At 36.6% G+C, this 72,089-nt stretch overlaps 2 pseudogenes; both read left to right on the top strand.

Annotated features, from left to right (window-relative positions):
* Window positions 1-23,053: 23,053 nt before the first annotated feature.
* LOC115527027 lies at window positions 23,054-23,533 on the top strand (annotated as a pseudogene).
* A 16,457-nt stretch (window positions 23,534-39,990) lies between these two features.
* On the top strand, window positions 39,991-41,171 carry LOC115522925 (annotated as a pseudogene).
* The last annotated feature ends 30,918 nt before the right edge of the window (window positions 41,172-72,089 follow it).

The raw sequence follows: 72,089 nt of genomic DNA, 5'->3' as shown, positions 1-72,089 counted from the left end.
GGTTACATGACTATTTAAATTTGTGTTGGGGAGCCTGGGTGGCTCAGTCAATTAAGCATCTAGCTCTTGATTTCAGCTCAGGTCATGATCTCACATTTTTGTGAGTTTGAGCCCCGCATGGGTTCTGCGCTGATAGAAGCCTGCTTGAGATTCTCCCTCTCCCTCTTTCTCTGCCCATCTCCTGCTTGCACTCTCTCTGGCTCTCTCAAAATAAATAAATAAACTTAAAAATATGTATTGTACATTTATTATACATTTAAGAAGGGAGAGGTATAAATTATACTTCGTTGTATTGTTTATTTAAAATTGATGAATTTGATAGTATTCAAATTTTAACTTAATAAACATGATTCAAGGAAGAAAAATGGATGAAGAAGGGAGAAAATGTAGAAGAGGGGGAGGAGGGGGAAGAAGATGAAGAGGAAAAATTAATAAATACTGAAGATCAGAATGTAAGATCCAACATACAGATAATAGGTATTTTTGAATAAGGAACCAAAGCAAGGAAATTGAACTAATGCTAAAACTTACACTTCTGAAAGCCTTTCAAAAAAGGAATTGAAATTACATAATGGAAGTTATAGTATGTACCTGAAAATACTGAACCAGAACAACCATTACCAGGAAATATGCTAGTAAAATTACTGGATTTTAAAGAAACATTTTATAAAATAATTTGTGCATCTATTTTGTCATTAGATTTTATGAACACAATTTAATACTAAAAGAAAGTTGACTGGCATATTTACAGTACCCAAGGGATTAAAGCCGTGAGTCCAAGAGTTTATGTCCAGTAAAACTGACTAACAGTGATAAGGGCCAAGACATATTGCTATTTTCAGGTGACCTAAGGAATACTGCCCCCTTAAGTTCCCCTTAAGAATTCCATGAGAGTGTGAAATTTAGATGACAACTATATGATGAACATTAAGCCTATAGTTACTTCTAGAATTAAGACTAAATAAGGGATTTTAAAAATCATAATGACAATATGTTCTCATAATGCTGATATAGTACAACTGTGAAAATAAGTGGGGAACATAAAGAACGCATGCAAAAAAGTTTTTTTAACTCCTCTCAGTAATTCAATTGGGGGCAGTAATGTTATGTTTTATAATTTTAAAACTGTTGTGTGTGATGTGAGATAAAGAAAATTAAAAATTATAGGACTTTCTACTTATACCATCCCTTCTGTCCTTTAAATCAGAATTCTCAGTAGAGAATAATGAGGAAATAGATGGGATACTGAGGTGGTTAGACAAAAACGCTATAGGTCTGACTGTGATTGGGAAGTTGCCAAATATATAGATAGATAGATAGATAGATAGATAGATAGATAGATATCATGCATAGATATAAAGATACATCATATGTTTATAGTAAGTTCTCTATCTATAGATCTATGTATTGTTTCATCATAGAAAATATATATTATAGATCCTAACCCTCTTTAAACAAGGCTGTAACTGGGATGGAACACATGGAGGGGATTCTAGGATTGCCAGCAAATTCCTCTTTATCTGGCTACAAGGGTATTTGCCTTATAGAATCTCATAAAACGGTATACTTGTTTTGTTTGGTTTACTATAGCTGTTAATTTTCAAAGATGGACTAAAATGTCTAAAGTATTCTACAATAAAGAATTAGTCATAATAATATACCCTTCCAATATTTTGGTTACCCCTTCATCCATTCTGGCTCCATGATGAAAATAATTGATAAGAACAAGTACTGAGCTGAACATTACAACATGTCCTGGTGTTATATCTACACTGAGAGGAATCCACTTGACAGATTTGCCCGATACTACAACAATGTGTCACACTGAAGCTAACTAGTGACAAGCCAAAAGAACACCAAAATTTCCAAGCATAAATTTCTTCATATATTGGAAAGTAAGAAATATTTATCTTTTTAAATAATAACTGAAAACCTATATTAATTTTGGCTGCTTAATTCTTTTTCTCTGAATCCGAACAGAATTAAAGCATCACTTTCTTCTTTTTCCTTCAGTGTTTTAATATTCACTGGATGTTACGTTAGCCAACAAAAAAATTTAAAAACTCAGAAAATTGTCCAAACTTGAAAACAAAATAAAATCAAAGAAAAAAATTAATTTGGCTAACAAATCCAAGTCTCTATTGAGAGCCCATAATGAAAACTAACTTTACCTATACGCCCCTTTAAACAGACACTACAGTACAGTATAATTGTGTACCAAACATCCTTTTAAATTTATTTTTGCTTTAAATGTGATGTGCTTTACTAAAAACTATACAAGTCAATGAGCTCAAAATGAAAGTACTATTTTTACAGTGATATGTACCTACAATAACATTCAGTATAAAATGTGTAAGGTACTCAGTGCTATGATTTGTGTGGATAATGGTAAACACTCTTTTATAGTAATAAAATATAGGTCTATAGTGAACAATTCTAGCTATTTACATCCCAGATTTTCAGATACTGGAAAGCATTTCCTACTCTAATAAGTCTTACAAATACTATGTGTATTTAGTAGGAGGAGGAAGGATAGAGAGAGAGAGACAGACAGAGAGTGAGACAAAGAGTCCTCTTGATTCAGAAAAATTGTCTTATGTTCTTACATTAGAACCAATTGTGTCATTCATCAAATAGGCATATTATTCAATTCACAAAATATTTCTAAGTAAATATCACAATAGACTGAATTGTGTAGAACAAATTATAAAAATAATAATAACAATTCAAATCACAACACCAAAATGTGTTTTTCTTGCCTCCAAAGTATTTTTATCCTAAACCAGTAACTCATTCATAGCTCATTAAAAAGAGAAAAAAAGAGCTGTCAGTGTTTGGTAGCTGCCATTTCCTTAAGGGATTAAATTTAGTATTGAAAATCTGGTTTGGTAAAATTTCTAATTTAAACATTTGGACAACCGTATAGTTGTTCGCATAATTTTGCCTTTTACTATTTCTGTCTGAAATGTTAATCACAATTCTGGGACCCCTAACAGTTTAACATGCCAATTGCTATCATTTTGTGAAGTAATTGAGGATGGCAGCAAGATTTTCTCAGAAAGTACTTAGTGATGAATTGGAATTTTCTAAAATCTTATCAAACTTAACATGTATCTCTCCTGAAATATCTGCATAAATACAGAAGATGTGGACATATGTGATATTTAGATTTTATGACATAATAACATGAAAAACACTGTTTTAATATATTCACTCATAATCAACAGCAACTATGAAATAAAGTGTTCTCTCTGCAAAAATTATAAAAAAATGTAAATCTTCAATTTTGACACCCATGTGTTTTTTAAGTACCAAAGCACATTTATATATTTTCTTTTAAAAAATCTGTATTTATTTTTGAGAGAGAAAGCTAGCAGGGGAGGGGCAGAGAGAGAGGGGGACAGAGGATCCAAAGTGGGTTCTGCACTGACAGCAGAGAGCCTGATGCAGGGCTCAAACTCACAAACTGTGAGATCATGACCTGAGCTGAAGGCGGATGCTTAACCAACTGAGCCACCTAGGGGCCCCTTACTTTATATATTTTCAAAGAAAGGTAAAACATTTATTTGTGCTTTTATCTATACATAGACATTTTCAAACACATACTCAAGCTGAATATATATATTTTACTGAAACTTCAGTATGGTATTTGATCACCAATTTATGATAAAAGTTCATGTGTGGGGTTCCGTGATCTAGTGTTCTGATCCCGCAATCAAAGACAACATCTATAAGCTGTGAGGTCCATTAGAAAAACTGAAGAACACATTGAAGTAGACATTGGAGGAGCAAATTTCTCTAGATGGTGTCCATACTTCAAAATACAAAATCCCAACAGATGGGAGCAACAGTAAGCACTGTAAATCAGTTAGGAAAATGATGAGTTAAAGAAAAGTTTGAATGGAGAAATGTACGTAGGCTATTGTTTTTTATCAACGTCAAAGATCCTTTCAAAGTTTGACTCTCAAAAACAACCTTTCACTCTTACAGTGGATTTTGGAAAAACATTTTGCATTTTGGAAAAAATCTCAGTTTGGCAAATTAAGGAAACAATAAACTAAAAAATTCATATCTAAATGCCCTGAAGTCTCGCTGTAACATGACCTACTATAAGATGAATTTCTGTCTGAGGTATTTCTATCTCACACTTCCTCCAAGGGAATTCATTAGAGAAAGAAGAAAAAGAATCTAGTGGTAACATTTTTTAACCTGTAACAGAGTAATGTGGTGTTGACCATATTGTAAACTCCAAAAGAGGATAAGATCAGGGGGCATTTTTTACAGTGTAGTCAAAAAAAGTTTTATAAGATCACCACATAAGATCTATTTGTTCATTTATTTGTTCCTTATCCGCTAGTCGCATCATACATTTTTCGTCACTCCCAGCGGTTTATAAAACATAAAACAATAAACTTCTAATGAGAATCCTTAATAAACGCATCTTTATTGACAAAGTGAAATAGAAAATGCAGAAAATATTCTGTGTTTCATGGGTATAGACCTAATGTGTTCAATTATGCTCAAGTCTTCAACAAATAAGATGAATTCAGCATATGTAGGTGGGCTGTTATCCCAGCAACACGTAGAATTAGCAAAAATCTTTCCTTGCTGAAAATCCTAATGCTGAATACCTAATACCTGAGATGGTTATAGAAATGGAACACAAGGAGAAAGTATCATCATCACATAGGATTCTCTTCTGTAAAGAAATATAAGTAAATGCCTACTTACTTTGCTAAATAACAAAAAGACAAAGGCACATGCATATTATGTAGGTGACCTGGCTAAATCCAAAACCAAATGCACTAAATAATTTAGTAGGAAAAATGTTATTTTTCCTGTCTTATTATGTAACCAAAGTCAGAGATGGTGAATTCTTTCCTGATGACAATTTCTTAGATTTGCTACAATTCTGGCACAGTGGTGCCCTCCTACCTTTTACTACACTCTCCTTATGTGTGTAACTAGTTCAGGTAATACCTGTATTCAAAATTGTGTGATTATTTTCAAATCTCCCACTTCATGAAAGAAGTCATTTTTCTGTGTCCGTTCCCTAGTTTTTATATTTTTTCCCCATTCTACATAATTTGAGTGAAATGTTATCTACTTCATTTATTTGCAAGATGCTCCATTACTGAAAAAAATGTCATATTGTGGTTTGTATTATTATGCTTTCAGGATGAAGTGCATAAATTGGGAGATATTTTTTTAAAATATTTCCTACCTGAGACACTACCAGATGGTACTGTGTTAGTCTCAGGTTGATCATTATGTGAGAGACCTGGGCTCACAGCCAGACCAACATACCATTGACTGAGAGAAAACAATGTAATGCTGAACTGTACATAAAAATCACAAGTGGCGCTTTTGTAATTTGAACAGACATCTGCTTTCACATGTCGTGTTTATCTCAAATATATACACATTCCTGATTTGATCTAGTTATGAAACTGAACTTAAGAGGATAAGTAAAAATATATGTAGTTGAGATACAGATACATCATGTATATGTATATATTCACATATGATACAGATATCTGTCAATAATGGTATCAGCTACTCCTCTATCTGTGTTTATTTTCATGCAAATATTCACATGCACATATACACAGAGATACGTGAAAATACAAAAAAATGTAGGCATTTCTCTGAGCTCTCCTTGTTTGTGTATTTGTTTCCTAAGCCTTCTCTGATGTTACCTGAGAGTGAGGTTATTGTATTTACCTAGAAGATCCCTGTGTAACAAAGCCATCAACTAGACACAGCGCATGGGTGAATACCCTGCTTTCTGATGGGGAGTTCTTTTATTTGCTTTGGCAACAAGTTTTCCAGAGAAACTCCTTATTTGAAATTTTATAAAAGTGCAAATGTTTATATTTTAGTAAGCAAAAGGAAAACCCCTTGTTTTCTCTTCTTTTCTTTCTTTCTTTCTTTCTTTTTCTTTTTCTTTTGGTTTGGGAAAAGGCTCAGTAGCATCTCTGATTCTTCACTTGTGCATGTAGTGTTGTGATTACCCCATTCATCATAATTGTTATCCAAACCTCAAGAGGTACAAGTCTCAGGGATGTGTGTTCATATCTCCCCTTATTCCATCCCTTCATTTTCTAGTCTCTTTTGAATTTTTGACCATCGATAATATAGCTATGAGAACACTATTAATGTTTTGTATAACAACTTCTCGGCAGATTTAATAGCTCATGGAAGATGTTTAACGAGAACAAAAGCATCACAGGAGAATTTTAGCTTTATGTTGACTAGTTCATTATGTAGAGTTCCTTTACTTTATAAAATACTACATAAATGATTTGGTTACCCTGGTAGAACTTAAATCTTTCAAGTACACATATTTTTAATTACCTTCTTAAGTTTAGTTTCATAACTAGATCAAATCAGGAAAAACTGTATTTTTGAAACTTTGCAGAGGGGCACAAAAATCATTTGCAGTAATAACAACTTAGTATATACATGGTAATATAAATACAACTTAACAAGGTAATTAATGTTTAGGTAAGCACAATCCATCCCAAAGACTTTAGCTTATGAAGGTTGATTGCAAGAGTAAATAAGATAGTCTTGTTTTTTAGAAACACTTCTATTATTAGTTTCAGCTTGTGGTGGGTTGAATTAGTAGGTGTTTTACATATAAACATTTATATCACATTATTTATGTTATATCATATATATTGTATGCACTAAATTATGCATGTGCCTATACATTTGTGTATATTTATGTGTGCGATATATATGTGTGAGCCACAGCTCCCAGTGGCTGTACGATCATGAGTATAAACAGTCCATACACTGACAATCAGTCTGTTCTTCACTTTCAGTACACTAGTCAATAAATTACATGAGCTATTCAACAGTTTACTATAAAGGAACCTTGTAGGGGGGCCTGGATGGCTCACTGAGCCCGGTCTCTGGCTCTGTGCTGACAGCGTGGACCCTGCTTGGGATTCTCTCTCTGCACTTCTCCTGCTTGTGGTTTCTTTCTATCTCTCTCTTTCTCCCAAAATAAATAAATAAAATTTTAAAAATACTAAAATAAAATAAACTTGTGTTGATTATTTTGCCCAAGTGTAGGCTAATGGAAGTGCTCTGAGCATGTTTAAGGTGGGCTAGGTTAAGCTATGATGTTTGATAGGCTAGGTGTATTAAGCAAATTAAAAAAAAATTTTTTTAATCTTTATTTCTGAGACAGAGAGAGACAGAGCACGAGTGGGGGAGGGGCAGAGAGAGAGGGAGACACAGAATCCAGAGCAGCCTCCAGGTTCTGCGCTGTCAGCACAGAACCCCACGGCGTGCGGGGGTGGGGGGGTGGTGCTCAGACTCAACGAACTGCGAGATCATGACCCGAGCGGAAGCGGGACGCACTCAACCGACTGAGCCACCCAGGCGCCCTAATTAAGTAAATTTTTAACTTACAATACTTTCTTTTTTTAAAACTTATTTATTTATTTTGAGAGAGAGAAAGAGAAAGCATGAGCAGGGGAACGGCAAAAAGAGAGAAGGAGAGAGAGAGAATCCCAAACAGGCTCCGGACTGTCAGCACAGAGCCCAGCATGGGGTTTGATCCCATGACCCATGAGATCATGACCTGAGCCAAAATCAAGAGTTTGATGCCCAATGAACTTAACCACCCAGGTGCCCCAAACTTAGGATATTTTCAATGTACAATGGTTTTTATCAGATGTGACCCCATCATAAGCCAAAAAAGATTTGTCTATATAATCTCATTTCTTATTTTGTTCCAGTTACTTGACGTTTTAGGTTATATGATAGAGATAAAACATAGAGCTATATATGAAAATATCTTTTACCTGTAAATAACTTTTATCTAGGTAGGTTTTTTAAAAAGAATCTTTAAAAAGTGTACACTCTCTGAAGAACTTCCATGTATTATAGTTAAGGTTTAAGGTTACACAGTAAATTGATGATTTTTTTCCAGTAAATGAAAAATTATGTGACCTTCAGGATATAAAATTGGAAAAGTAAACCCTAAAACACAGAGACAAATGGAAACATACCCATGTTTTTGTTAAATATTCGTTAATAGCTTCATTATCTGCTACTTGAATGACCTGGCATTCATTTTCTAGGATTATTGTTTCCATGTATTCTTTTAAAAGCATGCATTACTTTAAAAGCAGAAGAAGGCTATTTTGAAAATATCATTTTAACATATTGAAACTGATTAACAGGAAATTGAGAAATGGTGAGAAATTACTTTTCTCTTTCATTTCTGTTTAAGAGAAAAAGCCCAAACATAGCTTTCAATAAATATTCCAAGTAGACAAATAAATAGAAAAATACAACATTGTCATCTTTCACAAAACCACTAAGGTATGTTCATTCTTATTTATGTTAATTTATGCAAGAAAACCCATAAGGGCTATAAATACACTGTGGACGAAGAGTATGGAGGAAATACGGATTTGGGTCCTTTTGGGAAATTAGAGGAACACCATGTTAATTTTACCATGATAAATCTCTTTAATAATTTCACATTGTTTAGGTAATTGATTTATGAATATAACTAGTATCCCAAAGTAAAATACTGTGTGGTTTGTACTATTATCATTTTCAGAATTTAATAGATGAGGAAACCTGAAATTAAAAGGTCACAAATCTTTCAGAATCCTTTAGCTAGGCAAGTAAATAGTCATTATGAGAATCATCGATTATTTTTTTCATATTCAAAATTTCAACACTCTTTCACCCTTCCATGAGGGATTTATAGTTAACTTGAATTTATAAATAATTTTCTTATAACATTTTTTAATGTTTATTTATTTTTTAGAGATAGAGACAGAACACAAGCAGGGGAGGGACAGAAGGAGAGGGAGACACAGAATCCAAAGCAGGCTTCAGGCTCTGAACTGTCCGCACAGAGCACAACATGGGGCTTGAACTCACAGACCACAAGATCATGACCTGTGTGGAGAAATCAGACATTCAACCGACTGAGCCACCCAGGAGCCCCGTATAAATAATTTTCTTAGATGTTTATTTTTATTTTAAAACAGCATGGCACATACATTTTTTTTTATAAATGAAGATCTAAAACCACTTAAATATTTGCTTATTTCTAAATAAATTTTATTGGGGAAGCTCCTAAATACTGCATATGGCTGTTTAATTTTTGCATGACCAATTCTTTACATGATGCTATTTTACTTGAATAAAATCTTCATGAGGGAAATTATTAGGTATAATCTTTATTATATTAAGTACTTAAAATATTTACATTTTTAATAGTAACCAACAAATATATTTCACTATGAATGGTAAAAATCATAAGACATTTTGTTATAACCCCCTTTTATCCATGAGAATTTATACTGTAACAACATATATATACATGTCACACATCTATATATAGATGTATATAAATTATCTATCTATCTATCTATCTATCTATCTATACATATATATATGTTTTAGTTGGCCTCCCAGAAGTATGGGTACTATCTTATAATAATGACCAAACCAAACAAAAGAAGATAAACAACAGCAAATAAATAAATAAGTAAATAAATAAATAAAATCTTAATTTTAGTGTTGATCAAAAAATGAAGAGAAAAATAAAGCAAGTTTCACCATAGGTTTCACCGAACTATGAGCTTTTTCACTGTGCAGAAATTTGGTCTTCAGAGATAGGTTTGGGGATAGAATTGGTCATCATTCCCAGACTTAATTTACTGTTTTTTTCTGCAAAATCTGAAAAGCACTTCCTAATTCCTTAAATTCAAAGTGAAGGAATAAGAGTAGAACAAAATATAAATAGTAATAAAAGGAATCTGTTGCATTTTCTCAAGAGGACTACAAATCTTTCAAAGGCAACAAATATCCTAATCACCTGCCAGAGCACTAGCAGTGATGGGGTTCCACCTTTGCGAGGACCAGAACCAGACATGCATGATTCTATCCAGGCCAACTCCTGTCAATAGATTACCAGCTCTTCTGATTCTAATCTGATTCTAAGTCACTCGTCTCTTCCCTAATTTTCTCAGTGTCAGCTGAATTTTCTTTGCTTTTTGCATAGCTGCTTTCTTTCTCCTCACTACCTTTCTTCCTAAACTCATAAATGAGTTTACTACTGCTAGACTCTACATATGCGCATCATGTATCTGGGCTAGTGCTTTTCCTCAGTTGATCTACACATCGTTGTTTCTGCAATAATAACTCATCTCCTAAACAAACACTGAACTGGATGTTCCCAACATATTGTTTCTGAGGAAACATTGAAAATCCAAATTCAGGAGCATTTTGACTACCGAAAAAAAAAAAAAAAAAAAAGATGGGGCACTTGGGTAGCTCAGTCTGTTAAGCATCCAACTCTTGATTTTCAGCTCAGGTCATTATCATGGTGTGTAAGTTCAAGCCCTACATCAGGCTCCATGCTAAGAGTGTGAAGCTTGCTTGGGATTTTCTCTCTCTCTCTGCTTCCTTCCCTTTCTCCCTTCCCCTGCTCACATGCTTACTCTCTTAAAATAACTAAATAAACATTGGAAAGAGAGAAAAATTATTGTTTATGTGTTAATAAGTTTCAACATCAAATTGTGGTAAGGGAAAATGACATATTGTCGTCTAAAAGCTCTTTCAGGGGCGCCTGGGTGGCTCAGTCAGTTAAGCGGTTAAGCGTCCGACTTTGGCTCAGGTCATGATCTCGCAGTCCATGAGTTGGAGCCCCGCGTGGGCTCTGTGCTGACAGCTCAGAGCCTGGAGCCTGTTTCAGATTCTGTGTCTCCCTCTCTCTGACCCTCCCCCGTTCATGCTCTGTCTCTCTCTGTCTCAAAAATAAATAAACGTTAAAAAAAAAAAAGGATTTCTTAAAAGATCTTTCAGAAATTAGACTAATGTTTGGAAATCAAGTGAAATCAGCTCAAGGAAATAGTTTCTGTTAAATACCAACTTAAGTTTTAACTAGGAGGAGACAAGTGTTGAGCCTGTCTTCTTAGATTGCTAATAATAACGGCGATTATAGGTAGCCATACAGAAATTAGTAGCAAGCCATGTTTTCTTGTTTTGTTCTATGGGTTTGGAATGGGAAAAAAGGTATGAGATCAAGGGGCATGTATTAAAAGATCAAACCACAGAAAAGAAATTAACAATGAGAAGTCAAGATCATCTGATGGACGGGCCTAGATAAACTTGTCTATAGATTCACAGATTCTATGCTTTTATTTTCATTCTTTTTTCCAAATGTCATTATAGTATTAGTATTATAGTCCTGGGATCATGGAAACAAAAAAAAAATAGATCTTAGATAATATGTGAAATATTTCACAAGCAATTAGAATAAAATTCTGAGAGGTCTCCAGGGTTACTATGCTAGTTACTGACAAAATCTGCCAAGTTAGGCCTGGAATCCAAGTTCTAAGTCCTTTTCATTAGGACAGAGTCTTTCCATGTAATTGAAACTTAATTAAAAGAAATCACCATTTTAATGAATATTTACCTTGATTTTATTCTCTGTGTAAGAGGTAGAATATTTTCAGGAAGGAATAAAAATTTAGTTTTAGATACCTTTTTTGTGAGATATCTATGCCAAGGTATTAAATAGGAATTTGAATAGATCACTTTAATTTCAGAATTGAGATCTATCCTCAAAATTCTGAATATGTACATGACATTGGAAGCCATAAACGCTAATGAGAGAGTCTGAGGATAGAATAAAGATAAAGAGAGGGACTCAAAGAGAGTCCTAAGGAACTCTTCTTTTAATTATTATTTTGTGCCTTTAAATTCTTAGGACATAGAAAGGTGTTTGATAGAATTTCAAACCAATGAATGAAATAATTGTAATCCATTAAAAACAGAAACACCAGAAAATGAAAATAAGTAGGAGGATATAGAAGGTAAAGAAACATCAGAGAAGTCTAGAGCCACAGAACCCAAAGGAAGAAAGGAATTTGGGGAGTGAACCATCAGGGGAAATGCTACTGAGATCAAGTGTGGTGAACTTGAACAAATCATATTGGATATAGGACCTCCAGAAAATTTAGTAACATGGGTTTGGGTAAAATGGAGGGGGAAAAACAAGATTGTAGAAATAAGTCATAATCCTGCTCCCAAGGTATTTATAGTCTATGGGGATAAAGGAAAGGAACATAAAAATAAATTAATTACTACAACAGACTGAGACAATCTTGCAACAGAAAAAAGCACAAGGCGCTATGTGGCTTTTTGGACTACAGAAGCTTGTAGATCATAATAGGATTTCTTGGAAAAAGTGATGATTGAATTGAGTGTTAAGGACCAGAGGGATAAACTACACAGAGTAGCAGTTATAGATGAACAATGGGGATGTTTACTAGTGCATTTCAGGTAGTAAAGACAAAACCAGAAATATGAAGGTGGACCTAGTGAACTCAAGTTGTTCAGTGAGATGCTAGTGTGTATTATCAATCATGGTACTAAAAACTTCTTGGTTTCCTGCCATGACCCTCACTATTTCAGTCTAGTCCTATATACATATATACATGCATATGTATATACATGTATATATGTATATATACATATATATATTCTTTATTTTTGAGAGAGAGAGAGAGAGAGCTAGTCGGAGACACAGAGAGAGAGAGGGAGGCACAGAATCTGAAGTAGGCTCCAGGCTCTGAGCTGTCAGCACAGAGCCTGATGTGGGCCTCGAACTCACGAACTGTGAGATCATGACCTGAGCCGAAGTCAGATGCTTAACCAACTGAGGCACCCAGGCATCCCTCTAGACCAATATATTTTAACTGAAAATAAAAAAAATACAACTTCACTCATAAGGTTTCTAACTTTGAGCAGTAACTAATACCTTTAAAGGATCTAAAATAACATTTCCTTGAAAGGAAATGACATTAAAAGGGAATCAGCGCTGGGGAGCCTAGGTGGCTCAGTCAGTTAAGCATCCCACTTTAGCTCTGGTCATGATCTTGCGGTATGTGAGTTTGAGCCCCGCCTCGGGTTCTGTGCTGACAGCTCAGACCCTGGAGCCTGCTTTGGATTCTGTGTCTCCCTCTCTTTCTGCCCCTCCCCAGTTCACACCCTGTCTCTCTCTGTCTCTCTCTCTCAAAAAATAAAACAATATATCTTAGTAATTCTATCATTGTTATATCATTGTGGGGATACAATAGTGAAATGATTTTGCATTTATTTTCTGGTGAGGTAGTGAGGAAAATTCATGTAGAATCATAAGTTTTCATGTATATACAAAAATGGGCATATAGATCCCTAATGGAAAATGATAGAAATGTAAGGACAACTTGGGAATCTAATCGGCAAATATTATTGAAGAAGGGTATTTACAAAAATACATAGCTTTTCATGAAAATATGTACTATACAGCTAGATATCTTGGGTATATAATCAAGGTTTTCTTCTTATTAAATGTTATATCAGACTTTCTTATAACTGAGACTTTGAGGATGGTATATTTATCTAATTTTTCTGTTCATCATCTGTGCATTGTTTAAGGAGGGTAAACACCTGCACTTACAAAAAAAAAGATTTATGTGAAATTTTAAAAGGTAAATCATAAATGCTTATCTCTAAGTATGTGAGAACAGAAATGAGAAATTATGCCACCCATATCTTACATCAGTCACAAATTACTATATTATTTTCCATTCCAATCTGACATTTACCAAAAATCCAATATTCTAAGATCAAATATTTATTTTAGAATGCCTGATGTATGTAGCATTTTACAAAGCAATATCACAAAAGTCCAACTCTATGTTCAAAGAAATTTTCACGTGGCCAATGAAAAAGAATATTCATCTCTAATGGACATGGTTTTCTGTAGGTAATAGGTCTGGATTTCAACTTTTGAAAGATAAATGGAAGACTTAAAGCTTAGAAATATGTGATGGGGAATAAAACAAAATAAAATAGAAAAGTTATATTACTCTAAATACCAAGAAACAAATTCACAGATGGATGAATGGGTGGTATTAATATAATTTACAGAAAATTGAGAAACATATGATGAAAATATGTGAAAAAAACTCATAGAAATAAAATCTGAAAATTTTAGTTAACTGTGAATGGTGTAACATGTACTAAAAAAACAAAAATGGTAGGTGAGTTAGAGGGTGACAGAATAATAGGAGGATGCTATGCTTGTATTGTCCCTCAGACACATCTGGATAAATATCAAATCATTCTGAATGCCCAAGAGATCTATCTGAGCGCTAAGAGAACAAACTACATAACTAGCTGGAGAGAAGAGGCCACATAGTGAAAGATAGGAAGTGTGGAGATGTGATTTGGGGGAGAAAAGGATCATGGGTGCTGTGGAGGGTGGAAGCGATCCCTTATCACAGAAAGAGGAGAGACAGAGACAGACAGAGACAGAGAGAAATAGCAGTGTATGGAGGATCGCATAAGAGAAACACTTCCCCAAACATTGCTGACTGGGAAAACGAAAAGGGATGATTATCGTGAGAGTTTAAGACCAGCAGAGCTCAAAGACTAGAGTTTTAGACTTCTGTGCCAGTGGCCTGATGTGGACCCTGGCAGGCACAGTTGGTGGTCCTGTGGAGGAGGGCAGAGGTCTGAGAGCAGGTTGTACAATCTGAGGATCTCCTGGGATGCGCTGGGAAAGATTTTCCCCCTTCTTGCAGTGCATCTGACAGAGGTGGCTTTGCCTCTCAGGGGACAAAAGAGACAATGGGTGCCATTGCTCCCCCATAAGGCTGCTAAGGCTGCTAGCTAACTCAGACTTAGGCTTTTTTGCTGCACTTGACTCTAGAGTCCAAACTCTTGTGCATTGGTGCAACTGCTCTTCTGGGACAAACTGGCACCAGTCCCAGCACAGGAAGCCCCTCTCCCAGAGGACCAGCATGAGTTTGTGCCATGTTAGGTCCCTTAAGTTTGGAGTTTTAAATCTCAGCTACATTCCTGAGATAAAATACAGATTCATAGCACTGCCAGGCAGGCAGGTGCCGTGGACACAGACAGAGTGAAGGTAGGGATCTGAGGGATACCTGGGACACACAAGGGGAGATTATTTGCTCCTCAGTAACAGCTTCCTAGACAGCCTTGGGCACGAACTTCCCACTTCAGGGAGGGCTGGTGCTGTTTTTTTCTCCCCTATCCATTAACACTAATTGACTTCTGTGACCAGAAAAGTGCCAAAAGTGGAAACCTGAGCTGCTTAGATCAAGTCCTGCCCCCCTGCACTCTGCAGGTGCTTCTTTACTAGGGGAAGTGTTCCTGAAATCCAGAACAGCAGGCCCCTCCCCCAGAAGACCAGCATATACCCCCTGCACCCACCAAGTCTACTGACCATAGAGTTCTGCAAAGCTGTAGTTGTAATGGAAATAGGATCAGGCCTGTTTTTAACAAGCAAACCAGAGCACATCTATTTAAAATTCGCCACATGCTGCACAAGGTCCAGACACTCCCCACTGTAGGCAAGGAGATACTCTGCAGAGAACTGACCTGAGGGAAAGAGCAGCCAAAACATAACAGCAAAATGTGTACAGCATACACCAGAAACACTTCTTGAAGCACCAGGCCTTGGACAGTATATGACCTCTTCTTAATATAGCATTACTCTCAGGAGCAGGAAACATAACAAACTTTCCCAACACACAGAAGACAAAGACCTAGACAAAATGCCAAGATGGAGGAATTCATCTCAAAAGAAAGAATAAGAAAAGGTCATGTCCAGAGACCTAATAGAAACAGATATAAGTTGTATGTCTGATCCTGAATTTAAAACAACAATCATAAGAGTACTAGCTAGGCTTGAGAAAAGCATAGTAGACGCCAGAGAGTACCTTACCATATAAATAAAAGACCTAAAACTAGTTAGGCCAGAATAAAAAAATGCTATAACTGAGATGCAAAAATGATCTAATGACCACAAGGATGGAAGAATCAGAGGAACAAGTAAGTGATATAGAAGGCAAAATTATGGAAAATAATGAAGGTGAAAAAGAAAGAAAGAAAAATGTTAGATTACAAATATAGACTTAGGAATTCAGTAACTCCTTAAATAGTAATAACATTCATATCATAGGAGTACCAAAAGAAAAAGTTAGGGAAAAAATACCAGGTTTATTTGAGAAAATTATAGCTGAAAACATCCCTAATCTGGGGAAGGAAACAGACATCCAAATCCATGAGGCACAGAGAACTCCCACCAAAATCAACAAAAGTAGGTCAACACCAAGACGTATCAGGGCAAAATTTGCAAAATACAGAGATAAAGAAAAATTCCTAAAAACAGCAAGGAAAAAGAAATCCCTAACTTATAAGGGAAGACAAATATGGTTAGCAGCAGACTTCTCCACAGAAACTTGTCAGGCCAGAAGGGAGTGGCACAATATATTAAACATGCTGAATGGGAAAAATATGTAGCCAAGAGTAATTTATCCAGCAAGGCTGTCATTCATAGTAGGAGAAGAGAGGGTTTCCCAGACAAAAACAAAAGAAGTTAGTTTATGCTACTCAAAGGGTACAAAAATACTGATTTGAAAGGACACATGCATCTGAATGCTTATAGCAGCATTATCAACAATAGCTAAATTATGGAAAGAGCCCAAATGTCCATTAACTGATGAATGGATAATGAAGATGTGGGGTACACACACACACACACACACACACACACACACACAGTGGAATATTATTCAGACATTAAAAAGAGTGAAATCTTGCCATTTTCAATGATGTGGATGGACCTAGAGCATATTACACTAAGTGAAATGAGTCAGTCAGGGAAAGACAAATACCATATTATTTCACCCATATGGAATTTAAGAATGAGCATAGGGGAATGAAAAAAAAAAAGACAGAGGGAGGTAAACCATAAAAGAGACTTTTAACTATAGAAAACAAATTGAGGGCTGCTGGAGGAGAGATGGATGGGGCATGGGCTAAATGGGTGATGGGTATTAAGGAGGGCATTTGTTATGAGCACTGGGTATTATATGTAAGTGATGAATCACTAAATTCTACTCCTGAAACTAATATTACACTCTATGTTAACTAAGTAGAATTTAAATAAAAACTTGAAACATTAAAAAAAATTAAAAATACCAAAAATACTATATATGTATATTACCCTTATGACAGTGAAACAAATTATATACTTGAGGTTTTTAAGGGAGAAAATCATACAGTAATATCATATAGTAGTCATTAATGAAGTAACATGTCCACTTCTGGGCAACAGATTTTTAAAATGACTATAAGTAATACAAAAGCATTGAAAAATTAAATACAATAATTGATTCAAAATATCTGCTTTTCACCTAACTAGACTTGCTTGACTGGTTACAAAGATGTATAAAATAGAAACCTTATCCTTAAGGAACTTTCCTAATGTAAGATAACATATCCATAGGCAAACAACTGTTAAGCATGTGAAAAATGGTATAGAGGATACATATACCAATAATAAATGTAGTTGATTTGGGAAAACATACTAACCTAGGGTAACTTAAGGTATTACTATTATCTGGACTTATCCCTCAATCTACTATTTCTTGACACCCCTGGAGTCCTGGGATAATGCAATGAGGACAAAGGTCAGTCATTATTATAGTCTTAGTAAATGCAATGATTCCAGAATCCTCATAGCATCTAAGAGAGCAGATAATACCAGCATCTCCTACTTACTCAAAGTCACATATTACTACCTTGTATATAGGTTTTATGAGTACACTGTGTTATTCTTCTTAATTAAAATCTACTCTTCTTCCATCAAAATTAAAACCCACTTATTTAAAAAAATCATCAGGAGCACCTGGGTAGCTTAGTCAGTTAACTGTCGACTTTGGCTCAGGTCATGATCTCATGGTTCCTGAGTTTAAGCCCTGCATTAGGCTCTGTGCTCTCAGCACAGAGCCTGCTTCGGATCCTCTGTCTCCCTCTCTCTCTGCCCCTCTGTCACTCGTGTTCTCTCTCTCTCTCTCTCTCTCTCTCTCTCTCTCTCTCTATCTCTGTCTCTATAAAAAATAAACAAACATTTAAAAAAATAATCAAAGTGACTAGAAGTATGATCCTTACAAATACGATCTTTATCCCTAGTTTGGAACCATTTATTTGCAATAATTTCATCCAGTCAGTACTGTATAATCTGTGGGATTTTGGTATTTGAGCCATTCCACCTAAACTTAACCAGTCTGGCCCTAACTCTTGATTGCCTTTCAAACCTTTGCAATCGTCCAAGTAGCCTTCTTTGTTTTTAGGGGGTCCTATTAATTGAGAGGGTGTCAAGACCCATTTTGCTGTCTTTTTTTTTCCACCTGATATATAGCAGTTGCTCAGCTAGTTTCTGGATTTCTTTTGGAGGAAATTGTTCCTTATGTTGCTGTAAATTCAGTTTGCTCATGGAAGGAAGTGAGTTCAAGAGCCTGCTTATGTTCCCATATTGAAGGAGAACGCCTATGTCCCTGTGTTCTTTGATTTGTGGCCTCCTTACTTCATCTTCAAAGCCATTCATAGGGGGTTGAGTTCTTCTCATGCTTTAAGTATCTCTGACCTCCTGTTCTGCCACATATCTCAAACTCATGAGTATTCTACAAGTCCTCACTTTTCAAATGTTATCATGTAAAATATCACCTTCTTAATGTACAATTTCAGGAAAATATAACCATTTCTAAAAATACATAAATCTCAGTTTTATATGCCCATATGCAAAGTATAAAGGTGTATAAAACTTAAAAAAATTAAATGTAAGTGATAAAAGTGTTCTGTTATAGAGAAATAAAATAGAGGCGAAATAGATGTAATCCATAATGCTGTCCTTTTAGCTGGATGCCCGGCATAGTTTATCACCACCCATTTGCATATATTGTATTTTGGAATTTTTGCCAATGGAGAAAATTGTGTATATTTAAATTATGAAACACTTAGTCACATCTTGATACTTTTCTTCAATTCAAGACGTTCATCTTAAAAGAAAATGGTGACATATTCTGTGATCGCTTATAGATCAAACCAGTATTAAACATATATATGCTGTTGGAGACAGATATCAGTAGTATATAATACTGATTATGATTATTATACCAAAATTTTATTTTGTTCTTAGAAATAATGAGCATCTTATCACTGGAAGTATATAAACCCACATGGTATGCTTGTATTTCAGAATGGTTAAGAAGATATTTACAAATGGGGACAAAAAGGTGGATAGACTTTAAGATACCTTCTCATACAGAAAATCCATGATCCTTAAATGCTGGATGAAAGAAATAAAACAATAAAGTTACTTTTTTCTTTAGCAACTTATCATTAGTTTTAGAAATATGTTTATATTTATGTTATCTATTGTTGCTGTTCTTAAAATATGTCGAAACAGTACTATTTCAGTCTGATTAGAATTTGTTTTAACTCAGTAAAGTTGGTCTAAACATTATGTACCACAGATGAAGAAATAAGTGTTAAAGAAAATTAATGAAGGCATAAACTGCAAGGGAATAGTCATATCATTTGAGAAACTTATTCCTCTCAAGGGCACTGTTGTAACTGTTAGCACCACGGTCATAGAAAAAGCCCTTGACTCTACCCATTAACCAGCTAAGAGACCTTGGACAAGCTTCATAGTCCCTGGAGGGCTCAGTTCTTTCATCTGTGGCTGAAAGGATTTAGTTAAGATGATCTCTAAGATTATTCCCATATCTATGGCTTCATTATTTCAGGTACCACATAGAACCATATCAATAGGAGAATATCATTTATTGACTTGGTTAACTTTCTCTTAAGTAAAAAATTACAGTTAGAATTCCCTGGCCATAATCTTTTGCATATTACCCAAATAGCTGAAAATACAACTTTAAGAATGAAGTTTTCAGTTTTGTTTATAGGCTTTAGTGGAAAAAACCATTTCATGACAAGAGGTAATAAGCAATGCAGCCATTTTTTACAGAAACATAGATATAAAGTTATATATTTTTAGATATTTTCCATCCAATCTCAGCTATAAATGTCTTTATCACCTACAGTTATCTTTGGAATTAAATCTTTTGAGAGATGAATGCTGTAGACTATTTAATGCTTCAGCAGGTTTAGATGCTTATAACTTGTGAAAAGTTAAAATGTTATTTCTTTTATTTCATATCTATTCTAAACTTTTATTGTTGCTTTTGAAACAGATATTTTAGAAACAAAAAGGATGTGAGTGATCATCTAGCCCAATTTTGTCATTTTTAAATCAAGACCACAAATCGTTTTCACTCCTCCCATCAAGAGGTCATAGCTACAGGCCTTGCTGTTGAAGCTCTGAGGTATTCCCTGTGAAAAGCTCCATACACTGAGGTGGTTGCCATGCTGAGGAGGTCACCTGTACAAATTCTGATTGGTGATCGGAGCTGAGGTTAGCCTTCTGCCATTCCCCATGAAGTATCACATGATGGGAATTGTTTTGGACCCTCCATTCCAGACCATCTGCCAAATGAATACCTCTGAATGACTTCCGTCAAAACTACATGAGGGAGGAGAATCACCCATTTGACTGCTGCTACATTATTGAGTCATAAAATTATGAGATATAATAAGATGATTGTTGTTCTAAGGAACTTAACTTTTGGTTGGTTTTTGTCTTGTTTTTATTTTTACTGCATCAATAGATAAACGGAATTTGATATATGGAAGTGAGGTGCTAACATTACAAAATCTAAAATGTATGGTTTTTGTCTGGGGACAGGGCAATAGGCAAAGGTCTGACAAACCTTAAAGTGACAAGTAGAGAGGACTCGAAGGAGACTGAACAAAGAAATTACTAAGGGCTGGCAGAAAGTTTGGTAATACTGCCACTGAGGTAACCTGGAAAATATACAGTGTACTTAAAAAACTTGATAATCTAGCTAAGATGATTTCTGAATTAAGTGTTGAAGGTGTTACCTCATTTCTTCCAGTTATCTAGTAAAACTGAGAGAAAAGAAAGATGAAGTGAATAGTCAATTGCTAACAGAATATGGAGTGGATATAAAGGGCTTAGGACAACCAGCAAGTTGTCCTCAAAGTAAGAGATGGTCTCAGGGTAGAGATAAAATCTAATGCACTGCTAGTAGAACACAGCCTGTGGTTGTAAGATCGTTTAAGACTTCAGAAGGATTTAAGGCTGATCTAATGTACCCTCTCAGTAACAAAAAAGAAAAAGGGTATGCCATATAGATGCTCTAAAACAGACAATAGTGCTTAGTGCACAAACAACAGCCTCACAGGAAAACCAAGATAGAGAAGGATTTACCACAAAAAGATTTATGGGTTTGGTTTTGTCTAATGAAATAGATTAGTAATTAACACCCAAATGGCTCATGAGATGTTAAAGGGATTATATTAACATTGAATAGGACAGAAAGAGTAAAAAGAAAAAATTAAAGTCTTGTGATAACCAAGAAGCATTCTAAGAAAACTAGATTTTGAAAATAGATTTTATGGAAAAGTCTACATTATGTGGAAAAGGAAGTTTTCACCATCCATTTGCATATATTCAATTTTAGAATTTTTGCCAATGGAAAGAAGCCAAGAGCCATGTAGAATTATGCCCAAAGACCAAGACTGAACCTCAGTTGGGAAAGGAAAATATTTGCCAGATTATATTTAAGAATTTCTATAGGATAGTGATTGCTATGTGTCTTATTTTCTCCCTTCTGGAAAAGGAATATTTACCATGATTATCCTACACCTGTTCCATCTTGGAACATTAGGTGGGTGGAGGACAGATCATTTGTCTTTCCATTTCACAGATCTACAATCTAAAAGTAACTTTATCCAAGGGAGAAAAAAAACCCCTAAAACTAAAACTAAAACTAAAACTAAAACTAAAACTAAAACCAAATTAAATCCAAACTGAAAGCAAACTAAAACCAAACTAAAACTAAAACTAAAACTAAAACTAAAACTAAAACTAAGATACTTTTACAGCTAGATCTGATTTAAATGATGTGATCCTGGAACTTAAACCTGAGCTTCATAGCATAATAGAATGAGACTTCTGGTGATTCTCACATGATGAAGGAAGATCAGTACTGTTGTAAGCAGGGTATGGACTATAATGGTTTCAACATGGAAGCAAATTATTTGAAACTTCTCTCATGGATATGCAGGTCAATGATCCTGCCCCTTGAATATGCACATGGTTGAGACTGCTTCAACCAGTAGGGTATGGCAGAAGTGGTGCTAGAGTGTCAAATACCATGCAACGTTCTCTTTCTTCATTCTTGGCACCCTGATTCACCAATAGAAGAAGTCTCTGCAGCTGCCATACTGAAGAGGCCAAAGTTAGCCATTTTGTTGACAATTCAGCTGAATTCAGCCTTCCAGATACACCCTCCAAGTTACCATAGGTGTGTGTATGAAACTTGCACCTTCCAGTCCAGACTATCTAACAGTTGAATATCATCAAGTGACCTCTACTATGTCACATGGAACAGTAGAATTATGCAGCTGATCTCTGCTGGAAGTTCTGACCCACAAAATTTGTGTGATACAGTAGAATGGTTGTAGGAGCTCTACCGTTAAGTTTTATGGTCATTTGTTCCAAAACAATACATACCTGGAACATCCACTTTCTCCTTTAGAGATCAATCTTTAAAAGATAAAACTGTGGCAAGGAGAAATGAAGTAATTTATACAAGTTTATGCAATAATATAGGGGCTATTGCAGTGCAAAACCAGGACCTGTATCTTCCTCTTCTTTCCACTGTACCCCATTGTCCTGACGAGTGCATTTTGTTGTGTAATACTATCTTACAATGTTTAGAAATCAAATGGTCAACTTTTTGAAAATCAATCATGTTTCTTTTTAGTTCTTTCTTCTGTTTCTTTCCTTTTACCTGTCTTCTGCTATTTAATGTTTTGAGGCTCTTCCCACATATGAAGATAATAAACATAGGTGAATTCTAATTTTTAGTGGACTTCAAAATCAAAATGCAGGGGAGCCCCTAAGACACTAATTTCGAATCACGGGCGTCTGCGATTACATCTTTTCTGTTTTAAAAACAGCTGTGCTAACCAAAGTGAGACGCATTTTCTAACTTCTCTTGTTAAGACAGTGAGAAATTAGCAACAGTACTTCCTGAAACCATCAAGAAGAAAAATGTCAGTGACATTGCATAGAGATGTAAGTGATACTAAAATAGAAGTTTTCTGTGAGAGGACACCCAAATATGTGAGAAATTTTCGGCTCTTGGTGCCAGTAATTACTACAATGGCTGTATATTTCATAGAAATATCAAGGATTTTATGGTTGAAACTGGAGATCTGACAGGTGCAGGAAGAGGAAGTAACAGTACCTGGGGCAAGAAATTTGAGGACGAATATAGTGACTCTTAAGCACAATGTTAGAGGTGTGGTATCTATGGCTAATAATCTCTCAAATACCAATGGATCTCAGTTCTTCACCTATGCCAAGAAGTTACATTTGGACATGAAATACACAGTATTTGGAAAGGTAATAGATATTCTGGAGACTCTAGATGAATTGGAGAAGTTACCAGTAAATGAGAAGACATATCAACCTCTTAAAGATGTGCTCATTAAGGACATATCTATTCATACCAATCCATTTGTTCAGTAGCTATAATAGACTTGAAAAGATATTTGGCAAACTGTTTGGGGAACACACCTATTCTGGTTTATCCAGTTTTAATTATGCCAAGAGATTTTTATCATCCTACTGCTCGTTTACAACTAAAATCTTCTGAACTAGTGGTACCAACGGGACCCAAACAGCTTTTACTCCCATTATTAGAGCATATACTTTACTGTAACTATTATCCAATGTATTTCTTTAAGGTTAATTTTTTAGATATCTTCTCTCTATTTTTTTTACATGTAAACATTCATTTAAAAAATAGAAATACATTATTTCTGTGATGAAGACTTAACGTCCTACCTAGTTCTACTCCTGTTCACACTGGCATCCCTTATAACTAGAACTAGAAGCATTTAACATCATCTGCTTTCTGAGCTAGAGTGAATCCAAGCCCGAGATGAAGAATTTATTCAGAGAAATTTAAAAGTTCCAATCCAGCAGATCAGAATTTCCATACTGAGGTAACTTTTTGATAACTCCACTCCTCTCTTGTGGTCTCTTCTTCCAAGTTTGATTTTTGAGATGAAGCCATCCAATAGTCTGTATCAAGTAACCGAGTCTCTCTACCTTGTTTAATCTCATGCCTGAGTTTTGGTTTGGATTTCCTGCACATTTCCCCTATGCACGCAGGATTTTAGTCCCACTCTGTTCTTAGAGATTCTATATTCTAATCTTGTCATGAAAATTTTAGCCCTAAAGTGGGAATTATGCTATTTCTCTCCAATTTCTTTGGCATCTCTGTAATCCTGTCTAGAATCTTTGCTTTAGAACTTAGCTGCCTTAACTTAGTTTTAAGTTACTTAACACCTAACCCCACAGTTTTGCTGGTATTCCTGGAGACTAGTGTGATGATGGCCTGCCTGCCTGTCCACCTGTCACGATCCATTACTGTTTAGTACTCACCATTGTATTCTCCAGATAAAAAGCTTTGCCTGTCTGGCTAGATTCCCATCACTCGATTCTTGTTCAATTTGCAAGAACTGATTTTATCTCAGTGTTCGCTTTTAGTGTCCCACTTGTATCCACCCTAAACTCTCTCTGCCACTACCGAGTCTGATATTGGTTAGAGGAGAACAACTCTGTATGATCGTTAATGCAGAGGCAATTATGTCACTCTAATAATTAAATGCACTGTATATCAGTTGTTCTAATAAAATTTTAATAAAAATTTTTAAATTTTTACCTTTTTACCTTTTTAAATAACTTATAAGAAGATACTTGTGCTGTTCTTTCTTCTTAGTCTTTGATAAGAATAACAACTGAAGGCTACAGATTCAGAAATTGAATCTTAATATTTTTAATATGTGCATATTTACAAAGGTCACTATTTACGTGACAGGGGTAGTTTTTATAATTGCCTCTAAATAATAGAATTCTCACAGTGGAAAAATATGACATATCTATTTATATATAAAACCACAGCTTTTCTCTGTGATGCAGTGAAATAAAGCATATGACCATGATGTGGTTAATGTTTTTATTTAAAAAGTTAATAATCCTGAACTGGATTTTTGATCAAGGAACTAACAAGACTAAGTACATATATTTATAGAATATATAGAATATATATTATATTTATATATTATAATATAATTATATTATGGGTGCCAGGGTTGCTCAGTCATTTGAGCGTCCGACTTTAGCTCAGGTCATGATCTTGCATTTTGTGAGTTGGAGCCCCATGTCGGGCTCTGTGCTGACAGCTCAGAGCCTGGAGCCTGCTTCAGATTTTGTGTCTCCCTCTCTCTGCCCCTTCCCCGCTCATGCTGTGTCTCCCTCTGTCTCTCAAAAATGAATAAACATTAAAAAATTAATATATTAATGTATATTATTTAATATTATTAATATAACAATAAATTATATATTATAACATATATAATATATACTTAGTTGATATATATGTTTATATCAACTATTTATTTTATTTATATTTATATCAACTATTGTAATCATTTCTAAAGAAAAGAATGTTGCAAGTTTTTAAAATGTTCTTTATTATATTGTTTGGACTATGGACTATATATTGGTCTTGGTCCAATTAGGAAACAGAGCCACACAGTAATTGAAAACAGGGGAAGTTCAATATTAAGAATTATTAAGCTACGATAAAATCGTAATTGTAAAGATGGAAAGAGTACGTTCTAAAGGACTCCTCCACCTTCTCTTAGAGCTCAAGAAATGTACCAAAGATGGGCATACTTAGTATATATTCCACCCACTGCCAGGATAGTGTTCACACCTAGTTTGAAGAGTGAAATTTGTTGGATTGCTTGAGTTAAAGCTGATTTACAGCTACCAAGCAAGTGGAAAAATTCAAACCAAACCAAAACAACCTCTAGACTGGGGCTGCATGGTTTCCACAGGACTGTGTTCTCTGGGTGCACAGATGGGGCAGATAAACACCAAATGTTCTTACACACCTACCCTTTGTCTAACTGGGGCAAGAGGAAGAAAAAACAAAACACCATTTATCCTAACCTGGAAAGAGACGCTCTCTTCCCCCCTGCAGTGTCTCTCCAGCGCCCTCTACTGACAGTTTAAAGTCATGCTCACCTTAAGGGAGAAAAAGCTTAAGTGTCCTATATCATGGAGAGCAAGTACACTGAAGTGTGAATTTAGATTTTTGAGGCTACACTAAAAAATGCCACAGACGTCACATAAGCTACAGCTCTATGTTATTAATATACATTACACACAAAGTAAAACAACTCTTTTCTGTCACATATTTGCCATATGTCAGTATTATCATAACTCGTATGCAATAAAAATTAATAATATTGTAAACATTTTAATATTTAAATGTTTTAATATTTTTAACATTAAATATTAAAAATTAATATTTTAAACATTTTAATATTATTTAAATATTTCAGCATTTTTAAAATATTTAGGTGGATAGTATTGATACTCTAGATATTTTGAGAAGTTTCCCTCCAAACTGAAACTGATAAAACCTTTGTTTTAGATAAGCTTCCCTGTGCTGCCAGAAACAGCTGAAATTATTCCATGGACTTTACATCAATTTTTTTTTTAAGATAATCTCTGTGCCTAACGTGGGGCTCAAACTCATGATTCCGAGATCGAGAGTCACACCCTCTACCAGTTGAGCCAGCCAGGTGTCCTTACATCAATCTTTATATTTGGCCTTTATTATATATAAAAAGTAGACTTCTGTGTTTTTCTTTTGTTTTAGTTCCTTTGTTAGTCTTCAGATACATGGCAGTGGCAATAATTCACACAAACAAATACTAAATTGTGATGTAGCATCCAGTAAATGTCTGTCTACAGACTAATTTCATGGGAACCACAAGCAACCACATTGGCCTGAATGGTCAGAGTCACATGTAATCTTTCTGTGCTCAGAACAGTATATATTCCCTTGTTCCAACACTGGCAAACGAGCACCGATAAGACAGTTGGCATTTGTTGTACTATACAAAATAAAGATAATTATAAAGAATGATAACCCTTTCTGGTTATCTAAAGTTTTTTTTTTTTGTTTTTTTTTTTTCAAATGGGAGGTTGAAACCCTGCTGGAAGTGTTTGTCACTGTGCTGAATGCGGACCCTTTTACCTTCTTATATTAACAACAATGCATTCACTAATTTAATGTAGTTTTTGTCTCACCAAAAATTAAGACATTATTTATATTGGTGATCATTAACATAATGATATTTTGAAATCAAAGTTTTGTTTCTAATGCTTTAATCTCCCAGAAGCAATTGGAACTCATCCTAGAATTAGATTTGTGCTCGTTAGATCCACATGAGCTAAGTGGCTTTGTTCTAGAAGGTCAGTCACACAGTTAGCCCAGCTTATTGGTTAAAGGTATTTTTGAAGTCAGAATTTTGAATTTTGCAATAGAATTTTAGATTTATCTATTTATTTATTCCTCTACTTACTCTGTCAGCCAGTACGAGGTCCTGTGCTACATAAGGGGGATATAGCAGTGAACAAGACAGATCGAGCCCCTGCCCTCATAGAACTTACATTCTAGCACAGAATAGTCACACATTAAATAAATAAATATTAATTGAGTTATTGAAAATTTTGGTAAATAGTTTGAAGAAGAGTATAGCATACAATGAAAGATGGAAGGGAGGTCTAATCTCTCTTGCAAGTTAGGGAAGTCTTGCCTGGGGATATTATGCTTGGCTTCAGGTCTGAAAAATGACTAGGAATCAATAATGGTGGCATCTGGAGTCATGGGGTTGGGTGAGTTGTCCAGCTGGAAGGAGAGGCCCCTGAGAAAGCCCTGGAGGCACGGCGCAACCTGAAGTGACAGAGGACCTAAAAGAAAAAATTTCTTCTCAAGAGGACACGCTGTAAGGAGAATCTGGTGAGGAGGCAGGGTACTCAGCACACATTATTTAAACTTATCTGAGAATTTATTAAGTGTGACAAACCTCACTGAACCACGTTTCCTTCTTCTGTAAAATAGATAAAATAATGCCTCTGTTTCAGAAATGTTATAAAAAATTAAATAAGGGAATGTTTACAAAGTCTTTGGCACATAGTCTTGCCAGACTAAGCAGGCTGAAGTATTTACAACAGCACGGCAATGCAGTTTCTTTCTATTCATTTTTCAAATGTATAGTTTTCGCATAATTTCAACTCTAATCATAAATTTTTTAAGGATACTATTTTTACAGCTTAGACTTTTACATATATATATACATACATATATGCATATATATATGCATATATATATATGCATATATATATGCATATATATATATATGAAACTGGAATGTATATATTTGGAGCACAGACGCTCAAGTATTTCAGTAAATAAATAATTTAGACTTCAGTTTGAAGAACTGCAACCTTAGACATCTATTAACATATTTCCACTTTTTCCTAAAACCATGGAAAATACAATTAGCTACATGTCGTCTGTTATAACTTTATTCATTGCACTAGCAAAATTGCTTGAGTTTTGAGGTGCTTTCCAATATTCAATTAAACAACCTTTAAGGTATGAGAAACAATAATGGGCTTTCTGAACCTCTTTTGGAGGAACACTGGGCCTAGTTGTCAAGGTAACTTGACCTCATTTTCAAGGTGAATTAGACCACCATAGGAAGGTGTCCTGGTGCTCAGTAGTTTCTCAGTAAGTGTTTTATTATTCAAGTGTTGTCAGAAGCAAGCTTGAAGTGGACATATTGTTTCTCACTTTTACCTTTTTAAATAAAAGTTATAAAAGTCTCTTTGAACATCAGTTTTTTTACCTTTGCATTTATATTTTTTCCTCAGGGAGCATTTCAAATGGCATGTTCTTATTATTCCCTCTCTCCCATTAGATTTGTTTCTCTAGAGTATTATTCTTTTACTTTATGTTTTACACAAGAAACTGACAGCTCTGGCCTTGCTAAAAGGATCCATTGTCTGTTTTTTTTCTGATGAAAATACTTGCCCAATGTTCCATTGACCTTTTGAATTTTCCCTCTTTACTTCTTCTGTATCCTGGTTGCAACATGAGCTTTCTTTTCCCAATAACCCACAAGAAAATACACAAATGATAATAGAGAAATATGTCAGAAACATGAAAACCAAGTGCTGAGATTTGGGCCTGTACCACTGTGAAAGCCTAACCCCTGGTGTTCTTAGAGTAAAAATATATATATCATACCTTGCAAGAAAATTGAAAAGGAAAACATTTCTGAGATATTTATTGAGACTTTAGGATCGTCACACCAACATCTTTAGATACTAGAGGAAGGCTAACATGGATGTTTATATGGGGGGCACAATCTATTTATGGGCAAGCCAAAGAGACAAATGTCAGAAATAATCTTATCAAAGATGTCATTTATAGCTTTTTTAAAAAAAAATTATTTATTTATTTATTTATTTATTTATTTATTTATTATGAAATTTATTGTCAAATTGGTTTCCATACAACACCCAGTACTCATCCCAACAGGTGCCCACCTCAATGCCCATCACCCACACTCCCCTCCTTCCCACCCCCATCAACCCTCAGTTTATTCTCAGTTTTTAAGAGTCTCTTATGGTTTGCCTCCCACCCTCTCTAACTTTTTTCCCCCTTCCCCCTCCACATAAGGATCTCAGGATCCACATAAGAGTGGAAACATATGGTATCCATCTTTCCCTGTATGACTTATTTCACTTAGCATAACACTCTCCAGTTCCATCCACATTGCTACAAAAGGCCATATTTCATTCTTTCTCATTGCCAAGTAGTATTCCATTGTATATATAAACCACAATTTCTTTATCCATTCATCAGCTGATGGACATTTAGGCTCTTTCCATAATTTGGCTATTGTTGAAAGTGCTGCTATAAACATTGCGGTACAAGTGCCCCCTATGCATCAGCACTCCTGTATCCCTTGGGTAAATTCCTAGCAGTGCTATTGCTGGGTCAGAAGGTAGATCTATTTTTAATTTTTTGAGGAACCTCCACACTGTTTTCCAGAGTGGCTGCACCAGTTTGCATTCCCACCAAACGTGCAAGAGGCTTCCCGTTTCTCCACATCCTCTCCAGCATCTATTGTCATTTATGCTTTTGAATGATTTGTACAAGGGTACTCTCGGTGATGGAACTGGAAAAAGTCCAGGCCTATGAGACTGTGGAGAAGTCTTTTCTGGAGCATGCTACCCCATTTGCCTTTCAGTCCTTCTTTTTTGTTTATTTTGTGTTTATTTTTGCAGTGGCATACTCTGGTAGCACTTAAGGAAAACTGGGGAGTTTTGAAGGAAACACTAAGTTACAATTAATTGATAAAAACTGTGTCTTTTCCTGTTTGCGTATTATGGGATGCCATGGAAATGACTGTACATACAGACAAGTAAAAATTTAAAAAGACTTAATTCTTTCCTGTGAAAATGAAAGAGGAGATTATTCCTACCCCCCCCCCCAACTTTCTTAGAAAGTTAAGTTAGAAAGTTTGAGAAAGTTTAAGTTAGAAAACATGTAATTGTAAGTACTTCTCATTTCTTTGAAATCTAGACAGGACCTTTGGAAATCTAGACAGGACTTTTGTCAGCTTTATGACCCAACAATGCTATTCTCAAAGACCTAGGAGCAAGCTCTTTGAAATGTAAACAGCAAGGGAGATTGCAGGACTATTTTCCAGTTTCTGTGGGAGGGTGGGAGTTTAATTTTAGTGGGTGTTGTGCACCAAGTTGGAAAACTACTTCCTACTATGAAGGTATGAGAAGTTTCTTTTACCTCTACTAGTCAACTAGCTACACAGGTGGTCACCCCAATTACCAGGTAAAGTTAGGATCTACTTGTGTGAAAAATGATACTGTCAAATCCTCTTATTTGAGGACTAGTTACTGTTTATCTTGAAAACATGCATGTAATGAATTATATCTGCTTGGCTATGTGAGGGGATGAGTATTCTTTCTATCTTTGTGATCTCTTAATGGGCTGTCTGTTTTGTACATCACATTCTGATTTGATAGTTATTCATAAATAAAAGTATTTTCTTTCTCTACTCCCTTGTGGAGACACTTTGTGGGTTGGAAGAAGATTTTATTTTTAATTATATGTCCCCAACACAATATGCTTTAAAATAAGTAGGTACCTTTTAAAATGGATATGTGTAACTATCAACCAGGAAAAATATAATAGACCCAATGTCTCCTATCTGAAATAGGTTTACTTAAGCCTTTTCAAGGCCTTGAGTATGGATAAGAAGAATTTGATTAGAAGTAGAAAATCTAATTGATAGCATCAAGAAATTCTCTAAGACTCTAAGACAGAGACCGACTTATCTTCATCATCATGATTTCCTTTCTGAACCTGTCATTGTAATTGGATTAGTTGTAAATAAAATAAACACTGTTGGTGATGATATGAAAAGATTTTCAGAGTATAATTCAAAGATATATTTCAAGCGGGTCATTAAATGTCTCCTATTACATCTTCCTGATTTGTAAAGCTTCTGAGAAATTAGAACTGTATCAGTGAGTAGAATCTAACAAAAGTTTCATTAAAATTTAGCATATAATGCTATTTTCAAATTAGTGTTTTCATCGTTATGTCCATGAAACAATACATGTACCTCCTTGCTAGAGGGAAGTAACTGGTGGGTTTCAGCCAAACTTTGGTTTGGTGTTTATTTGACTGTTTTTTTTTTTTTAATTTTTTTTTAATGTTTATTTATTTTTGAGACAGAGAAAGACAGAGCATGAACGGGGGAGGGTCAGAGAGAAGGAGACACAGAATCTGAAACAGGCTCCAGGCTCTGAGCTGTCAGCACAGTGCCCGATGCGGGGGTTGAACTCACGGACCGCAAGATCATGACCTGAGCTGAAGTTGGCCGCTTAACCGACTGAGCCACCCAGGCGCCCCTATTTGACTAAGTTTTTACTGTTGATGTAAACAAACAGAAATTCTTCACTTTGATTAGAAAGACACTTATGACATGGTAATTATGAAATGTTAAATAGTGATAATCCTTGGTTGTAATGCAGTCTTGAGAATGAGGAATGGGAGACACAAGGAGAGCTAATTGAGTTGTGTGTATCTAGCATAGATTAACTTCTAGTGGGAACTTTTCATGTTGAGCTTTCCTGAGGAAAATTTACCTTCTCACCAAAACCAAAGTGGAATAATGATATATAATCCCCTCACTGATATGAATTAGGGAAAATCAAGAGAATACAAATATAACTGGGCTTCTTTTCATAATCAGGGTTTAATTAAATAATATCTTTCCAGAAGGTCATTTAAAGCTCAGCTATTACAACTTCCCAATTACATAGAAGATTCTGTGAAATGGGAACTATGAGGAGTCTCCCAGTCCAAGCCTGCCATTTACAGACGTTGAGTGAGTAGATCCTGAACATTTCCCACACTTGCTAACACTATGGAGAATCTTGGAGGAATCACAGACTCAGAATTTTAATTATTAATAGGTTCTCTTAAATGAGGGGTCTCTTAAATAAGTTCTCTTAAATGAGACTGGCATGGGACTAACTGAAGAGGTTCAATAGAACCTGAGAAGACAAAAGAAAAGTCTACTTAGAGTTAGACATACTTACCTCAAAGTGTACTGAAAAATTTCAGAATAAAGTATCATGAATGAACGACTGCTAAGTCTGCCTCATTACCTATCCAGGACCTCAGATCTAATCAATAGTCTAGGACCTCAGGTTGGACATCTGTGTCTAGAGTCCTAACTATCCATATTAGATATAGAGCTGTCTCTTCTCCCACAGCAGAAATGTAACCCTATTTTTTTTTGTAGTTAGTATAAATATTCTCCATGGCCTAGTCTTGCTGATAGCTCTTGAGAGCAATTAAGAGTAATGGGCATAATACATCTGAATAGTACTTAGTTTCCCAGTGAAATACCTATGTGTTTTCACTTTCTGAGTAACTATAGGGTTGGTGTCATTGCTACCTGCACCACATCCTTCTTACTCAGGACTGATACTAGATTCTGAGTGTCAGGTGTGCTTATTACCCCAATTTTCCTATCAATATAGTGGCCATAAATCACAGAAAGGATGGGGGGAAGAGTGGGGCAGAGCCACACCCTGGCTCCCTTAGGCTCTAGGGCCTGGCTCATATATGGTTAGGGGCTATTGAATAGTGCATTAAAGCTCACAGATTCTTGGTGAGATCAGAAAATATGACATGTATGACAGACCCCTTGCTTTTCTCTCTTGTTATACATCTCTGGCACTCACCAAAGAGATCAGCCTGTTTTTCTAGTCTCCTTGGCCTCCGTGGCTCACTGTGAGGGAAGAACAAACAAATGCCTCTCAGATGGCCCTGGTGGCTGGAGGTGTTGGGTCCCTTTGTCCTTGCACTGTTTTAGATAACTCCTCACCTGTTATTCTCCAATTAAATTGCTCTTTACTCTGACAACAGCCCAAATGAGATAAGACCCATGGAATTGCTTCTATTCAACCAATTTTGTGTGATTCAGCTTACAGTTCTTCATAGAAGTATTCAGGTCAATATCACAAAGCCTTGTAGATTTGGGGGAAAAGGAAAGAAATCATGACCTTTGGTAAGGAAAACAGTGTAGATGAATGAGCTCTGTAGTTGGCAGTAGTTGGTCCTCTCCTATAATATCTGAAATCCATCAAACATATTTGCCACAGCAAAGCAAATACCATGTTTTTTTAAAGATCTACATCCAATATATGTGAGAAATTTCTTTACCTTTTATTGTCAAACCCTAGACAATAGAGTGCCTTTGCCTCTTCCTTGTTCCACGGTACATCATAAACCTTGTAGAAAAAGCTTTCAAGTGGCATCATGTCCAAAATGCTTGTATTTTACCTACGTGTTTTTTGTGTCATTGAGGAGTGAAACATTCATTCCAACACACATGTACTGCGCTTATACACATTATTTCATGCTTACGTAAACAGTTTACTTGTGTTTGTTTATTAGGACAAAATTAGAGTGACTCTATTTTATGGATAAAGTTATACTTTGAATCTTTTAATTATAATGAAAGCAATATGCCAGGATACTAAGGGACATACACCTGTCAAAAGGATTATACTTGCCCTTTTATATTCTTTCAGTTTCAATGGACAGAATGTATTTAAATAAAATCTTGACTGTTTTCACCACTATGTGTGATGAGAGAGTATTTCATTTATTGAAAATCCTGAGACCCCAACCTGGCCATTCTTCCTTTGTAATTAGGCGCCGACTACAGAGAGAGCACCAAAGCATTGGCAGAGACTATCTGGCTACTGCTCTCGCAAAATAGAGAGGGTGTCTTATCCACTTTTGTTTTGTATCTCAGAGACAAATTATGGCCATCATGTAACTCTACCCACAACTTCAACCAATGGACTCATTCTATTAACAATACTCTGGCAAAATTCATTCTCTTACTAAAGGACACATCTCTGTAAGTAGATTAGAGAGATAAATATTTGAGCAAGGCAATTGTATGCATTATTTATTTCTCTTTAGTTCCTATATCCTATAAGAAAGGATGTGATAACTTTAATTGGAGCAACAACCACAATTTCATAGCAATTTCTATTCCCTTAAAAAGGACACATCACTGCATGGTGAGTATAGGGAGATAAAGCCTCAGGAAAAATCTTCTGAGGATCTACCATAATCTCATTTAGCAAGCTCTATAATGTGAATTGGGTGTTGTCAGTAATTAATTTATATGTCTTTATAATATTCTAAGATTTTAAAAATGTCATTCTTGACAAAATTGTCAAGAAGGTAGACCTCCAGGGGTGCCTGGGTGGCTCAGTCGGTTAAGCGTCTGACTTCAGCTCAGGTCATGATCTCACGGTCAGTGAGTTCAGGCCCCGCATTGGGTTCTGTGCTGACAGTTCAGAGCCTGGAGCCTGCTTTGGATTCTGTGTCTCCTTCTCTGCTCCTCCCCTGCTCATGCTCTGTGTCTCTTTGTCTCTCAAAAATGAATAAACGTTAAAAAAAATTAACAAAAAAAGAAGGTAGATCTCCACTAACAATTAAGCCCATAATCTCAAAGCTATATGTTACCAGTTCAGCATGATCCCTCAGAGCATAATAATTTCTGTGTGGTGGTGTTACATTGTTCCTAAAACCCTAGGCTAACTACTGCAGGGATTATAAAATGACCAAAACACAGGCATTGTGTTCACCTAGCTCTTAACCTAATAAAAATTACACATATACAAATTACACGTATGCAAATGACCTCAATAATATTTAGACCTCAATAATATTAAGATCTGTATGTGGTCTAGAAGCAATAAAAATCTATGTAAAAGAAATGAATTGTTCTGTTATTATTCAAAGAAGGGAGAAATAACATCCCATATGAATTTGAGGGGGCAACAAATTTTCTGAGTGGAGGATAATTAGTAAATTAATTTGTTAGTTAAATTGTCTATGTTTGGGGGCTTAAAGAATAATAGATACTTTTTCATCAGGAGTTATTTGGTAGGAATTGCACTGTAGTTAAAGGGAAGAATGACCAAAAGACAGGGGGCGGGGTAGGAAAGCATAGTGTTTGTTTTGAGAAAAGAAGTAAGCTAGTTTATCTAGAGTTTAGAGATATAGAAGAAAACACCCAGAAAGAAAGCATGGAGTACTACTACTGAGTATCAAGGAACAGTGTTTATGCCATCTTTTAGGAGGATTTGTAATTTTATGAATATTCTTGAGCACCAAAATAACAAGTCCAGAACTGTACATAATGAAGATACTCTGGCGATACAATAATACCCAGGTAGAAAATGAGTTGAGATGTGTATTAGGTTGAATGGTGTCTCACAAGAACATCATGTGTACCCAGAACCTCAGAATGGGAAATGTAGATTATGGTATTAGTGAAGGATCTCAGAGTGAAATTATCTGGGATTTATCGTAGGCCCTAAATGCTATGACCAGAGTCCTTATAGAAGAGAAGACACAGAGAGACACAGAGAAGAAGGTTATGTGAAAATGGAGCAGGTTGGAACAATGTATCTATAAACTGAAGAATGTGAAGGATTGCCTACAACCAGCAGAAGTAGGAGAAGGGCATGGGATGGTTCCTCCCTCAGAGCCTCCAAAAGGAACCAATCCTGCCGACGCTTTGATTTCAAGCTTCCGTCCTCCTTAACTAACAGAGAATAAATTCTGTTTTAAGCCACTCAACTTGTGGTGACTTGTTATGTCAGCCCCAGAAAATCAGTATAGGAGGCAATAACAGACATGCAAATGAAGCATAATGGTCTGAACTAGAGAGGAAGGAAGTGAAAATAGAAAGGAGCATGTGGACATAGGATTTACCATAAAGTCATATGTCACAGACCCTCACCTGAATTATGCACAGAAACTGGAAATTCTTTTTTTTTAATGTTTTTATTTATTTTTGAGTGGGAGAGAGAGAGACAGAATGTAAGCTAGGGAGGGGCAGAGAGAGAGGGAGACACAGAATCCGAAGCAGGCTCCAGGCTCTGGGCCATCAGCACAGAGCCTGATGCGGGGCTCAAACCGATGAACTGTGAGATCATGACCTGAGCCAAAATCGGAAGTTCAACCAACTGAGCCACCCAGGCACCCCAGGAAATTCTTGAAGTCCACATATCACATAAATTACAAATATACAAAGCCTGGACTAGCCCCTGTCTACATGCCATGGCAAGTAACCTATTTAAATAATTTGCAATGTTAGAGAGAATCCAATGTTTTCAGTTTGGCAATCTCAGATGGTGGTGATATTCTTTATCAGGAACACTACATTTAGAGAAGCCAGCTTTTTTGCCAGTAAGTAAAAATCAGGTTTTCTAACAACTTGTAATCTATTCACCCTCCAAGATCTAGTCCACTGCTAGATTTGACCTGTGGTGTGTAGTTTGCTGACCCTTGGTACCAAGAAACAACTCTGATGAAATGTGTTAGCTGGTATAATACGGGTATGTGTATGGTGCAAAATCTTCACAAAGCAGGGGAAGCAGTTTACTGCCACTGTGTACTGGGAAAGCCTTTCTAGCTCCTATTGTGAATTAGGTTTATTTGGCCTTTTACTGGGGAGGGGGAAGTTTGTTGATGGAGGTTTAGACCACAAGCTCCCCCAGGAAGTGGATCCATTGTTTTTTTTTTTTGTTTTTTTTTTTTCATCTTTGTATCTACAGCATTGAGTACAGAGCACATCAAACAGTAGATGCTAATTTATCTTGGAAAATGGAGAACCTGAGTCTAGGGTACTGATAGGCTATCCAAATGGAGATATAGAGCAGGTGTGAAAAATATGGATCTTGAATTCAGGAAAAATATTGGGACTGGCAACACGGATTTAAATAATCAACACAGATGCAGTTGCCAAAACTCTAAAATTGACTGAGAGTTCTGAGGGGGAGGCTATTACAAAGGAAAAGACCTGAGGATGAGCTTTGATAAATACAAGTACCATATTGGTTGTTACAATGAGTATAGACAGGCATTTTGGATATAGTGACTGTGGAGCCAAAGAGATACTTTAAATAAATACATTCAATAAATTGGTGAAATGGAACTTTATTGTAACTCTTGACTTTCTCTGGCTTTTTCTTGTTTGGCCCATCTCTTATGGGAAATGTCAAGTGATTCTGAAGACCACCTGGAGTTGCTTTAACTTCAATCCCCTGAGAAGCCTCAAAAGGTCAAGTATCATCTCCAACTGCTTCTCAGAGATGCCTTTACATCGTACAGAGTTCCTAGTTAATCTTCCCCAGTCCTGTAAAATTCGCATGTGCCAGTGCTGTAGATAGAAATGACACACATTCTTTCAATTTTGGAAACTGGGCTTTTTCTCATAGACTCAAGGGGATAATCCCACATTTTAAAGACAGATTTTAAAACATTGAAAGCTATAAAAGATTAGGGTAGCTCTTTAAAAATTCCCTGAAAAGCACATTATGCAGTAATAATGTACACTGTCTTAAAAATATATGATTTAAATTTCAAAAATGAAGGAAGGAATAATTTTAAGTCAATTTAGAGATATCTATGAATCACGATATGATAGTATTTAAAAATATATGCACACATATGAATGTATACATGTAGAAACCAAAACGCATACATATAAACACAAGTACCATGTGCGTTCATTACTGATAATAGCTCAACAAAAGTAATAAACGCTTTGAGATCTTCCTGTGTGCCAAGGATGAACTAAGTGACTGCAACATTAGCTTGTTTATCCTTCTGGCAACTCTGAGGTAGATAATATACATACATATACATATATATATATATATATATATTGTTTTTTTTTTTACATTTTTCAATTACTACTTTATATAGCCACCACAAATAAAATCCCAAAGGAGTCTTAAAATAAACCAAACCTTACTCTTCATTTTAATTCAAGAAATTGTTTATTTAGCACCTTCTATCTACTAATCAGTATGCCACATGCTTAGACAAAATGCCTTACTTCTGCATAAAAAAAGATATATTAATGCAGTCATGGACATCAAAGAAGCTGTTTGCCCTCAAGGTAAATACCAGTCTCCATGCCAGAAGACAGAAACCAAACTAAAATATCTCTCAAAAGGGACATTTTCAGGTTCTTAAAAAAAAAAAAAAAAAAAAAAGAATTGACAGCTAGTTACCAATGGAGCACTGTTATTTTGCCTTACTCTTTTCCTTTTCCTTCTTTTCCTTCTTGTTCCTTTCACTCGGGACTTGGTCCTATCTTTTCCATTTCAAATAATCCTCCATTCACTTCAAATTGGATTGGAGAGACATGCAATTGTTCAAACTTCTTCCTTGTTATTTACTAAGACATGCTCTTAAAACTCTTGTTTAATTTTAAAAGCCTGGCTAATTTCTTTCAGTGGGGGGAAGACAGAGAAAGAGGGAAGATACAGATAGTAGCACAAGTGTCCGTGGCCTGGTGGCAGCCACCTGTCCGGAACCTGCGGGAAGCTGGGCTGTTAGGCTTCCCCAGGCCTCTTCCACCTGCCTGACCCCCTCCCCACCTGCGCTGAGACAGGGAGGGAGGGTGCGACTGCTGGGGTCTCTGAAGGCCCAATGCTGGGCTGCTGGTGTTTGGTGCCACAAGGTGTCTTTCTGGCATCTTCAGCATGAGGACCCAATGGGGAGCCCACAGAAGCATCCCCACTCCCACACTGACTGCATCTGGAAGATTCTCACTCTCAATGTTGGTTCCCATTCAGCCTCCAGCACCAGTTTCTGGCTCTGGCTGCTTCTGCTGGAAGAAATTGAAAAAGTCCTTCAGGGGCGCTATGTCTGCAATGGTTTAAGTGTTATAATTTGCTGTATCTACTGAGGTGCCGTTTTACATCTGTGATCTGGACAGTTTTGCTTTTCGTTTAAGTTCAGTCAAGTGATTCTGTTGCTTAAGAATGTGCCTATCAGTGGGGCGCCTGGGTGGCTCAGTTGGTTGAGTGGCCGACTTCGGCTTGGGTCATGATCTCACAGTTCGTGAGTTTGAGCTCTGCATGGGGCTCTGTGCTGACTACTCAGAGCCTGGAGCCTGCTTTTGATTCTGTGTTTCCCTCTCTCTCTGCCCCTCCCCTGCTCACGCTCTGTGTCTCTCTCAAAAATAAATAAACATTAAAAAAGAAAGAAAAGAATGTGCCTATCAAGGGGTCTAGGCCCTGTGGATCATTTCCTAAAATATTCTATCCCTGTTTCACTCAAGCTCTAAGTCCAGTGTTAGAGTCATAGTTCAAAGCAGACAAAATTGTGATATAGTAATCATATTGAAGATCCAGAAAAAAACCAATGTGAAATTCTCTTCTAAACTGAATATGATTTTTAAAAATTTTTTAATGTTTATTTATTTTTGATAGAGAGAGAGTGACAGAGAGTGAGTGAGGGGAGGGGCAGAGAGAGATGGAGACACAGAATCGGAAGCAGGCTCCAGGCTCCGAGCTGTCAGCACAGAGTCCGATGCAGGGCTCGAATCCATGAACCGTGAGATCATGACCTGAGCCGAAGTCAGACGCTTAACCAACAGAGCCACCCAGGTGCCCCTAAATTGAATATGATTTTTAATGGAAGTGATCAGGAATTGAGAGACTTAAGCTATAAGATACATGCCTTTGATATGGTTTTTAATAATCACTCGGGTTCCAGTGGAGATTTGCCAGCCACAAGGAATGCAGCATGTAAAGAAAATCTTCACCTGACTGATGTTTCGGTCACTCGTGTTATTACTTGTCTCTACAGTGAAGCTGTGTTGATTTTGCTTAGGACAGGGCACAGTTACAGATGGCACACCAGCGTGTCATCGTCATGAAATTGCCTTAGTGGATGATGCTAGTGACTTTGATGATTTGGAAGGAGAGCTAGATAAATATCTCCAAAAACACCTTGTTGGTAAAATTAAAGTAGTAAGAAGTACAAAGGGTGAGGGAATGTTTTGAGGAAGAACAATTGGAGCAGACTGTGTTACAGAAGCTCTGCTGAGGCTGGACAGCCGCTGTGAAGTGAATGTGATGTGGCTGCAGGCTTGGCTGGATGTCATCAGGAGGACGGGTCGACCATGGCTTGCCCACCAACTGATATGATCGGTGCAGATGTGCTTGTCTATAGCTTGTTGTCCTCTGTGGTACAGGGAGGAGTCAGCTGGGGGCTATGCTTCAAATGAGATCTCGTTTCCCTCTCCGAGCTATGAGGACCAGATGGAGGCAATGCACCAGTAAAGTCACCCGCAATGGCTGGAGGATTGTGTGTCATGAACAGAAACTATTTCAATGATTTGGACAATATGACAGTGGCATGTGTATCTGGGAAGGAAAAGATTTAGAAATATCACTTAGGATCTGAATGTGTAGTGGTAAGCTCTTCACCATCCCATGCTCTAAAGTAGGACATATTTTCTGAAAAAAGGCAACCATGTGGATCTCATAAAGGTCAGGACACCATGACACATAACTCTTTGAGGCTAGTACATGTTTGGTTGAATGAATATAAGGAACATTATTTTTCCTCGAGACCTGATCTGAGAACCAAAAGCTATGGAAATTTTGGTGAGTATATTGAAATGAAGAAGAAATTAGGTTGTAAATCATGAAACATTATCCAAATAACATTTACCCAGAAATGCAGATATCTGCACAAGGACAATGTAGAAGTACGCACAATAAGTCTAAGAAAAATTGGTTAGGAAATTGTCACATCACCCAGAGGAAAACCACAGAAGACTTGAGGAGGGTCTGAACTAAGGCAGGACTTGATTGATTACCTTACATGCTACACATTGGAATTTTTTGTTTGGAAATTATGATATAACTGCATTAAAAACAAACAAAGGATTCTAGTTCCATCCATTGCTTCATATCCATTAGTGTTTTATTTGTCATGCACAAGAAAGTGTAGGAAACCGTAGGTCTTTGAAGATAAATAAGATTAAGCCTATGTCCCCAAAGAACATACAGTACACTGCAGGAGATGAATAGATGCTAATGCTGCTATTCCTTTATTCGTTGGAAGTCAAGGTGAAGAAGGAGAGAAACTCAAAGACGACTCCCAAAGGATGGGAGGAAATGTGGGCTTCACCAATGAGTGCAGGATGAGGTGGAAGATCACACCTGGAGAGGAAGACAATAAACTAAAAGTATGAAAGACAAAATACAAGTTCTGTTATGTATTAAAAACATGTTTTGTGAAGAAATGAATATACCCGGAAGACTATTAGATCAACAGGTTTAAGGCTATGGAAGCTATCAAAGCTGAAGATAAAGACTCCCATGTCATCTCAATCTAATGGGAAAAACATTTTACCACAGGACAGAATGAAATGAAAAGACATACTTTGAGTTGGCAATGTAATGAGGGATTGATATAGATTGTATTGTGTATAAGTTTGCAGAAATCACTTCTGGTTCCCAATTTGCTCTTCAGTAAAATTAGAAAAACAAAGCTAAGAATTTCCCAAAACTGATATGTGTTCTAAACGAATTCCATCTTTTTCTTGGTGCCCGTCTGTCTCCATGAAACTTTGAGAATATTCTTGTAACAAACAATAATAGAATCCGCAAGGCTAACATAATTGTAGTTGTTTTTATGCCAATTTTCTATGGAATTGCTTACAGATAGATCATGTTATACTGGAAAAAGATCATCACTAAGCAATCTCAAAAGGTGTTTCCTCTCTCAGCTGGAAAAGCCATCTTATTTCCATTTTCCCTACAACTGGGTGACATTTGTGCTGTTGAAAATCCAAGGGACACCCTCATGAAAGTCCCCATCGGTCATGGCACTGAATCTACTCTGTGTTCCCATGACAATGTCTACCAAGTTTGGTTTTCTTAATAAGAGCTGCAGTCAGTTTCTAACATGTGGAACAGCATTAAGTTTTGATAATGTAATACTCTGCCTTACACGGAATAGGTGCTGATAATTTTTTTAATTCAAATTCATTTGTTTATGCTAAAACTTAAGGTTTATTTTAGCAGTGCTCAGCATGTGACACTGTGTTAAAGAGTGCCAAAGATCCTCCAGGTGTTGCTCACATAATTTCTGATTTGAACAACAAACACTCTATGATTGAATAAGAACTTTGGTAAACATGAATAAGAAAAATGACAGGTTTTTAGCATCTTTTGATCAAACTAAAAAAAAAAGTAGCTTGGGTCACTGACTATACATATGTATTATATTAACATGACTCTCATCTTCTAATTATATAATACCTTAGTATTTTAAGTCCTGGTTCCCAATTCAGAATAATGCATTTTTAGAGCATGGCAGTAGTTTATAACAAAAAGATGGGCCGAATCAAATTTGAGAATAAGGAAAGTGAGGTTGAATATAGGTGAAATTTTTTGAATGATATGGATGAACATCTCTGAATGAAATATTCAAGACTATGTAGAAAACTGCCTCTCCAGGGAAACAAGAAAATTCAATTTCATTGGAAAATTAAAATGAGAATCAAACGTCCCTAAAAGACACACATGTATGTACACACTCATATAGACACTTCTATTTGTGTTTAACAAAAACAAGTAGAGCTAAAACAAGTAGTTCTTTTACATCTGTATATGTTTTTCTCCCTTTGTTTCCATAAATGCCTGTAATCATTGTCCTAGTCATTATATCTGAACATTATATATTTTTTCTTTTAAGCTTATCTACCTGATTTCCTTATCTCCTCCAAACCTAAAGTAAGTGTAGATGTTGTTTGTTTTCTAATAATTTATCACGTTGAGGAGCTGTACAAGTATAAATAACAGATTTAAAACCACAATTGACAGAGAGGGCACTCTACAATGACAGGATCTCGAGTTCAGAATTTTAAATAGTTCTAGAAAACTTGTTTCCTTTCTTTGTTTCCAATCAAATAGGATTATTTAAACAGATCTCCTCATCTTTGTTTTCAGTATTAGCACAAATTAAATTATATGGTGAGATAGCACATACTGGTTTTCTGTTATCCTAGTACATTCTTATAGGATCTCCATGTTAGATACATGAGAGGAGTTGATGTATTGAGGATGAAATAATTTGTACAACAATGGGGTCAAGATTGAAAATTTTGACTCTAAAACCCGATTCTCAACCACTACTCCCAAAACTTGCAGTTAATTCTTAAATGCTTCAAATACTAAACGTATACTTTAGGTAAATAATGCGTAGTTTTCTCCAAAATGGTACTATACTTTCATAGAGATGCCCATAGGTATCAGAAAATTATGGTAGGTGTCAGTTAGCCTCAGGGTAATATTTTATGACAAGAAAAATAGAAAAGAAAAAAAAATTACATTTGATATACCCGATACTTAGTACCAGTGAAGAACGATCTTTTACCATTCATGAAGACTCTCTTTGACCAGACTTTAGTCAGGCACCTCTGAGCTTTCTTCTTGATAAAGCCTCAAACTTGGCCCCATCCTTGTAAGGCCTGCATAGCCCGGTTCCAGCAAGAATTCTGCTAAGTCAGTTTAGAGACAAGCCCCACTCTTGATACCTGATCGTCCTCAATATCTGATCAAGATTCCTCATGTCCCACCCCCAACCCCAAGTGATATCTGCTCACTCTGGTCTGCCCTCAGCAAGAATCCTGTCAGGTCAGATTAGCAAGAATGCCCCTGCCCTTGGATGTCTTTTTCTCAGTAATCTTTCATCTGCCAACCACCATCCCCCACACCCAGGCACTTACCCTGCTCCTGGACTGTAAATCCTCGCTTGTCCTTATATTCAGAATCGAGTCAAGTTCTATAGTAATGTCTCTTTCCTCTTGTTATAATAGTTCCTGAATACAGTCTGTTTTTACTGCTTTAACTACTTTCAGGCTCTGTTTTTTTCTTTAACACTGTACACATGCTGAGCAGAGAAGCATGAGGAGAGGAATGCATTTTGAAGATAATGACAATTTTTAAAAACCCACGGTTTCTTCCGCCTATGTTTAAAGGACTCTGCAAGAAAGTTTTTCGAATATGATCATTTGGTTCAAATACTAGCATAAAAGTTGTGTTTATTTGCTTTGGCAATATTCCTAAACTCAAGGGAGGAATGTGATAGTTAACTTCTTCAAAATATCAACTTTGCCAGGCAGTGATGGACTGCATCTTTTAATCTACAAGGGGCCCTCTCCTACTGAAATATGACAGAATCAACCTGAAGCATGCTTTGGAGGTACTGCTTCTCACCAGCACTCTAGTACTTTGATTAGGATTTACTGTGGCTAAAATAATACCCTCATCGTCTTGTTTACTAGCTTTTCTGAGAAGGAAGTAACTTTGGAGAAGAAAAAAACCCGTTTGATCTGCAATCCCTTCTCCACAAGGGAAACCACTGTTATCAGTGATAATGTTCTTATGGAGTGAGATCACATTGTTCGAAACTGCATTTCAAGAAACAGTCATATAAGATTCTGAAACATTATCAAGTGAGCACTTTGAATACTGGAATAACAAAATCAGAGTTTATCTTTCATTTGATAACAATTCTTTTGTGTTTAGTCTTGTGTACTAAGGAAATCATTGACTTCAAGTGCAGTAAAACAATGTCAACCAAACCCCACTTAGCAGCCCGTCTTGGGTGGACAAATTTCCACCAACAAAGTCGGCCCTTTTAAAAAGCTAAATGTATAACTTGTAACTCTGTAGTTTTTAAAGTCTTGTAATGTAGGATTCGACTCTAATTTCTGCAGGCCAAGGAAAGCCCCTTCCCCTCACTCCTACTACAATGCTCCTAAAATAAGTCCCATCGGTTTTTTTTCAATGACATGATTATGAAATGTATTCCACTGCCCCAGGTCCCACAACAGAAGCTTTCCCATTATTTTCTACAAGATCCAATAGAGCATTCTTGATTTCAATCAGGTCAGACACCCTGTCACAGTCCAGTCTTGACACATCAATGACAAGGCGTATCAGAGCAGTCAAAAGTTTACAACATGTAATAAAAACTGAACTAAAGTCAAGCATGCTCTCCTCTTGTAGGCCCAGGGAGACTCCAGGCAACTAGTGATTTGTAGGCTCCATTACATCCCAAATGTTCGATGTATCTAGCCCTTGGCAGGGTGTCAAGGACAAGAAATAATCAGTCTTTAGAGATCACTTTTGAAACGCTATGCCCTCTGCTTCCTTCAGGTGAATCATTCCTTCCGTGTTGTCAGGATCCACTGATGAAAGCTGACGACTTTCAATAGCCTGTGACAAGTGCGGTTTCCCCTTCTCCATATGTGGAGGAAATGATACTGTGCTATCAGCTTTCACCGGGCGTGCTGTGAGTGATGAGCCACCCCACAACATCATCCTCATGAGCTCCTTTTCCAGAGTCGAAAGTAAAAAGCAGGACGCACATGATCTTGTACACAAGAGCAGAATGATCACCAGAGAAGCAGACAGGAGGACATTTTAAAATTCCTTTACAGACATTTCACGTCTAGAAACCAAATTTTTGTCCTCATGTTAAGTCTTTAGATTCAAAAGAAGGGACTTGCATCAGGTGTCTGAAAATGACATGGAAGTCAATGATGCAAATTGGTGGCAGTGCCCACAGAGCAACAACTATTGAATAGGTCTTCTGGTCTGAATATGACTTGCAGTCCAGCTAATACATGATAATATATCTGGGAAGAGAGGGGTTATTGATTGTCAAATAGCAACTTTTTTCCCCTCATGAATGGCTTACATTGTTTTCACTCACTAGAATTCCAACTGTTTCAACCATAAACGGCAACAGTGTAAGTTTCTCCTACCAATGCCCTGTAGCCATCACATTCAGTGTGAAAGTACTAATTTTTAAAAACTGATGATCTATTTTCTAATTAATCCGTCTTCTAGTTTCAGCTTGTCTCTTTACATGAAGTCCAGCTTCAGTTCATTTGCTGCAATTTGACATTAGAGACTATATAAAGCGATTAAGGATAAAGAGAAATGTAAATAACACCCCATATTTTCTTTCTGGAGTAAACGTACAGAATGGTGAGCTGATAGAGGAGAAGAAAACAAGTATTCAAATATATCAGTTACAGAATTTGGCAGATGTTTCCTGGTTTTACTTTAATGTAATTGTGTTAATGTAAGAATAAGACACACTCAATGTATTTCCCAAGTATTCCAAATTTTTAGAAATTGCAGAGATGAGAATGTATTGATTATGATACCTAATTAGTTCAATAATTTAGTCTTGAGTATATTCCCAATAATCATGAAAAACATACATGTATATGGTAGGCTTGTATAATCATACGTAAAATTTTAATTAAAAATATAATTTACATTCTTACTAAAAAAACCTTAGTAAATAATTATGAAACATTGTAAATTGTAGCATAGTACTCTATTCTTCATGACAATTTTTTAATTTTTTTTTTTCTAAAGCGTAAAGATCAGTTTGACAGGCAAAGAAACCCCAAATACTTTCTTTTGGCTAGTGAATCATCTTAAATTATTTTTAAGAATATAAAATATATCTTTTATTGTTAAATGCTCAATGTTCCTTTTGTTTAATGTTTCCTCGATCCCTTTTAATATTCCATTTCAAGTAAAGTAACATTGTGCCTTCATGTTACTAGTTGTTAGGATACATGCGAACTATAGTTGCAGAAATTTTGGTAGTGTATGCCATTCTTTTAAAAATCTTATACAACTATACAAACAAATATATGTATGTATATCAACATATATTTATATTTAAGTGTGTACTTTATATATAGAGAGAGAGGTATAGATATGGTTATCTATACTACAAAGCTTTTCTGAAATCTGAAATGAGATTAGTCACCATATTTATGTTGATAAATGAAAGTTTTCAAGAAGTAAGTTCTCAAGTATTCTATCAAGCACTTTTAAAATGTCACCCATGCTTCCTTATTGTCTAGTCCTAGTTTCTCATGTTCTCTTTTTCCTATATTTTCCTCTTATCTAAAATCCACCCCCCAACACATACTGTGAATATCCCAATTCTCCACTGTTTGAAATATTTTTTTAAATCCTACAATTATATCCAGCTACCTGAAATTAAAAAAAAATCTTACAATTACATCCTAAGCCAAAATACCCTCAAACAAATCAACATAGTCTAAGTAGACTATGTGGCAGATATCTCAATTTACAATCTATTACAACATGGAAAACAAATGGGTAATGTTTCTTGAGTGTGTTTTAAAACTAATGTCTCTTGGGGCGCCTGGGTGGCGCAGTCGGTTGAGCGTCCGACTTCAGCCAGATCACGATCTCGCGGTCCGTGAGTTCGAGCCCCGCGTCGGGCTCTGGGCTGATGATGGCCCAGAGCCTGGAACCTGCTTCCGATTCTGTGTCTCCCTCTCTCTTTGCCCCTCCCCCGTTCATGCTCTGTCTCTCTCTGTCCCAAAAATAAATAAACGTTGAAAAAAAAACAAAAAAAACTAATGTCTCTTTGAATTGAAACAACACATTGAATACATGTGTTATATAAAATTCTTCCTCAAATCTACAAAAAACTGTTAAGAATTTATATATATATACATATATATCTTTATATTTATACACACACACGTGGAATAGTTATATATATGTTATATATAAACATGAAATAACCAACATGAAGTAAACAAGGAAAAGAGTGCAAAACACATGTTGAACACATGGCAAGCTGACAGGCAAGTGATACCTGACTGGGCAAAAAAGAAAAGGATTGGTATCTACAGGACTCCAGAGGAGAATCAACAAGAAGCAAACCTGGAAAATCTCAGGAATTTGAGAAGCAGCTCGCTCTACACAAACGTCTTTAGAGGCAATCAGACCTCCAAACGCCTGAAGGACTTACATGTAGGCAACTGCTTCCACCAGCAGTGAAGGAAAATGAGAGGTCATCCATTTGGAGGGTTAACTGGAGAGGCCCTGCACCTAGAGTTCAGGGCAAACGTGGGAGTAGAGATGAGACTCAGTACTCAATACAACGAGTGGAAGTCAAGGTCACTATATTCACTTATAACCCAGTGTCCCAACCAAGAATATTGGAGAGTCCAGCAGAAAAGATCTATAGATCCCTGCATTTAGAAGAAGCCCCAACAGGTCTGCGAGGCCTCTGTGTTATCACTCTGTAATGAGGACTGGTATAAACAAAGCTCACCTATGCACAAAAGCTGAACATCACCTTTTCAGGACCTCACACTTAAGTATAAATGGCAGGTAATAATCAGCAGACACTTGAGGAAAGCCAATGATATGTAAGAAAGAGACAAACAAAATAAAACAAAAAGCAACGAGCATGTGGACAAAAATATATACAAGAAAGCGCAATTTGGAGGAAAGAGGGAGCATGTGGGGAGTAGTGGGAAACTTCAAAATGTCTATCAATCTTCAGCAAGCTAAGAGACACCATTAGGTCACTAGTCACAGAAGGCACTACAGGAAAAAAAAATATAGACAACAGGAAAGATCTCCTGGAATTTATAAAATGAAGGGCAAAACTTGAAAAATAGCCACCACTTTCACCACCACCATACAATTAGAGAAAAGTGGAAGCTGAACCTGAAGATAGATTTCAGAAAATCAGAAAAACAACAGCAAAGGTGAATTGGAAATATAGGAAGAAAAAAAGATTTAAGAAAAGAATCAACCCACAAGTTTCAACATTCCAATAATACAGAAGTAAACAGGGAAAAAAAAATAGAAGGGGAACCATCAAAGAAATACTGTAAGAACATTTCCTTAAACTAAAGGATACAGTTTTTCATCACAAAAAGCATACTGCAGACCTGGCAGAATGAACTGAGACCCACACAAAAACATATTTTTGAATTAAAATTCAGAATTGTAGGAGCAAAAATAAGACCAAAATCTTACAGAAAGGAAAAAAAAAAGATGCACATATTAAAGATCTAAAATGAGAGCAGCATACCATTTGTTAATAGTATTGCAACTAGAAAGCATTGAAACAATAGCCTCCTTAATTATGAGGAAAAATGACTTTCAATCTAGAATTCTACATCAAAACAAACTGTCATTTAAGTGGGAGACACATAATATTTCAAAAAAAGTTTCAAAACTGTTTCAAAAGACCAACCAACTCCCTTTCTAAGACAACCAAGAAGACCCTAATATCTTCCTCAACAATACTAAAATTTAGACAAACTTCTTCATTACTCTGGGTGCCTCACCTTCTTCTTCTTTTTTTCTTTTTTTAATGTTTATTTATTTTTGAGAGAGAGACAGAGTGTGAGCGGGGGAGGGCAGAGAGAGAGACACACACAGAATCTAAAGCAGGTTCCAGACTCTGAATGGTCAGCACAGAGCCCAACACAGGGCTGGAACTCACAAACCTCAAGATCATGACCTGAGCCAAAGTCGGAACTCCTAACAGTCTAATCCACCCAGGATCCCTCTGACCTCCTTTTCTTAAAGCATTAGCTTTAGAAAACTTGTAATTGTAAATTAGTTCTCTGCTTCTTTGAGATGTAAATCGTCTCAAAAGACTCTTGGTAGTTTTACAATCCAGGCGTATCTTTCTCTGGAACCCTGGAACCATCTCTTTGACATTTGATCACTGTTTCCCTGACAGAGTAGGATTCTACCGTAAGCAGGCACCTTCCTCCAAGTTGTAAAACTACTTTCTGTCATAAAGATATTTTTCTTTAGATAAAGCCTGTTAGCAAGCACAGATGGTCAACAATTCCCTCCAAGCCACCAGTTAAAAACTTTCCAGCCTTTTCTTTCACTGGAGTTGAGCTCAAAGTTTTGGTCTCACTCTGTTATTACAGTCGCTTTGAATTAGGCCTTCCTTGCTTGTTTAAATTGTTGGGTGCAATTTTTGCTTTGGCACAGGTATAGGTTGTGTTCTCAAAGAACGTATAAGAGATGGCAGCCAATGTAGAATATATAACAGGAAAGAGACAAATAGAATCTCCAAGCTGAGGATGAAAAGAAATATCAACAAGGGCTGTCAGAGTTTGAGATTATCAGCATACACTGGGAGAGAAAGATGGACAGTTTGAGAAAGGCAAAAGTACACAAATGGAACTTGTAAATTACTTGATGAGTTTTACCATCCCAAGAGGAAATGCACCTTTCTATCGGAGATTTGGTGCTGAGATAGTGCCAGGGTACATAGAAAATTCAGCCAAAGAACTTCCAGGTAATTATAACCTCCAGTGAAATTTAAAAAGTTGGATAAGGGAAGGGGGGGTTGTTTCTGCTCTGAAAAATATCCACATAGTCAACATCTTAAAAATCCTAAATAAAAGTTGATGTAATCAATATTGTGATAAAATTATGGCAGGAGGAAGGAGAGTGGGAAATGTACTTTTGAGGGGTGGGTGCAGGAGATTTAAATCCTCAACTGCCATTTTTAGGAGAAAAAAGTTAATATCTAAACCTTAAATAGACAAATAGCAGAAGTCTTGATTCAAACAGGTGAAGTATTTGTCAAGAAACTTGGGAAAGGAATAGTAAGTCTAGAAATTAATTGCATTTCCTGGTAAGTCTGAATGTATTACCTGACTTTTTAAATGTCAAATATGTAAATCTGAAATATAATAAAAGCAGAGTTTACAAGATGTAAAAAAAAAAAAGCATATGCTTGCTGAAAATAAAATGAGGAGGGTCGCCTGCATGACTCAATTTCTTAAGCATCTGACTTCAACTCAGGTCATGATCTCAGGGCTTGTGGGTTCACACTCAGTGTCAGGCTCTATGCTGACAGCTCAGAACCTAGAGCTCGTTCAGGTCCTGTGTCTCCCTCTTTCTATGCCCCTTCCCCACTCATGCTCTGTCTCTCTCTGTCTCTCAAAAATAAATAAACATTAAAAAAATTATAATAAATTAAAATAAAATGAAGAAAAAGGAAAACATTAACAAAGTGAAGGATAGAAAAAGGGAAAGGAAGAAAAATTTAAAAGAGAAAGGTAAAGGAAATGAACAGTAAAAACTAACAAAGAAAAGCTGTATTTTATATACTGCAACTTTTCACGTGCTATTGTTTCTAAATGAACACGTGAACCATCACTGCCCTTGACCAATAGTGTATTACCAAACAGCGATCAGGACCACAATGGACTCCACTCATTTGCTGAATCACAAACTAAACCTAAACTACTTAGTGTTTTGTGGTTCACAACCTCTTTCTACTACAGTTCTGATAAAATATATTAGGAAATGATTACGAGGTCTTCAATACTGAACAGCAGTGTTCTACGTGACAACTTTTTTCTTTTGTCCCAAATGAGCTCTTTCACCATCCTCCACCCATTAACCACTCCTGCCACCCTCATTCTCAGCAACTAGCCTTACCTCTTACCTTATAGAGAAACTGGACACTATCAGTTCCCATCTCTCTTCCTCATGCAAATCCCACACCTTCAAATATATCCCAGTTTTCACCTCTGTATTTCCTTCCTTCACAGGATACATTTAAAAACTCGAATCTGTGGCTTGCTTCCACGTCCTCGGTGATCTCTCTAAAGTTCCCGAAGTAGTGAGTACCAAGGCCAGTCCAGCTCTACCGACTGTATAAAACCTGCGAGTGGCCAAGAATATGTGACAAAACATCTCAAGCCCAGCTGTTAGAAAAGCTATTATGAAGATTTATACATGTATTTCTATTATTTAAGCTTCTTTCCATGTTGCAAGTTTTTTCCAGCCCTCACAGTCCAGGATCATCATCCTTCACCTCCACTATTAAGTGATGCTGCTAAAGAGAAAAATGGGACAGCTTTTGATGTTGCACATGGAGATATAATCTTCTTGAGGGTGCCTGCCATCTTTCATATACACAGTCACTGAGCAAATCCTGGCTGTGTCTTAGTTCACGAATCATCTAGGTATCAAGGATGCCTCATTGGCTCATAATTATCCTTTACAACAAACCTGTTTTCTGAATGGATCTCACTCAGCTTTGTTTTGTTTTTTTTTTTTTTAATTTTTTTTTTTTCAACGTTTATTTATTTTTGGGACAGAGAGAGACAGAGCATGAACGGGGGAGGGGCAGAGAGAGAGGGAGACACAGAGTCGGAAACAGGCTCCAGGCTCTGAGCCATCAGCCCAGAGCCTGACGCGGGGCTCAAACTCACGGACCGCGAGATCGTGACCTGGCTGAAGTCGGACGCTTAACCGACTGCGCCACCCAGGCGCCCCTCAGCTTTGTTTTTAATCTGTCCATCTTTATTGGTTCTTTTCTTTTAATGTACATATGTGTTCAAGTTTCTCCCCAAATAAAACATAGTATTTCCACACCTCCTTCTACGAATATTCTCCTCTCCAGTAAGTCCTGTATATTTTACTTCATTAATATCACTTTAATCTCTGCTCCCAACCAAGTTCTTATCCCTACTATCCTTTCCCACTAGTTTCCACTAATCGTTAGCACTAATCTGATTGTTTCCTTGATCAGTATTTCCCCCTCCAACTGTTTCACAAATATCTCTCCTTTGAGCATCAGACCCACATATTCAACAGCTCATTAGATATATTCACTTATATATCCCAAAGACACCTTAACTCAGTATGTCCAAACCTAAGATCAGCTCTCCCTCATACACCTGCTCATTCTTCTCTTTGTTCTAAATCAGTGAATGTCACTGCACGTAGTGGTCCAAGCAGATGTCTGATCACCCTGGACAGCATTCTCTTCCTTACTATCTACACTTTAACAGTCATCAAATTGTAAAAATTCATTTATTTCATAAATGTCTCTCAAAACTACCCACACCTTTCCATCCTCACTGGCACCTTCCCTATTTAGTGATTACTTTCTATCTGGACTTCTAAAATAACCTCATGGCTGGTATTTCTGCCATCAGATTTGCCCCTCTTCTGCCCATTCTCTTGTGGAGAATATAATGCACTTGTAGTGATTTTTATAAACTTCAAGTATGATTCTGTTTTTCTTGCTTAAGACCATGTGATGACTGCCCTGACATCCTTAACTTATAAGCACCAAGCACCTTTATTAAATAGTCCCTGTTTTGTTCCCTAGCTTAGTCTCCTCACCTCACACTTCAGTATTTCATCTTATAAAAAAAAGATTCTTGGGGTTCCTGGGTGGCTCAGTCGGTTAAGCGTCCAAGTCTTGATCTCGGCTCAGGTCATCATCTCATGGTTATGAGATCAAGCCCCACGTCAGACTCCACACTGAGTGTGGAGCCTGCTTGAGAATCTAGCTCTCTCCTTCTCTCAAAATAAATAAATAAATAAGCATTTAAAAACTCTTCTGTTGTTCAAGAGCAAATTCTTCTCCCTCTCTTCTGGATATTTATATATCTTGCTTCATGTTGCTTGAAATATTCCCTCCCAATGCCAACCATTCTCTTCAACTTTCCTCAGGTTTGAGTAAGATGCTCTCTTAGAATCCCAGGGCTGACCTAACAAAATACCGCAAATGGATGGCTTAAGACAGCAGAAATTTATTTGCTCACAATTCTAGAGCCTAGAGTCCAAAATCAAGGTGTCGGCAGGGCCAGGGTCCCTCTGAAGACTCTAGGGGGAAAACGTCCCATGCCTCTCTCCTAACTTCTGGTGGTTGCCTATGGTCTTAGATGATCCAGGTCTTGTAGCTGTGTCATTCTAGTCCTTGTCTCTGTCCCCCACATGCTCTTCTTCCCCCAGAGTGTGTCTGTGTTTCCACACGGCCATATGCAGAGGCACCAGTCATTTACTTTAGGGTCTGTTGTAACCCAGTATGACCTCATCTTAACTAATTACATTTATAAAGACCCTATTTCCAAATCAGGTCACAACACAAGGTTACAGCTGAGCGTGAATTTGGAGGGAACCATATTCAACTATTACAGATTCCCTATTAACAACTTCCTATTGCAACTTGGCCACTCTTAGCATACCACCTAAATGATTATGTTAAAAACCACTGGTTTGTCTTTTCCCCAGTTGGACAGGGGCAGGATATATTTTATCTTCAGGACCTCGTGCAAAGTCTGATAGAGAGAAGTGGCTCAGTACATATTTGGAAAAAAAAAGAGAAAACAAATGAAGAAGGATTAAAAGAAGAGCTCTTCTTAACATTCTCACAGTTTTCCCATGGTTTTCAAGATAACTCTTCTAAACTAAACCACAATGTCCGAGAAAGGACTCTGTTAAAATTTAAAATATTCATTCCTTTTTCTGCTCCTGTCCTTCAAAGCAAGCACAAAAACAAAAAGAAACAAAATTTTAAATAAGCTACCATCTTCTGAAGGTGTGGCATGCTGCGCTTTAACTTTCTTGTTTTGGAGTTTTTGTTGTTGTTGCTGTTGTTGCTTTTGGTATTTTCCCTGCATCATGCTTCTTGCTAAATCCGACTTAACTTTTAAAATTCAGTTCATTTAATTTTATCTTGGAAGGAACATCCAGTTCTCCCCCAATCCCATTCTTCCTTTAGGGCAGGTGCATTTTGGTATACATCTATAACTGATAGTAACGACTCTCCTGTCCACGTCCCTACCTCTCCATCGGTCCCTGTACCATCCGGCTATGTGTCATTGCAAGCCCCTGCAAGCGCTGGCCTGGCTGAAATGCCACAGAGCTGAAGTCCTTGAGAAACACTAACCAAGGACAAAGACTAGCACCTTAGGCATGCTATACCATCTCTTAGTGTCCCAGTTGACCCAAACAGCGCCCTGCTTTTTTGATACTAGCTGTTGGTCTTTTCTCCCTTCTCTGTTTCACTTGCTCCCTGACCTACTGGTGTTTCTTAGGATCATTAACCAAATAAGCTACTATCAGTCCAGTCTCCTCTCAGGAATTGTCTGTGGCTAGAACCTGTACGAGAGATTTTCTGCTACTCTTCTAATACCACTTCTCATATGCTGTAATCTATTTCCTTGTCTTCTCCTGCTACTACTATGTAATATCCCAGTGGTATACATAGTACTTTATTTCTCCTTGTCTAGGGGAATGCTTGTGGTATGGTAGGAACCAATAAACGTCTCTGGTTCTTTTCTTCTTCTGACACATGAATACTTTCATGATTTCATTATTATGGAACAAAATTGAATGGGAAGGTAGAGACATTAAGGCAAGGCGTTTGTTATTAATAATATGTAACTTGTAACTTTACATTAAAATATCATTTTTTAACGTTTGTTTGTTTGTTTGTTTGTTTATTTATTTATTTATTTATTTTTGAGAGAGAGAGAGAGACAGACAGACAGAAAGAGACAGAGACAGAGTATAAGCAGGGAAGGGGCAGAGAGAGAGGGAGACACAGAATCCAAAGCAGGCTCCAGGTTCTGAGCTGTCAGTGCAGAGCCCAATGCAGGGCCCGAAATCAAGAACAGTGAGATTGTTATCTGAGCCAACGTCAGCCGCTTAACCGACTGAGTCACTCAGGCACCCCCCAAAAATATAATCATTTTTATAAGCAAAACACATTAAGCACAGCTTTTAAAATGTAGGAATTTTTTTTAAGGTTATTTATTTTGAGAGAGAGCAGGGTAGGGACAGAGAGAGAGAGAGAGAGAGAGAGAATCCCAAGCAGGTTCTGAACCTCCAGCATGGAGCCAGATGTAGGGCTTGAGCCCACAAACCATGAGATGGTGACCTGAGTCAAAATCAAGAGTCAGACGCTTAACTGACTGAGCCACCCAGAAGCCCCTAAAATATAGGAAGTTTTAAACATATTCTCCATTTCTCTTCAGTTCTGCAAGCAGTTGTCACTTGTACTGAATTTTTTTTTCTTGTTTCATTTTTTAAGCTTACATTAAACTATTGAAAATGCTCTTCAAATGTGTTTTCATGTCTATGACTAAATAATTTATTACTTGATCAACTACTCATAATTGACATAACAATCCTATCACAGATTCTAGCTTGAAATAATGTCAAAGACACTCTTCAAAGTTACCGGTTTTACAAAAGTGCAGTCATGCACACAGATGGACCCGTTTAATACTGATGGAGTTCATACCCATTTAATACTGATGGAGTTCATACCATTGTTTTGACAAGAAAACATATAGCTTGTGTTTAGCTTACTTGTTTTCTGAACATTCAAAATGCAGCCTGTACAGATTTTTTTATTTAAACCATAAACCACATCTTGTTTTTTTTTATTTCTTTGATGTTTACTCCTTTCATCGCTTTCTACTTTTATTACTGAACTGCCTTCCCCTACTACAGTAGCTAGCACTGCATATCAAAAGTGTGCATTGTTCTAAGATCAGATTTACCTGGTTTTATACACAATGTGATACAAAGCCTTGTGTTTTGTCCCCCCCCCCCGCCCCCACCCCCCGCCCCATTGTCTTCTGTTTTCTCACTATGTCTACTGCTGTGAGGACGAGTGAGGCTCACAGCCTGATTCAGTCAGTCTTAGCAACAGGAAGCAACATATTCAGGTTTGCATTGTGGGCATATGTACCTAAATGTCCTACCTGAAATATTCTAATGTACCTGCTGCTAAAATTAGAGCATGCTTTTGAAGAGAAACATTGTTCTCTAGTGGAAATAAAAAAAAAAAACAACTAGAAAATGAAAAACATTGCTTTAATCTCTAGTTTATTAAAACATTGAAAGATTCCTTTTTAAAAATTTGCTTTAGGGGTGCCTGGGTGGCTCAGTTGATTAAGCGGCTGACTCCGGCTCAGGTCATGATCTTATGGTTCATGAGTTCGAGCCCCACATCAGGCTCTGTGCTGACGGCTCAGAGCCTGGAGTCTGCTTTGGATTCTGTCTCCTTCTTTCTCTGCCCCTCCGCTGCTCACACTCTGTCTCTCTCAAAAAAATGAATAAACATTTAAAAAATTATTTTTTTCCTCTAAATTTGCATTTTGAAAGACATTTGAAAAGTTTTCCACACTACACTATCTCTTGTGGAAAGTGAGACAAAAATACAAAAGATTTAAATTTTGGCAAATGTTTGAATCTGCACCTATTATTAGCTTACTGCTTCTCCAATTACAGGAAAACATAAATAAAAGGAAGTATCTATATTTATTCTCATGTTATATATATTGGAAATAATCAGTAACTACCAATAACCACCAGACAGTATGATATATTTTCATATTGCAAAAATAATGAAGAACTTTTATGTATAGCTATATTTATTTATAACTAAAATTAATGGATAATTTTCTACGATAATTTGCTTTTGCCAATAAGACAAATATTCTGTTATTATGTGAACTTATATGTAGTTGATCATCTCTGCCTGTTTCTTGTCCATAGAATTTGGAGAGGTCGGGGGCGCCTGGGTGGCTCACTCTGCTGGGAGTCAGACTTGGGCTCAGGTCATGATCTCACGGTTTGTGAGTTTGAGCCCCGCGTCTGGCTCTGTGCTGACAGCTTGGAGCCTGGAGCCTGCTTCAGATTCTGTGTCTCCTTCTTTCTCTGCCCCTCCCCGACTTGTGCTCTGTCTCTGTCTCTCAAAAATAAATAAATGTAAAAAAAATAAAAATAATAATTTGGGGAGGTCAGCCTTTGTTTTAACTATCAAAAAAACTCACAATGATTTTAAGTCCAAGTTTTGTTGTCTGTACAATTCTTTCAAAAAGTTAACTGTTTTCTTATCTGTTGGAGTGCTATGAGTCTCATGTGTCAATAGACAACACCAATTCTTCTGAAACCATGTCTCTTCCCCTGGATTTAATTTGAACAAATGTAAGCGTATTGGGCTTCCATCGGGGAGAATGCTGTTTTTCTCTTTTCTTTAGGCTATATTTTTTCCAAATGAAAGAATTCGTGGGGAAAATATATCCATTAAGAGTTTTGTAAATGGGTGTGATAACTACACCCTGATATTGATCATTAAGCCTGAGTTTTAGTTGGCCTTTTTTTATTCAACCTCTTTGTCAGTTGTGCATATAATAAGTAAAGATGAGTATTGGTTAAACTTGCAATCCAGAAAGCCATTTGACTCTTTCTTTACATTCTGCTTGCAAAATAGCTAGGTCTTTTCTGAGCTTATGTCTCTTGTATTATCCTGGCAAGTGCAACCAATAAGACAACATGCTACTACCATTGATTTTCACCTCTTCATGTAAAGATAAAGCTTAGTAGGTTCAATACCTCCCTTGTAAATTATCATATATGATACTTTTTCTAAATATTTAATCATTGCATAACATGCAATGATTACAATTAAGATTCCTCTAAAAATTTCCTTGCCACCAAATAACTGGCTTCAAAGCTAGTGACACATATTTTAGGTTGACTGTTAAGGAAGCACTTCTGATCAAGTACTAATTTTTTAACCAGTCATTATACCCAGGTATTCTGTGGGAAAAAAAAACAAAAAACTTGAAAAGCTTAGTGTTTTAAAACAATTATGTCTATGTATTGTACATGAGATCTGTTACATCATATGTCACTACAGAGACTCTTTTCTGGGCTGATGGAGGTTCCATTTTAATACATTGGCAGAGTCAGGAGAAAAGTAAGAGAGTATGGCAGACAAAATGTTAGCACTTAAACCCAAAATACATGAAACACTTCTCATATTTTGTTGGCCAAAGTAGGGAATATGGGGTGCTGGGTTAAATAGTGTCCCCTTCTCCCCTCCCCCCCATGCCCATCTGCAACATCAGAATGTGACTTTATTTGAAAATGGACTTTTTGTAGGTATAATACTGGATTAAAGTAGGCCCTAAATCCCATGACTGATGTCCTTATAAAGGCCATTTCTGTGACAATACACAGAAATACAGGGAAGGATGCTGTATGAAGATGGAAGCAGAGGTTGGAGTGATGTATCTATAAGTCAAGGAACACCATGGACTGCTGCTGGCAACTACCAGAAGCTAAGAGAAAGGCACAGAACAGTTTCTCCTTTGGAAATTCCAGAAAGAACTAAACTTGCCAACTTCTCGGTTTTGGACTTCTGGCTTTCTGGACTGTAAGAGAATAAATTTCTGTGGTTTGAAGTCACCCAGTATGTGGCAATTTGTTATGGCAGCCCCAGGAAACTAATGCACATGGGATGCTTGAATTTAAAAGTGCAGATGCAGGGGCACCTGCGTGGCTTAGTCATTAAGTGTCTGACTCTCGAATTTAGCTCAGGTCTTGATCTCATGGTTATTGGATGGAACCCTGGGTCGGGCTCCACGCTGTTTAAGATTCTCCCTCTCCCTCTGGCCCTCCCCTACACTTCCTCTCTCTCTCTCTCTCTCTCTCGCTCTCGCTCTCGCTCTCGCTCTCGCTCTCGCTCTTGCTCTCTCTCTCTCAAATTTAAAAAAACAATGCTGATGCAAGTCCCCTTGTAGATGGGTCACTGGATATAACAAGTTCTAAACAAAGATTGTTTGCATATGAATAGGGCTACAATGGCAGGATTTTTAAAACAAGTTTCCCACTTGGGGCATAAATGTTGAGGTCATGGTCATGATTCTTCTTGGTCCCTTATTTCTGAGAAAATAATTAGGCCAGGTTGATCCAAAGTGATGGTCTACCAGACACAACAAATGTAGTTCACACAATCCCAGAGACATTTAGGAAAAGACAATATTTCCATTTTTAGAAGTTTTTTTTTCTTTTTTATATATCTAAACAAAGAATTCTGAAAGTAAATAAACTTACTTCTAACCTTTTATTCCATGTCATTGTGTCAGTTGTGTTATTAGGAAGTAAGATATGTAGCCTCTAAATTATCTGTGATACTGATTCAGAATTACGCTCATTTTTTAATATCTGCTCCTTTCAAAATATGAGGGTTTATTTTGTTTTAAAAAAACATAATTAAGAGGACAGTGGAGACCCCAAACTTTAGAGATAGAGAAATCAGTTCAGATAAAATGTTAGCAGAGTTTAAATAAAAAACCAATCTCAAACTGTAATCCTGCCTGTTAGTAGGTCAGAAACTAACTTAGGGGGAAAAGATTCTTATGAACATCATTTCTCTGGAACAGCTTCTCCAAAACAGCAAACACAGTATCATAAAATATCCATATTTAAGTTTGGAAAATAGTGTGTTAGGAAAGTACTCTATTTATCCTTCCATTTCTTATTAGCTAGGATTGATATTATTTAACACAATGGAAGCAGTGCTTAGCAAATGCAATTGTGGAATATAAAATTTTCCATTAGTGTCAGTACTTAGTACACAACCCAGTACAGTACATCAGTCACCATAATTCCAAGTGGCCCATTCTGTCATATAGATCTCGATACCAGAAAATGAACAAAGACTTCAGTGAGACCACAAAGAAGGTTTCTTTTTTAACTTGTCTACAGATGGGAGTAAAAGATTGGTGCACTGAGTCGTGGTTTAGAAGATGAGGCTGTACAAGGAGGACAGGAAGGGTATTACACACAGGGTAAACAGTATTTTATTAGGAGGGAAAAAAGCTTGGACAAAAAATGTTTGACTTGGATACTGGGAAATGTTTTTAAAATACTAATCAGAATGGGGAAGGTAAGTATAGGCAAATAAAGTAGAGGCAAATAAAGTTTATTCAAAACCTGTGCACCAGGTTCCACCAAATGTTATCTTTGTGAAAAGACGAAAACAGGAAGAGAGTCTTAGGACATAGGCATAGAAAAATCATAACGTCAAGAATGGGAATCACGTAGAAATGGAATACAGAACTAAGAAGCAGGACTGAAAGAAACAGGGAAACACGTTCCAGAGTGATGATGCTCTCTCCACTACTGTCCACTCTGTAGACAGGCTGGGATATCCATGTCAGCATGGCTGTTGGCTTTCGTTCTCATTGGCCTGCGTTACTCTTGGTGACACCTGCTCTCCCTTTAGCTTGTGTTCCAAGAGAAGATGCTCAGCTGGCTGGGCTTGATTGGGCTAAATTTTAGTTAACAGAAGAAGATTTGGGGGAATTTTTTGTAAGATATTTTGGGGAGGGAAGGAGAAATCAAATGGCCTGAATAAATGGATAATGACAACGTTTTAAAAAGCCATCTTGTATTCAAATCATTTCTGGAAATATTGCTCCCATAACTCTTTAAGAAACAGAAAAATGCACTGCTAATTACATTGTATACTTAAAATTATGTTTTCTTTCTTATTAATATTAATATGACTTAATTTTAACAGTCATGAGAGTTTTTGTTTACATAAAATATAAATGTTCTCAAAACATTTAATCTCTGAATATATATTTATATGTGTATTTGTGATATTTGTACCAATATACAGATAAGTGTAGTAATCCTTAAACTATCTGAAATGCATTCATGAAACAACCTACTCATGAATCAAAAGACTTAGAATCAAGATATAGTTAAATAAAGCTTGTAAATTAAATCATATTCATGTTTTGGGGAAAGCATTGTCTGCAGGGTGAAGAACAACTTAAAAGATAAGAGGAGAGTAAAATTGAATAAAGGTGTCTGGGTGCAGAGATTTTTGCTGAAATCCAGGTAAGAGATAATGATGTCTTGAACTAGAGTGATGGATGGAGAGAATGGAGAATCCTATTTCCAGAATATCAAAGTTGAAACCAGGAAACCTGGTAACTGAAGACAGAAGGAGAAATAGGAGTCAAATATTGTGTTTGGGTTTCTGTTTAGGTAGTTCAATTTATGTAATTTTTATAGCAACATAAGAAGGTGATAGAAAATAAGGAACAGAATTGGTGAGTTTTGTGTGGGACAAGGGGTCATGTGGAAAATGAATTAGTGTGTAGATAATAACTCAAACTCAGCAGTCAGTAGATAATAACTGGGTAAACTATGCAGAAAGAGAAGACAGGGAAAAAACCTTATGTTGAACCTGATGTTAATCAGCAATTACAGGTGTTGGAGGTTATCCAGAGGACATGACCTCAGGTCCACCTGTGAGCTGGATCCTGCAATCAGAGACTTCTTATCTTCTCCCCGATCTTTAGACTGTATGGTCTTTTTTGCCTTCCCCATGCTGAATGCTGCCACAAGGACACAGCCTTGAGATGGTGCTATTGAGACTGTCTGGACAGTATATGTGGTTGAAACCAGTGAAGGTCCTTTTAAGATTCTGGTGAGTGGGGCAGATGGCTAATGGTCTACTGCTGTGGAAGACAAGCCTCATTTGTGAATTCCCTTGCTTATAAAACCTGCCACCAATGAGTCTGGAGTGGTCTGCCTCTCTTTGGTCTCTCCCTGCTATCTGTGTTTAGGGGCTAGTTTATGAGCCAACAACAAGACAGGCAGAAGTGAGAGACCTCTCAAAGAAATCTGTGAAGAAATGGAAATATCATATCACAGAAACCAAAGGCAAAAACACTTGAGGAAGTAGAGATGGATCAACACCACCAAATGCTTCCACATGTTTGAGTAAGGTAAGGACACTCAATGTTCAATGAGTTTTGTAACCAAGGGATACCATCATCTTCCACGTAAAATTTAACTGAGGTGACAAGGAAAGAATCTAGACTACAGTGGGTTGTAGAGGAAACCGGAAGCCAGGAAATGGAGGAATCAATTGAAACAAATGTCTTCAATAAAATTTGTCTGTGAGAGGAAGTAGCTGGCAGTTGTATGAGAATAAATGTTCAAGGAATGTGTTTGGGGTTTTTCAAGAAGACGAGGCTCAAACAGAGTAAGTGCTAACAAGATATTGTAACACAGGAGAGTGTGGATATGAGAAACAATACGGGGGGACTAGAAGTCCCCAAGAAAATGGGAGGAAAAGAAAAACAGAGCTCACTGGAGAATTGACCAAAGGAATTTCATCTGTTTCTCTGTTACTCTTGCTTGATTTCTTTTCCTGTAGATCCCAAAAGGCTGGGACATAGAGATTAATTGTCTCAAAGGTATCAAAAGCTAAGCTGACATTTATTCATGATGTACCAGTCATCTTGGTAACATTTTGAATGCTATCTTTTTTTTTTTTAACGTTTATTTATTTTTGAGACAGAGAGAGACAGAGTATGAACAGGGGAGGGGCAGAGAGAGAGGGAGACACAGAATCTGAAACGGGCTCCAAGCTCTGAGCTGTCAGCACAGAGCCCGACACAGGGCTCGAACTCACGGACCATGAGATCATGACCTGAGCTGAAGTCGGACACTTAACCGACCGAGCCACCCAGGCACCCCTTGAATGCTATCTTTTAAAGCACTTTTTTTGTAGCTTATTGTATGTTTTCTTATTTTTCCTAAATGTATTTCTTTCACGAAGAACTTTTCCCATATATATGTCTATAAACAACCTTGTTACACTAAATCTCATGTTGGCAATCTTGCTGCTACTTTTATTAGCTCCTCCCTGTCCCAATGCCCTGTGGAGTTCCCAGATCCTATAGTCAAACTTAGGTCAGTTTGTGCTCTAAAAATCTCTTTTCGTGTTTAGTTTTTTGATTTAGTCAGTTTTCAAAATAATTCATTTAGAAATATCCTGAAAATTTAATGTTTTAATGTATTGCTTTAGAAAATGAAAGATATAAAAAGTAGCCATAATGCATTTTAGCTACTAATTGTGATGACAAATTGATTCATAGTAACAAAAGGTCTCTATTGATTTGTTGAAGTCAGACTGAGACATGGGCGTGGGATGGTCTGGGGGTGATGAAGAGTTCCTTAGAGTCAATTTGATATAGGTATTTCAGGCATCAGAGTCCCTGGGCCCTGCCAGAAGATGAGTCCATTCTAAAGACATTTGAATTTGGGCTGTTAAAGTCAAATTTATCCCAGCATAGACAAATAGTTGATCATGTTTTCTTTTTATTCACTCTAAAAATTCTTGCCTATTTTAGCTTTTACTTATATGTATGTAAAAAGGAGAACTACAAATAATAATCATGTGTTATAGCATATAGAGTTGGATTAAAATGAATGACCTCTAGGGATTTATTCTCTCTATTCATTATTTTAAGGTATATCTTAAGGTATAAAATATATATTTTGCCCTCTATTCATGATTTTAAGGTATATTTTAAGGGTACAACTAGGAAAACAAAAGTCACTTTATTTGTAACATAGGAAATTTAATTCAAGAATTAGCTTCACAGGTGAAAGAGTATCTAAGAGTCAAATGGGACAAGAGTAACAATGGCAGGAAACCACTACCATCTTAGGTTCAAGGGCATTAAGAAGAGGGGGCCTCGTGTCCAAAGTCACACAAAGTAAGCTAATAGCATGAAAAGTATACAGAGGGAACTACACCCAAGAAGAGACACAGGGACAGAGTCTATTGGAGAAACCATCTAGGCAGAGAAGAAGGAAGGATTTCCCTAGTTTCTTTTCCTCTCCCACATATTCCCACCATTGGTTCCTATTGACTGAACTAAGCCAAAGGCAATACGACACAATAGTAGAGGAGAGTATCAGTCCTCCTGTGATGTGGACAGAATGTGGAAGAGTGTCTGAAGAGATAAATAAATAGACTCATAAATAAAATACTTTTTTTTTCCTAAGCAATGAAGACAACAGATAAAAAAAAATCTCTGAAGCACAAAGATGAAAACTCAGCTGACATTATCATTATTATTATATTATTCTTGAACCAATTATTGTGGGCTTATATACCTCATTTCCCTTTTTATTCTGCACCTACCTATTATCTACAAATGTTTTTCCAGTCATTTAATGGGCAATGCTTTGGAATGCTACCACAGTCTTCGGCTAGTTAGACTTACACTTATTCAGTTCTTCCTGGGAAACAAGAAACCCAATATTTTCTTTTTTTGGTGATTTAATGACAGACAAATAACTATACTCATTTCTGAAAACATTTGGATATATCTTATACCATCTATAAAGAGAAATTTCTAGTTTTCAAACACAATCTTCTAAATTTGGACTATGCAATGCCTTTAAAACAATGCCTCCAGCTTTCTGTTTCATACTGTAATGTATCTCTAATTTATTGTATTGACCCACTTTCCTTTCTTTCTGTTCTTTCTTCTTGATGCTTCAAAACTCTTCATTTTATCATTTTCTTTCTTTGGGAAGAACATCTTTTAGCTTTTTTTTTTTTTTTTTTTTTAGAGTATATCTAGTAACAATTTCTTTTGGTTTTCTTTCTTCTGGAAATGTCTTTATTTTTCATAATGCTGAAGGACTGTTTCCCAAATATAAAATAAACTGTCCACAGTTCTTTCAGCACTTGAAAATTATTGTGGCACATCTTCATTGTCTCCTTGGTTATTGGTTTTCTTTTCTGTTTGGGTTTCTTTTTGTTTTATTTACTTTCTTAATTCCAGCATAACTAATGTACAGTGTTATATCAGTTTCAGGTGTACAATATAGTGATTCAACAATTCTATATGTTCTGAGATCATCTAGATAAATGACACTTGATCCCTTTTACCTGTTTCACTCATGCCCCCGTCCATCTGCCCTGTGGTAACCAACAGTTCTCTATATTTAAGAGTGTGCTTTTTTTTGTTTCTGTTTATTAGTGAAATAATATGCTATTTGGCTTTCTGACTTATTTCACTTAGTATCACACTCTCGAGATCCATCCATGTTGTTGCAAATGGTAAGATTCCATTATTTTGTATGCCAAATATTCCAAGATGTATGTGTTATATATATTCACCTCTTCTTTACCCATTCATCTGCTGATAGACAACTGAATTTCTTCTATATTTATTATGCTGGTTATTGTAAATAATGCTACAACAAACATGGGGGTGCATATATATTTTCCAATTAGTGTTCTTGTATTCTTTGAGTAAATGCCTAGTAGTGAAATTACTGGATGATATAGTAATTGTATTTTTAATTTTTTCAGGAACCTCTATATTGTTTTCCACAGTGGCTGCACCAGTTTGCATTCCCAAAAAATAGTACATGCAGGTTCCTTTTTCTCTACATCCTCTTTAACACTTATTTCTTGTGTTTTTTTTTTTTTATTTTAACCATTCTAACATGTGTAAGGTGATACAGCATTGTGGTTTTGATTTGCATTTCCCTGATGATGAGAGATGATCATCTCGTCATGCATCTGTCTTCTTTATAGAAATGTCTCTTCATGTCTTCTGCCCATTTTAATTGGATTATTTGTGTGGGGGGGGGTGGTGTTGAATAGTGTAAGTTGTTCATATATTTTGGGTACTAACTGCTTATTGGATATATGACCTGCAATTATCTCCCATTCAGTAGGTTGTAGGTTGTCTTTTGGTTTTTCTGATTGGTTTCCTTTGCTGTGCAGAAGAATTCCATTCGAATATAGTCCTAATAGTTTTTATTTGCTTTTGTTACCCTTGCCTCAGGAGACATAGTTAGAAACTGTTGCTATGGCCTATGTCAGAGAAATTACTCCTGGTGCTCTCTTAGAGGGTTTTTATGGGTTTGGGTCTCACATTTAGATCTTTAACCAATGTTGAGTTTATTTTTGTGTATGGTCTAAGAAAGTTGTCCATTTTCATTAATTTGCATGTAGCTACCCAGTTTTCTTAAAACCCTTTGTTGAAGAGAGTGTCTTTTTCCTATTGTATATTTTTGCCTACTTTGTCATAGATTAATTGACCATATAATCGTGGGTTTATTTCTGGTCTCAATATTCTGTTCTATTGATCTATGTGTCTACTTTTATGCCAGTTTCATACTGTTTTGATTACTACAGCTTTGTAACCTATTACTACAGCTTTGTAACTTTGAAATCTGAAAATGTGAGACCTCCTATTTTGTTCTGTTTCATGGTCTTTGTGATTCCATACAAATTTTAGGATTATTTGCTCTAGTTCTGGGGAAAGAAAAATGCTGTTGGTATTTTGATAGGGATTGCATTAAATCTGTATATTACTTTGGGTAGTATAGACATTTTAATATTCTCCCAATCCATGAGCATGGAATATCTTTCCATTTGTTTGTGTTGTCTTTAAATTGTTTCATCAGTGTTTTGTAATTTTCAGAGTCAAGTCTTTAACCTCCTTGGTTAAGTTTATCCCTAGGTATTGTATTATTTTTGGTGCAATTGTAAATGAGATTGTTTATTTAATCTCTGTTATTTCATGATTATTGTATAGAAATGCAACAAATTTCTGCATATTGATTTTTATATCCTGCAAACTATGGTATTCATCTATTAGTTCTAATAGTTTTTTGGTAGAGATTCTTTGTATAGGATCATCTACAAATCGTTTTATTTCTCCTGTACCCATTTGGATGACTTCTTTTTCTTATACGATTGCTGTGACTAGGACTTCCAGTACTATGGTGAATAAAAGTGGTGAGGGTGAACATCCTTGTCTTCTTCCTGATCTTAGCGGGGAAAGCTGTCAGTTTTCACCATTGAATGTGATGTTAGCTGTGGGTTTTTCATGTATGGCCTTTATTACGTTGAAGTATGTTCCTTCTAAACTTACTTTGTTGAGGGATTTTGTCATGAATGGATGTCGTACTTTGTTACATGCTTTTCTGTATCTATTGAAAGGATCATTTGGTTTTTATCCTTTTGTTGTGAAGTATCACATTGATTAATTTGCAAATATTGAACTACCCTTGCATCCAGGGAATAAATACCATTTGATCATGGTGAGTTCTTTCTTTAATGTATTATTGGATTTATTTTGCTAATGTTTTGTTGAAGACTCGTGCCTCTATGTTCATCAGAGATACTGGCCTACAGTCCTCTTTTTTTTTTTTTTTTTTTTTTTTGTATTTATCTGGTCTTGACATCAGGGTAATGCTGGTCTCTTAGAATGAATTTGGAAGTTTTTTTTTTTTTGGAATAGTTTGATAATAATAGATATTAACTCATCTTTAAATATATGGTAGAATTTGCCTGTGAAGCTATCTGGTCCTGGACTCTTGTTTGTTGGGACTTTTTTGATTACTGATTCAATTTTATTGCTCGTGATCAGTCTGTACTAATTTTCTATTTTTCCTGATTCGGTTTTGGGAGGTTATATATTTCTAGGAATTTCTCCATTTACTCTAGCTTTTCTAATTTATTGACGTATAATTTTTCATAATATTCTCTTATAATTGTTTGTATTTCTGTTGTGTCTGTCTTATTTCTCCTTTTTTTTTTTTAATTTTTATTTTAAAGAGAGCACAGGTTGGGGAGAGGGGCAGAGGGAAGGAGAGAGAGTCTAAAGCAGGCTCCATGGTCATCATGGAGCTCAATGTGGGGCTCAATCCCACGACTCTGGGATCATGACCTGATCCAAAATAAAGAGTTGAGCTTGCAACTGATTGAGGCATCCAGGTACCCCTATTTCTCCTCTTCTATTTCTGATTTTTTTTTTGAGTTTTTTCTCTCTCTCTCTGTCACTCTCTCTCTCTCTGTATTCATGAATCTGACAAAAGGTTTATCAATACAGTTGATCTTTTCAAAGAACCAGCTCCTGGTTTCATTGATCTGTGCTATTGTTTTCTTTTTTTTTTTTTTCTTTTAGTTTTTATTTCATTTATTTCTGTCCTAATCTTTATTATTTCTTTCCTTCTGCCTGTTTGGGGTTTTGTTTGTTCTTTCTTTCCTCTTTTAGGTTTAAGGTTAGGTTGTTTATTTGGTATGTTTCTTGCTGTCTGAGGCATGTATTGCTATAAACTTCCCTCTTAAAACAATTTTTGCTGTATCCCCAATTTTGGACTGTTCTGTTTTCGTTTTCATGTCTCCATATATTTTTAATTTCCTTTTTGGAAATTCTTTTTGGATTGACCCATTGTTTAGTAGCATGTTATTTAACCTCCATATGTTGGTGTTCTTTCCATATTTTTTTCTTGTGCTTGAAATATAGTTTCATAGTGCTGTGGTTAGAAAAGCAACATGATGTTATTTCTGTCCTTTTGACTATGTCAAGACTTCTTTTGTGGCCTTATAATTGTTTGTATTTCTGTTGTGTCAGTCTTATTTCTCCTTTTTTTTTTTTAATTTTTATTTTAAAGAGAGAGCACAGGTTGGGGAGAGGGGCAGAGGGAGGGGGAGAGAGAGAAAATCTAAAGCAGGCTTCGTGGTCATCATGGAGCCCAATGTGGGGATCTCTTCTAGAGAATCTTCTATGTGCCTTTGAAAATAATGTGTATTGGGGCGGCTGGGTGGCTCAGTCGGTTAAGCGGCCGACTTCGGCTCAGGTCATGATCTCGCAGTCTGTGAGTTCAAGCCCTGCGTCGGGCTCTGTGCTGACAGCTCAGAGCCTGGAGCCTGTTTCAGATTCTGTGTCTCCCTCTCTCTGACCCTCCCCCGTTCATGCTCTGTCTCTCTCTGTCTCAAAAATAAATAAACGTTAAAAAAAATTAAAAAAAAAAAGAAAATAATGTGTATTCTGTTGTTTAGGATGGAATGTTCTGAATCAATCTGTTAGACCCCGTTTCTTACTATTATACTATTACTATAGAATACTATCTTTATGTTTGTCATTAACTGCATTATATATTTGGTTCTTGCATGTTGAGCGCATAAATATTTATAATTGTTATATCTTCTGGTTGGATTGTCCCCTATATGATTATGTGGTATCCTTCTTTGTTTGTTGTTACATTCTTTGTTTAAAAAATCTATTTTGTTCAACAGAAGTATTGCTACCCTGTCTTTCTTTTCACTTCCTTTTACATGATAAATGTTTCTCCATCCCCTCAAGTTAAGTCTGCATGTGTCTTCAGGTTTGAAATGAGTCTCTTGTAGGCAGCATATAAATGGATCTTGCATTTTTATCCACTCCATCACCCTATTTCTTTTGAGTGGAGCATTTAGTCCATTTACATCCGAAGTAATTATTTATGGGTATGTACTTATTGCCATTTTGTTACTTGTTTTACAGTAGGTTTTGTAGTTCTTCTGTGTTCCTTCCTTGCTCTCTTACATTTTGCTAGCTTTCTTTAGTGATATACTTAGATTCCTTTCTGTTGATTTTTTTTTTTTCATATCTGTTACTGGTTTTCAATTTGTGTTTACCATTAATTAGGTTTGTATGTAACATCTTTTCCATACCAAAACCCATGTTAAGTTGATGGTTGCTTAAGTTTTAACCCATTCTAAAAGCAATATGTTATTGGGGTGCCTGGGTGGCTCAGATGGTTAAGTGTCTGACTCTTGGTTTTGGCTCAGGTCATTATCTCATGGCTAGTGAGTTCGAGCCCCTCATTGGGCTCCATGCTGACAGTGCAGGGCCTGCCTGGGATTCTCTCTCTCTCCCCCTCTCTCTGCCCCTCCTCTGCTTTCTGTCAAGTAGACTTAAAGTTGTAAAGCAATATGTTGTTACCCGCCCCCCCCCTTACATTTTAGGTATATATTGTCATACTTTGCATCCTTTTATTTTGTGAATCCCTTGACTGATTTTTATAGATATACTCTATTTTATCATTTTCATGCTTCCTATTTTTCTTACTCCTGCTTATGATCTTTCCATTCCACTCATAGAATCTCCTTTATCATTTCTCATAAGGCAAGTGCAGTGGTGGTGAATTCCTTTCACTTTTTCTTGTTTGGAAACTCTTTATCTCTTTCCATTCTGAATGATAGCCTTACTGGATAGAGTATTCTTGGCTGCAGATATTATCCTTTTAGCACTTTGAATAGGTATGCCACTCCCTCTGGTCTGCAAAGTTTCTGGTAAAAAATCATCTTGTAGTCTAATAGGGTTTCACTTGTATGTAACTGTTTTCTCTTGCTGCTTTTAAAATTATCTTTATCACTACTTATTCCATTTTAATTACTGTGTTTCTTGGTGTGGACCCCTTTGGTTGATTTTCTTGGGGCCTCTCTGTACCTCCTGTATCTGGATTTCTGTTTCTTTACCCAAACTTGAGAAGTTGTCAGCTATTATTTCTTCAAATAAATTTTCTTCCCCCTTTCTCTCTCCTTTCTTTCTGGGATCCTGTAATAAGAATGTTATTATGCTTGATGGTATCACTGAGTTCCTTCAACCTATTCTCATTTATTATTATTATTTTTTCTCTCTCCTGTTCAGCTTGATTTTCCATTACTCTCTTACAGATCACTGATCCATTCTTTTTCCTCTAGTCTAATATTGATTCCCTCTAGTGTATATTTTATTATAGGTATTGAGTTCTTTATTTCTGATTGATGGTTTAATTATTTTCTGTTTCTTTGTTGAGGGTCTCACTGCGATCCTCTACTTTTTCCCCAAGTCCTCTGAGTATCTTTATGACCATCACTTTTAAATTCTCTATCAGGTATATCATGTATCTCCATTTCATTTAGGTCTCTTTCCATGATTTCGTCCTGTTCTTTGATTTGGGGAATATTCCTCTATATCATCATTTTGTTTAACTCTGGGTATTTTTTCTTTTCTTTTATTCATTTATTTCGAGTGAGAGATGGAGAGAGGGAATGAACAGAGGAGGGTCAGAGAGAGGAGAGAGAGAATCCCAAGCAGGCTCCATGCTGTCAGTTCAGAGCCCAACACGGGTCTCCGTTCCAGGAACTGTGAGATTGTGACCTGAGCCAAAATCGACAGTTGGTTACTTAACCAACTGAGCCACCCAGGTGCCTGTGGCTCAGCCTTGTGGCTGAGTTGCATTTTCCTTTCAGTTCAGTTGTCTGCAATGGCTTTCATTGCCTATTGTGGGCAGGGTTTGGTCCCTGTTTTGTTAATGAGATAGTCTGGGTCCATGTTGGACCTGAGTTGGGTCAGACCAGGCTTTTGCCAGAGCTGCAGTTGCAGTGAACTGCAGGGCACTCTCCCTGTGTTGTCCCCTGAGATGCTTTTGTGGGTGGGTGGAAACTGCAATTAGACCAGATGTCTGCCCCCAGCCTGCCCACAGTCAAATTGATACGGGTAATTATCTTCTCCTCTCCCTGGATCAGGATTCACTGTGGCATGGTAAGGACTCTGTTGGGGCTACTTGCACAATGCCATGCTTATAGCACTATTTTGGGTGGGCTCCGGCAAAGGGCAGATTGAACAGGGCAGGTCCACGGGAGAGCACAGGG

Source organism: Lynx canadensis, chromosome A1 (assembly GCF_007474595.2).
Source record: "Lynx canadensis isolate LIC74 chromosome A1, mLynCan4.pri.v2, whole genome shotgun sequence".
Classification (NCBI taxonomy): domain Eukaryota; kingdom Metazoa; phylum Chordata; class Mammalia; order Carnivora; family Felidae; genus Lynx; species Lynx canadensis.
The sequence above is the reverse complement of the archived record's forward strand: the minus strand, read 5'-3'. Positions and strand labels throughout refer to the sequence as shown.